Genomic DNA, 60,948 nt, shown 5'->3' on the forward strand with positions numbered 1-60,948 from the left:
CTCCTCTCTTGCCTCCCTTTCTATCCTTCCTGTAGCATTTGTATCCTGGAACATTAAGCTGCCAGTCCTGCCCATCCCTGAGCCATGTTTCCGTAATTGCTATGATATCCCAGTCCCATGTTCTTAACCATGCCCTGAGTTCATCTGCCTTCCCTATTAGGCCCCTTGCATTGAAATAAATGCAGTTTAATTTATTAATCCTACCTTGTCCCTGCCTGCCCTGACTGTTTGACTCGCTTCTGTTCTCAGCTGTACCCGTCTCAGATCGATTTCTTTCCTCACTATCTCCCTGGGTCCCATTCCCCCGACCTTACTAGTTTAAATCCTCCCAAGCAGTTCTAGCAAATTTCCCTGCCATTATATTAGTTTCCTTCCAACTTAGGTGCAATCCATCCTTCTTGTACAGGTCACTTCTACCACAAAAGAGATTCCAATGATCCAAAAATGTGAATCCTTCTCCCATACACACCAGTTCCTCAGCCATGCATTCATCTGCTCTATCCTCCTATTCCTGCCCTCACTAGCTCGTAGCACTGGGAGTAATCCAGATATTACTACCCTTGAGGACCTCCTTTTTAAATTTCTCCCTAACTCTCTGTAATCCCCCTTCAGAGTCTCAACCTTTTCCCTTCCAATGTCGTTGGTTCCAATGTGGACAATGACCTCCTGCTGGCCCCTCTCCCCCGTGAGAACATTCTGCACCCTCTCTGAGACATCCTTGATCCTGGCACCAGGGACACAACACACCTTTCTGCTTTTTCTCTGCTAGCCACAGAAACGTTTGTCTGTACCTCAGACTGGAGAATCCCCTAACACAATTAATCTCTTTGGAAGCCAACGTATCCCTCGTTGCATTAGGTAAAAACAATGACTGCAGATCCCTCGTTGCATTAGAGCCAGTCTCAATACCAGGAAATTGGCTGTTCGTGCTGTGTTCCCCTGAGAATCCATCACCCCCTACATTTTCCAAAATAGCATAACTGTTTGAAATGGTTATAGCCACAAAACACTCTTGACCTAGGTGCTGACCTCTCTCACCCATCCTGGAGTTAACCCATCTATGTGACTGTGTCCTTCCTATAACTGCCATCCATTACATAATGTTGCTGTTGCAAATTCCTCATCGCTTCTATCTGTCTCTCCAACCGATCCACTCGATCTGATAAGATTCGCATCCAACAGCATTTATGGCAGATATAATCCGCAGTAACCCTTAAACTCTCTTTAAACTCCCACATCTGACAAGAAGTACATATCACTGCAAAGGCCATTTTTGCTCCTTCACAATCTACAGACCCAGAAAATAACACCATCTTATTCCTCTACAAACACTGCCCCAGGTTAAATTAATAGCTACGGCTTATATTGTTTTGAATTGTATTGTTTTGTGTTTGTTGTAATATTAAAAAATCTATTTTTCAATAAAACTATATATTTTTTTAAAATTTATTACAGCTCTTTATTTACCATCATAGGCACTACCATGTCTAAGCTAGCAAAAAGCAATTCAATCACAAACTAAAGCACCCTTCCCTCAGCATGTCATGCTGTAGGCAGTCACAGTAAGATGAAAACTGAGATCTTTCTACTATCAATCCACATGCTTGCCTTTATTGGTCAGTGTTGAAAATGTGTTGCTGGAAAAGCGCAGCAGGTCAGGCAGCATCAAAGGAACAGGAGAATCGACGTTTCAGGCATAAGCCCTTCTTCAGGAAAAGTGTATTGAGCATGAGTTCGGAGGTCATGTTGCAGCTGTATGGGACATTGATTAGACCACTTTTGGAATACTGCATTCAATTCTGGTCTCCCTCCTCTCGGAAAGATGTTATGAAGCTTGAAAGGGTTCATAAAATACTTATAAAAATATTGCTGGTGTTGGAGGGTTTGAGCTATAGGTAGAGATTGAACAGGCTGGAGCTGTTTTCCATGAGGTGTCTGAGGCTGAGGGATGACCTTATGGAGGTGTATAAAATCATGAGGGACGTGGATAGGTTGTATAGTCAAGGTCTTATCCCCAGGGTAAGGGAGTCCGAAACTAGAGGGCACAGGTTTAAGGTGAAAGAGAAAGATTTAAAAAGGGCCTAAGGGGCAACATTTTCACATGTGTGGAATGAGCTGCCAGAGGAAGTGGTGGAGGCTGGTACAATTACAACAGTTAAAAGGCATCTGGATGGGTGCATGAATAGAAAGGATTTAGAGAGATATGGGCCAAATACTGGCTCATGAGACTAGATTAATTGAAGATATCTGGTCTGCATGCACCAGTTGGATCAAAGGATCTGTTTCCATGCTGCATATCTCTCTGACTCTATGACACTATGCTATGATACGTGGTGATGTTAATATCCTTTTTCTTGAAAGTGTATATTGCATGTTGTGAAACTGTTATAACAATTTGTATGGACACAGCAGCTTTAGTATAATAAAATGTCCCAGGACATTTCACAAAAGCCAAGTTACATGAGGGTGTAGGAGGTGGCTAAATATTGTGAGGTTTAAAGAGCATGTTAAAGGGGGAGGGGAGTGGAGTGGTGTAGGGAGGAAATTCCAGATCTCTGGGCCTCAGTATCTGAGGGTATAAAGAAATGAGATCTGATGTGTATGATGACATAATGGTGAAACCAGCCATCATGTGTGATGGTCTGAGAGGAGGAATGAAATAACCTGAACAAGAGGAAAATGGAGGAGGGGTTTAGGAGAGATGTCAGAGGTAGGTTCTTTACACAGAGACTGGTGGGTGCATGGAATGCACCGCCGGCAGTGGTAGTAGAGCAGATACATCAGGGACATTTAAGCGACTCTTGGATAGGCAAAAAGATGATAGTACAATGAAGGGTCTGATCTTAGAGTAGGATAAAAGGCCAGCATAACATTGAGGGCTGAAGGGCCTGTACTGTGCTGCACTGTTCTATGTTCCATGTACTTACCTCAAGAGATAGATCACAACATAGAGTAAATAGGGGGGTTTTGAAGAAACCTAGTGGAGCTTAACATTATGCACTAATAGATAGAGGCAACTCTTCCTAATCCAAAACAAGACACAAGTTACATAAAAAGATCCAAACATTATTAAAGTGGAACCAAGCCATAAACAGGGGATAGCCACTAATTGCAGAGCGTTGCCAAGTGGAGTGTGCAAGATGATGTTTTTGACGTGCACTCAGGCTATTTATTTCATTCACTCATGAGACATGGGCATCACTGGCTGGCCAGAATTTAATGCCTATCCTTTGCATTACATTTTATAGTCTTTGTGAAGACACTAAGCTATTTTCAATTTTTCTTTGCTTTGTAACTTTAACCGAGGTTTATACAGTTCTATTCCTATAACAGTGACCCAAGTTGTGAAGTAGGATGTTGGCATTGCAGAGAAATTAGGACAGAAATTACAGGAGGCCATTAAAGTAAGTTAATATATATATATACATAATATACATATATATATAAATATCATTTTCTTTGATTTTGGGATTTCAAACTAGTGGCATATGGGTGTCAGTATATACAGTACAGCCTCAGTTATCCAAACATCGATTATCTGAAGAAGATTTCAAGGTCCCGATGCTTGGGCCGCACCCATGGCCATCAGATCAGTTATCCGAACACTTGATTATCCAAACAAAATACTCCCCACCTGGGTTGTTCAGATAATCAGGGTTGTACTGTATTTGTGGCAGATTTTAAAAATTCATAGCTTAGTTTGTCTGAAACCACGATTTTAAACAGCAGGTCTCTCAGCCCCCTTGAGTGTTGGTTGAGTTTTTGTTATATCGTGGGGAGTTTATAACAGGAAAAAGAAAACATAAAAAGACATTAGTTTGTTTTTGAGTTTGGAACAACCAAAAATTGATTCTTAAACTTAGAAAAACCCAGAGATTGGAAAGCTTTTGGGCAGTTCATCTGAAGTCAAATGCAAGTATAATCTCAGCTAGGAAAAATAGGTTGCTCAGAGCAATTTGCAAGAAGTGACCTCAGTGAAAGAGTGTAGTTTATGAAACTTCAAACCAAGAGTGTTTGATTAGAATTCTGTAGATTACTGAAAGACTGAGAAAGTCTAAGCTCTCAGTTGTGTAAATATTCAAGCAAAAGACTTCACAGTTCACAGGACCAAAATAGGAAAGCAGCAGTTTACTCAAATCTACAGATTTGATTGGGCAGAGAAATCTCTCTGGTTTTTGAATAACTGTAAAGTGATGTTGAACTGCAGATATTAGACATAGCATGAAAGAATAGACAGATTATTAGTCTCTTGAGGAATAAAAGGAAATGGGGACCAGGCAGTGGAGTTGAAACTCAAGATCAGCCATGATCGTATTAAATGATAAAGCAGACTCCTTGGACTATATGACCTGTTCCTTTTCATCTTCTTATGTATCTACAATCAGTTTTGATGACAGCTCCATCCATGAATCTGCTGATTATTTGTTTTTATTTCAGATTTCTTTCATCCAAAGTAGTTTGCTGATCTAGCGTTGAGTTTATTTCCATTATTTGACTATTGTTGGATGATCGTTCTTCTCAAATTAATTGCACCAATGCTCTTTTGCTGACTATTTACCACCCTGCTCATTTATTTTGCTGAACATCACTATTTGCATTGACTTAATGCTTATTCATCAGCAAAATCTATTTAATTTTACTGTTGATCTACAGACTGTCAATTTGCAGGAAATCAAGTCACATTCAATTGTGCAACGCATGCAAAAACTTCAGCACACAACCACAGAAAGGCCCTAACAGTGGTATCAGACGGCACTGAATCCTGTGTGATCCCAGCTAGTCCTTGCCCTGTCCAGGGAACTATTGAGCTCGCCCAGGCTGTGTACAAAGAGGAAAGATTGTGTTCACATAATGCAGATTCAGCGCCACCTTCTGGTTGTAGCTCATTCTGCAGCCTGCAATTCTTCCCAAGAGAAACTAATGGTTTATGCTTCCAAGGGGTATTAGGGGCCAATGGAGGGGCATGCAGTGACTGAACCTTGAGATCATCTTTCACAAGTACATTACTAGAGATAAAGAGGTTCTTTATTGGTCAGTGCACTGAATGTAGGAGTTTGGAGGTCATGTTGCAGCTCTACAGGACATTGATTTTGGTATATTACGTTCAATTCTGCCTCCCTGCTATAAGAAAGATGGTGTGAAACTTGAAAGGGTTCAGAAAAGATTTACAAGGATGTTGCCAGGGTTGGAGGGTTCAAACTATAGGGAGAGGCTGAATAGGCTGGGGCTATCTTCTCTGGAGCATTGGAGGCTGAGGGGTGACCTTATAGAGGTTTATAAAATCATGAAGGGCATTGATAGGATAAGTAGACAAGGTCTGCTTATCCTATCGATGCACCTGTGGGCGGCACGGTGGTTAGCACTGCTGCCTCACAGCACCAGAGACCCGGGTTCAATTCCTGCCTCGGGCGACTGACTGTGTGGAATTTGCACATTCTCCCCTTGTCTGCATGGGTTTCCTCCTTGTGCTCCGGTTTCCTCCCACAATCCAAAAATGTGCAGGTTAGGTCAATTGGCCATGCTAAATTGCCCATAGTGTTAGGAGAAGGGGTAAATGTAGAGGAATGTGTCTGGGTGGGTTGTGCTTCGGAGGGTCGTGTTGGGCCGAAGGGCCTATTTCCACACTGTAAGTAATCTAATCTAAAAAAAAAGTAGACAAGGTCTCTTTCCTGGGTGAGGGGAGTCCAGAGCTAGAGGGCATAGGTTTATGATGAGAAGGGGGAAGATTTAAAAGGGACCTAAGGGACAACTTTTTCATGCAGGGAGTTGTGAGTGTATGGAATGAGCTGCCAGAGGATAAAAGCAAATTACTGCGGATGCTGGAATCTGAAACCAAAAGCGAAAATGTTGGAAAAACTCAACAGACCTGGTTGCATCTGTAAGGAGAGAAAAGAGCTGACGTTTCGAGCTTTGACAAAGGGTCAGTTAGACCCAAACTGTCAGCTCTTTTCTCTCCTTACAGATGTTGCCAGACCTGCTGAGATTTTCCAGCATTTTCTCTCTTGAACTGCCAGAGGAGGTGGAGGAGGCTAGAACAATTACAGCATTTAAAAGGCATCTGGATGGGTGTATGAGTAAGAAAGGTTCAGAGGGCTATGGGCAAAATACCAGCAAATGAGACTAGATTAATTTAGGATATCTGGTCAGCATGGCCGAGTTGGACTGAAGGGTCTGTTTCTGTGCTGTCCTACATTTAAAATAATTAATGGAAGGATTAGAAAGGAGTTGATTTGCATTAATTTCAAACAGGTGTTTGTCAGTGTCTAATGTTTGTGACGCTATGGACATCACACCCTGAAAGATTGATCGGGGGGCAAACTCTCATCACAATTGGAAAAAAGCTTGGATTTGCCCGCATGGTGCTGTGACCTACATAACTATGCTCCAAGAACTGGAAGTTAGCATTCGATTAAATGAAAAAAAAAGCTGGAAATCAGAAACAAAAACAGATATTGCTGGAAAAAAAACTCAGCAGGCCTGGCAATGTCTATGGAGAGAAATCAGAGTTCACGTTTTGAGTCTAGTGACAGGTCAGGTTTTGAAGAAGCAGTCACTGAACCCGAAACATTAACTCTCCATTTCTCTCCACAGATGCTACCAGACCTGCTGAGTTCATCAGCAATGTTTGTTTGTGTTTCTTAGACCAGCCAGCAAAGAAGCAATGGGCCAAATGGCCTCCTGTAGTGTCATAAATCTATGTTTCTATAAATATGGAAAAGGTATCAAACTGGGTTAAGGAATGATTAGGAGAGGAAATTGTCAGTGGAAGTTAGGGGCAATTTTGTGAGCTGCCTGGAAGTGGTTGGTGTTCCAAAGGGTTATATTTCATAGCCACGTCTGTTCAGTGGATGTTGGAATAGAGGGAGTGGTGTCCAAACTTGAGGATAACAAACCAAAGTAGAACAACAGACTTTAAAACACTGAAACGGGCCATTTGGCCCAGCTGCTCTGTACTTTAAAACACTGAAACGGGCCATTTGGCCCAGCTGCTCTGTACCAATGCTTATGTTGATGGTTAAATTGCAACCCTCCCACCCCCAACCACCCCCCATTTTCTTACAATGAGAGTTTTTCAAAGAAACCATGATTTTAAAAACAAAGCTCAGCCTCACTCCCTTCAATGAGAATTTTAAGACTGCAGTCCTGTACTCAATCCATAGAGAAGTAAATTCACAAAGACACCTTGATTAATGACTGGACAATGAACCCAAGTCATATGTCATTTATTCTGTGTCATTACCCAGGTTTCTCTGTGCTGGAAAGTCAATAGCAGATGACAGGGCAGAAGAGGAAGAATTGTTATTTTCCCTGAAAGTAACAAATTATAACAGGACCGTTAATGGGAAAAGTGATGGATCAAACACAGAACCAGTCAATGTAATCTTCTATTTCCGACAAAGCAACCAGATCATTTGCTGGTCCTACATAAACAACACTTATTTCATTAAACTATTGTCAATTTGAATGCACTTTGTGCTTCAAACATTCTTCTACAAATATCCCTTCATCCCCATGCCATTTGCTATATTTCCTCAGCTATTGTTTATGAAATATTGGTGGAAGCATAATAATAATGAGTTTCTATTTCATTCTGAGTACCCGCAGACAGGATAATTTTTCAAATAGCTTGCAGGAATATCATTTCGTGGGATTGCAAACCACTAAGACCTCGTGCAAATGCAGCCAGTAATGCTCAAATAGAGAATATCTTTTCATTCAGACAACCGGAATCACAGAGAGAAAGGCAACAGCCAAGGGACAAAGTCAGATTGTTAAACCTCACACAGGGAAGCAAGACTAAGATCACAGTACAGAAGAGGCCCTCAGTGCATTGGGTCCTTAGTGGTAAAAAGTCTATACTAGCCCCACTTTCCAGCACTTGGTACATAGCCTCATATATTCTGACATCTCAAGTTGTCATTCACTTTTTAAAGGTTCTGAGGATCCCTCCACCCCAGTAACATCTCTACCCCCACACTCCTGAGCAGTACATTCCAAACACCCACTGAACCACACGAGGGCCTTAGAAAGTTGATTTTTAACATATAAAACAATGACACCATAAAAAGCAGTGTCTGTAAACGATATAAAAATTGTGTGTTTGTAATTTAATTTAATTGTACGCTTTTTAAATCCTGTGCTTGCTTCCTTGAATTGTGGTGACGTTCAAAGTAAAATTTCTGTTTCTTTTTCTTTAAAACAAATTTTCTCAAAAGTTTACCTGAGATCTTTGGTCATTTTCTTACCTTGAAAAGCAGCACTAAAATGGTCAACCACATCGGAACTGATTTTACAGGTGTAGAGCTATCTAGGTGCACCTGAAATGACAGAAACAAATTTTATAATACGAAGACTACTCACTCATGTTTCTCAGAAGACAAACTTTAAAATATTGAAGTATTATGAGAACGTCATTAAATATGTACTATCTGAAGTTTTATAAACTGATTACAGATGTTCAAAGTAATTTCAGTCTCTGTGCTTTACTCCTATGTCAATTTGAATTCCATATGTAGGAGTCAGCTTTAGCTATTAGCAATAGTAGGACAAGATTAGATGGGATTTTTAATGGGCATTTAATAGCAAAAACATTGAATGCTGGGATGACAACACTTTGCCAATTGAACCATATAGAATCCCCTACAGAGTGGAAACAGACTATTTGGCCACACTGACTGTCCAAAGAGCATCCCTCCCAGACCAATCCCCCTACCTTATATATCCCATGGCTAATACATCTAATATACACATTTCGGACACTACATGGCAATTTAGCATGGCCGATCCACCTAATAGAGTCTACTCAATCTCAATTTTTCTGAAGACCCATCTTCCCTCCAATTGAATTGTTAAAAATACGTTGGTTTACAACAAAACCTGCAGCGGAAATGCACAAATATATGTATTCTTTAAAGATTGTTAGCTTATTGACATCAGTCATGAGTCACCCCATTATTGTTTGATTTTAAAGGTAACTAGTTGATGACTCAACAGTGTGACATTTCACTTTTGCTTCAAATATTTCAGCACAATTTTAAGGAGTAATTGTGGGGACATTCTTGAGGTGGGAAGTAATTGGTCTTGTAAGTTCTCATCTCCAGAAAAGGAAGTTCTTGAAAAGTTACAGAAAGCTCCTGAGGAGAAGTAGATCCAATCATTTAATTTACTTTCTGCATTTTTAACTCAGCAGGAGTGAGAAAAGAAGAAACTGCAAGGGTATGTTAAGAAAATTTAACACAAAATCACATAACTTCTTCACTCTAATGACTAGAACCTTAGAAATTGTGTCTCATTGGAGTTCGTTTGGAGACTGCCTTAGGGAAGGAAATATGAGTTCTTTGAAGATTTCAGAGGTCAGTCAATGCCAATTAAGAAATCTTCCATATGGCTTTATTTTGGAATTATTAACTATAACCGAGCAAATTACATTGATGTCCAGACTTCCCAAGGATAATTAGTTTTTCACTAAAAATACCAACATCTATTTTTAATTCAAGTAATTCAAATTATTAGATAATTTTCTTCTTCAATACAAAAACTAACCAAATGATTATGCGCTGATGGCCCTTCAACTTTTGTGAAGATGCATCAAGTTGCCAGGAAGTCTCAGAACATTCAGTGATGAATCAATTTTGGAGTCATGTGTGGCACTAGATGCCTCACAGACCAATATCTTTGATGCCTCAGGTAGCAAAATATTTACAAAGGGCTTTAGTGAAAATCTACAGTTTAGCACAAGCAGTAGTTTCCATCTTTCCCTGTTTGGAAGGCAACACCGCTCTGGAGAAGAATCCAAGTGTTTTCGTTTTCTCTGAAAGCCACCACCAAATTAACCAACTAACTGATGAAACAAATACCAACCGACAAGCATCCCTCATGAGGGAGATAATGTACTCTAGCCCCCAGGAAGCCCACTGATCTCTGAAGAACCTCTTCAGAGCTCTATTATGGCATGACGTACATCTGGAGTAGATGGTCAGAGAACTGTACATCACGGACATGGACCTATCAGTCCAGCCAGTCCATGCCGAACATAATCCCAAATTCAACTAGTCCCACCTGCTGTGAAGCTGCAGCTACCTGGCAAAAGAAAAATTAAATAAAGGAGAAGCTTATTTTTCCGTGGGTCAAACATGACTTATCTCTTCTAGGATTAGATCCATTGGCACGTTGGGATTGATCTGCCGTGCAATAAAAAAAATCAGGCTCATATAGGGAGGTTGTTCGGGTAACAATATAATCTTGTTAAGGGAACAGCATCGTCACACTCAACAAATGTCAAGGAACCTTTATCCTCCAGAACGATAGCCAGGCAGGACATCAATATAATCTCCCCATCTAATCAGACAACTAGGGTTCTATTGCAGAATGTTCCGACATAACAACAAAAGAATCAAAATAATGCCCCCAGATGACCTAAAAAAACTGAGCTGTGCTCAATGAAGCATTGGGTCACACAAGCATTTAAATACATCTTGCTTTGTTAAATCTTTCATTATTTTAGCTTGTTCAAACCCTGAGTTGAGAGAGGGGCTGGTAACTCTGCAGATGTTGCAAATACTATGTTGAAACTATTACTAAGCTGTGGGAGTGCCAAAGGAGTTTCACAATTTGAGTAAAGATACAGGAATTCTCAGTTTGCAAACCCAAGGTGGACAATGTTACTGAAAAGTGTCAACATCCGGTTAAGCAACGAAATACATTTTAAGTGAAGCATCAGTTTGATGAGATAGGGATAATCCTATTCTTTACTAAAAGGTTTCACCTCCTTCACCACAGCACCTGTCTCTTGATGGAATTTGTACTTGGAGTATGTTGCTTACACTACCGAACCTGAAGAACTACTCAAGGTATTTATCAGCTCATTTTTTAATGGATTCACTGGAACTAAGTTCTGCAATCACAGTTTCCATTCCAGTGAATACTTTCCATGCTGAAACAAACATTCTAGATCCTTCCTTTCAAGGCTGAAGAGTTTAACCTGTACCTTGTCCCAAAGAGTTGCTGCTCCAAACTGTATAGACCTCATACAATTTCCTGTACGAACCCCAGGCTACAATATAGTGTCAACCCTCACTCTACTCTAAGTCAGAAGACTGTGGGTTTGAGTTCCATTGTGGAGATGTCTGAATAAAAATGAGGCTGACTCTCCAGTGCAGTATTGACAGAATGCTTTCAGATGAGGCGTTCAACCAAAACCCTGTCTTCCTTCTCAGTCATAGAGTCATAGAGATGTACAGCATGGAAACAGACCCTTCAGTCCAACCCATCCATGCCGACCAGATATCCCAACCCAATCTAGTCCCACCTGCCAGCACCCAGCCCATATCCCTCCAAACCTTTCCTTTTCATGTACCCATCCAAATGCCTCTTAAATGTTGCAATTGTACCAGCCTCCGCCACATCCTCTGGCAGGTCATTCCATACAGTCACCACCCTCTGCGTGAAAAAGTTGCCTCTTAGGTCTCTTTACTATCTTTCCCATCTCACCCTAAACCTATGCCCTCTAGTTCTGGACTCCCCGACCCCAAGGAAAAGAATTTGCCTATTTACCCTACCCATAATTTTGTAAATCTCAATAAGATCATCCCCTCAGCCTCCGATGCTCCAGGGAAAACAGCCCCAGCCTGTTCAGCCTCTCCCCATAGCTCAAATCCTCCAATCCTGGCAACATCCTTGTAAATCTTTTCTGAACCTTTTCAAGTCTATTTTCTTTCACTATTTCGAACAAGAGTAATCTCCAGTGTCCCAGACAATATCTATTCCCTCCATCAACATTCCCAAACAAATTACCTCCTCATATTGCTGCTTGTCAGAGCTTGCTGTGTACAAATGGCTGGGCCACTTTCCCTATGTTAGAACAATGACTACACCTCAGAAGTACCTCAGTCACTGCAGGGACATTCTGAAGTTGCATTTTTATGAAAGTCACCACAATCCTGGGAGTTGCTCTCCTGTGTCTGTGTGGGTTTCCAAGGGTGCTCTGGTTTCCTCCCACAGTCCAAAGGTGTGCAGGATAGGTGAGGCCATGCTAAATTGTTCCATAGTGTTCAGGGACACGTAGGTTAGGTGCATTAGTCATGAGAAATGTAAAGTAATGGGGTAGGGGAGTGGGTCTGGGTGGGACACTCTTCAGAGGGAGTTGTTGGGCCAAGTGGCCTGTTTCCACACTGTGGGGATTCTATGATCTGAAGAAAGCTGGTAGTGAGGGTTTAAGCTGAAGGTCACCATGCAGCAAGTGGGGGGTAGGATTGTGATGGCTGGGTCTGTCTGGTAACCCTGGCTGGAATTGAACTTGTGCGTCACTTGTGGGTGCAACCATGCGCTACAAACCAGCTATCCAGCCAATTGAGCTAACAAACTCCCATTGTGCTCTCATACCTTGTTCTAGCAGCCTGGAAAATGATCGTATTTGCTTAAAACGTACTGCGCCAATTGTGTGTTAGGCTAGCTGTATTTTAGCTGCAGTGAACATCGAAAATTCAGACTGAACCACGTGCTTGCAATATATATGTAAATCCTACATTCGAGATGCAGGGAAGTGGGACAAGGATAATTAGCACAAAATCTCTTGCCTTCTACCAATGCAAAGACGTCTCTATGTAGATCTTCACTGCGGATGTTCTGACTGGAACATGTCCAGAATATTCTGCAGTTACTGACTGCCAAGAGCTGGGTTTGATCTCACTAAAAACCCAACTGTACTGATCATAAAGCATTCCTCAAGGAATGATGATTCCACAACAGGCAGGAAAAAATTAGGAGATCGGACGCAAAAACTACTTAGTCCCTCAGCTCTATTCAACACAGCCCCTACCTCACAAAGTCATTCCTATACAATCTTCATTTGCACCTGGCCTTCAGATTCTTGGAACTGAAATATTTCAGATTTGATCTGAGAGGCTGGATTTGCTTCACAATAAAAGATTTCTATCACTATTTCAAACAGAAAGGAGTTTATTTCCAGTATCTTGGACAATAATTAATCCATTAGTCAACATCCCACAAACAATTTATTGGGTTATAGAGCACTTACTGTGTACAGAGTGACAAAAGCAGAGATTGCTGGAAAAGTTCAGCAGGTCTAGCAACATCTGTGAAGGGAAATCAGAGTTAATGTTTCAGAACTGAGGAAGGGTCACTCAATCTGAAACATTAACTCTGATTTCTCCCCACAGATACTGCTAGACCTGCAGAGCTTTTCCAAGAATTTCTGCTTTTGCTTCTGATTTCCAGCATCAGCTGTTCTTTTTGGTTTCAATTTTGTACAAAGTAGGTTGATGAGCTCAGTTGGCTGGTTTTTGATACAGAGAGATGACAATGGCATTGGTTCAATTCCCACACCAGCTAAAGTTACCATGAAAGACTCTCCTTCTCAACCTTTCCTTTGCCTGAGGTATGGTGACCCTCAGGATAAACCACCACCACCACCATCTCTCTAAAGAGAGAACTGCACTTGGTAGGATTATGGTGACTGTACAGTGTACAATCTGCTGGCTGGTTTCCCTGATGAAGGGCTTTTGCCCGAAACGTCGATTTTGCCTGTCCTCAGATGCTGCCTGAATTGCTGTGCTCTTCCAGCACCACTGATCCAGAATCTGGTTTCCCTGTACTAGAACAACGACTACACTTCCAAAGTACCTCAATCACTGTAGGGTTTTGGGAATGTTCTGAGATCACAAAGATAAATTCACATTTTTATGAAAGTCATCATAATCCCAGAAGCTGCTGTCTCAATAGAGAGAGAGAGAGATGACTGGGATGGAGTGCCTTGCATCTTTGTTCAAAGATGGCCCACAGTTCTGAATTTCTAATGTCACAATGGGGCCTTTCACGTTTAATAGCTCGTGACAGCTCTAAGGCCAGGTACGTAAACATATACTTCCCCAGTCAACTCTTTACAAGTAGCAGCTTGAGATTCTTACTGCAGGGTCAATGCTCATCCTTAATCAGGTTAGTTTACCACTTGCCCAACTCAGGCACAGACCATGCATTGAATCCCAATTACTGGCTTAGACGTGAATATCCCATAAGACCATAAGATACAGAAGCAGAATTAGGCTATTTGGGCCATTGGGGTCTGCTCCATCATTCAAACATGGCTGATATGTTTCTCAACCCCATTCTCCTGCCTTCTCCCTCTAACATACGATCCCCAGGAATAATCAAGAACCAAAAGCATTTGTTGTCTTTTATCTAGCTCCAGCTGAAAGTTGACATCAAAGTGCACATGGTCCATTTTATGTTTCTAAATCTGCTTTAGGACAATATGAATGTGACAACTCATTTGCCAGTGATGGCGAGATGTGATTTTCAAATTTATTTTCTCTCATCTTCTTTCATTCATGGTTCAATAAACTGAACCAGTCCTAGACATCTCATTAATAAATGTCCTTTATTCTTAGACCATTGCCACTTCTTTACATGCCTAAGGACACAGTTCGCATTAAAATCTCAGTCTGGATTGATGAAACTCAAAAATCCTCATTATAGTTTTTCATTAGGATTTCAACAGCTTCCGTGCTCATTAACTGTGTTCCTGTCAAAAACATGTCCTGATTAAAAAAAGTGCTGCTATTTAAACAGCATCTTTTGGTATTTACATTCTGCTGTGCTACCTAAGGCAATGAATAAAGACAGGACTGGCATTTACCATCTAACTTTTAGGGAGAGAAACTTCCACTGGATATTAAATGCATCAGAGATTTGCAAAAGCCTTACCCAACGATGAGGATAAATTTAGCATTTGACTTACTGTAATAAAAAGATTACACTCTCAGAATGATTCTGAATCTGAAACTAAGACGAGTGTGAACTGACCTCTGATGTTTCTGATGAAAGTTGAATGTGAAACTGTTGACCCCAGAAAACATTGAGAAACTCAAAAGAGATTACAGGGGTTGGAGAATCTTTGAACCTCCAGCATACTGGTGGGAAGCAGTCAAGGCAAATATCAAATAGCCCTTCATCCTCAAAGGTCTTCAGAAAGTGAGAGAGAGAGAGATGCGGAACTGTCCCAATTCCAGAAAAGCTGCAGTACCTGCTCCTGCTGCAGACAAGAAGGGGGTCAAAATCAAAGAGGACCTCCAGGAAGAGCTAGCAAGCCTCACTCTTTATCTTAGAGGCCTCCAAAGTAAGGTTGGTGATTCACCCGATCGGACCTGCATTGTACCAGGCAAGAAGATCTCAGCAAAGCTCACACTACCTGAGGATACGATTGTCTTTGTGCAGGATAGGGTAAAAAAAAAGGACTGCACTTGCTGGAAACCAGAGTCTAGATTAGAGTGGTGCTGGAAAAGCACAGCAGATCAGACGCATCCGAGGAGCAGGAAAATCGACGTTTCAGGCAAAAGCCCTTCACCAGGAATAGAGGACAGGGTTGTAGGTCCCTCTTCAGCCTGGACCAGAAGGCTTTTGACTGAATATCTCAGACCTACACGAGGGACATTTTCTAGTCTGAAGGTCGTCCCAGAGAGTTATCGTGGCCCAGAATGAGACTGCCCGGTCTGTACCGGCTCTCTATAGAGCAATCCAATCAGTCCTATTCTATCCCCAAACCACTGCAGGTTTATTTCATTCAAATACCCATCTCGCTTCAGCTTTCAAATCCCTGGGAGTAGGTAAGATCCAACTTATTGTCACTTGCTGCATGAAAAGGTTCTTGCTAATATTACCATTATATAGATAACAGAAAGGATTTGATCCCACATTTTGTGATGTCAATCTGCATGTCAAAAATGAGGACATATAAAGTTTTGTGAATAGGACTGATATCTCTGCTTCCTTTCAGATCTCTCAACGATACAATGTGGCAGCAAAGTGAAAAATCAACTCAGTTTCAGAGATCCTAGACGTCAGTCTCATATCAACGGAGTAACAATCTCAATTCATTGAAACATAGAAACAAGCAACAGGAGTAGGCCATTCAGCCCTTTGAGCCTGCTCTACCATTCAATAGGATCGCCGGCTAACTATCCAACTCAGTCCCCTGTTCCTGCTTTCTGCAGTTACCTTTTGATCACTAAGAACTATTTCTAACTCTTACTTGAAAACGGTGAGTGCTTTAGTCTCAGCCACTTTCAGTGGTGATAAATTCCACAGGTTCACCACTCTCTGGAGAAACAAATTTCATTTCATCTCAGCCCTAGAGGCTTACTCCATATCCTTAGGTGGTGATTCCATCCTCAAATTCAAACACTTTCCCTCTGGGTTTGGTCACAATGAGACAAGATAAACTTCACCCAACAATGACTTCACCTGAAGAAGGGGCAACGCTCCAAAAAATTGTGATTTCAAATAAACCTGTTGGATTATAACCTGGTATTATGTGATTTCTGACCTTGTTCACCCCAGTCCAACATTGACACTACCACATCATGGCTACATCAAATGAGTGGCTGGTGTTAAGCTGTGCTTAGCGTCTGTACAAAACAATCCGAAACCTGTCCTTAATTAACAAGTAATTAGCAAGCTGAAGAAACAAGCTGCTTTGTCAGAGGCAGTACAAAGGGAACATGAATGAGATGTTAAGGACCAGCAAATCTCACATTTCAATTGTTGATCAGTGCAGCACAGTAATTTTAACCATGCAACAAGTTCAACTTTGCCTTTTTGCTAAGTATTCCAGCAAAACAATTCACACATCTTGCAAATGTAAGCTAGTAGCCATGGTCAGGGCTGTGAGTGACAGCTATTATTGCCATTAAATTCTTAAATAAAAATACAACAGGGTCAGTGATGAGAAACAGAAAATGTTGCTCAGGCAGTAAAGTTACTGATCTAGGAATATCTCGGAATATTCACCTAAAATGTTGACTTGATTTCTTTCTTATTTTTATCCTGATTTCAGATTTCCAGCCTCTGCAGTATTTTGCTTTCGTAACAGAGATAATGTGACCTGCTTCAGTGGACTAATTACCTTCTCCTAATGGTAAAATATCACTTTGCAGGTGCAGTTTCCAGAAAAGGCATAATGTGTGCAGTGAATTTAATACAATTAAATCCTTCAAAATAAATACGCAGTTAATTTTAATCAAATAAATAGATGAAAGACATTTCTTAATAAGCAAAACAATTCTCTCTTCAGAGACCATTATTGTTCAATGTGGATAATTTACTGTTCTGTAACATGCTGCTGACAAGTCACTTGTTTTTTCACAGCAAACATTGGGTCTAAGGGGAGAAAGGAGTAAAGTGAAACCTATTCCATGGTGTTCCTTGAATAATGTCTATTCAAGAACTTACTGTATATGGTTTTAGATGATTATCACAAGTTTATCCAGCCACCACATATTCACATACAGTGGCACACTTTTACTCTTTTAAGCATGGCCGATTTTTTAAATGTTTAAAAGACAACAAAAGAAATATGCATTTCGTTAGTGCGCTCAATGAACTACGCAAGTCTCATGTGAATTTTCATGCGAAGAATGGTGGTGTTTAATGAAGAGTACATCTTCCACTTTGGATAAATCAGTGATTTGTAAGCAACTGCGCTAGGCAGGGAACCCTACTCTGCTTTAACCTTAACCAATAAATGGCCAAGAGCAAACTCCACATTAACATTTCCTGCAACAGCCATGCCACAACATCGCAAAATATGCCGTTTAGGGGCCATGTACATTCTTAAGAATTAAAGACCAATTTTGCTGTACTTTATTTTCTATATGTATTTTATTCTTATGCATTCATGGCCTATGGGTGTTACTGGCTGGACATTTATTGTCCATCTGTAATTACTCTTGATAAGGTGGCATTAATTGCGTCCTTGAATGTCTGCAGTTTTGGGATGGAGGGTCACCTACAAAGCTGTCAGGGACCTTCAGGAGTTTGAGCCAGCAGGTGAATAATGGTGATAATTGCAAGTCAGGATGGTGTGCAGGTGAACTTCCAAGTACTTGTAATCCCAGGCAGCTGCTGTCCCTGCCCTATAGATGGCAGTGGTTTGGAAGGTGCTGTCTAAGCAATCTTGGCAAATTCCTGCAATGTATCTCATAGATGGGACATAACGTTGCTGCCAAGTGTCACTAGAGGAGGGACTGAATGTTTGTTGATGTGGTACAAATCAAGTAGGCTGTCCTGGGTAATGTCAAGCCTTTTGAAATTTGTTGCAGCTACATTGATGCAGGTACCATCACATTCCTTATTTATACCTCAAATAGTTGACAGGCTTTGAGAAGTCAGAATACTAAAGTTTTGGAAGGATAATGGCCAGGAGCAGGCAGGTGGGACTAGTTTAGTTTGGGATTACATTCAGCATGGACTGAAGATTCTGTTTCCATGCTGTATGACTATGATTCTTGGTAATAGGGTGAGTCCATCACAGGATTCCTAGCCTCTAACTGCTATTATAGCCACAGTATGTATATGCAAAGTACAGTTCAATTCTGGTCAATGATAACAACCAGGATGTTAACAGTGGCAAATTTCTTTTAGATTCCCTACAGTGTGGAAACAGGCCCTTCGGCCCAACCAGTCCACACCAACCCTCCGAAGAGTAACCCATCCAGACCCATTTCCCTCTGACTAATACACCTAACAGTATGGGCAGTTTAGCATGGCCAATTCACCTGAACTGCACATCTTTGGACTGAGAGAGGAAACCGGAGTACCTGGAGGAAACCCATGCAGACACAGGGAGAACGTGCAAACTCCACACAGACAGTCACCAGAGGGTGGAATCGCACCTGGGACCCTGGTACTGTGAGGCAGCAGTGCTAACCACTGAGCCAACGTGCCATCCTATTATTTAGCAATAGTAATATCATTTAACATCAAGGAGGGATGGTTAGGGTTTTGGAGATGGTCAGGTTCTTGGAGATAGTCATTACCTGGCATTTATGTGAATGTTACTTGCCACTTTTCAGATCAAGCTTGGATATTGACCAGGTCTTGCTGGACTTATACACAGACAGCTTCAGTATGTGGGAAGTCACAAAACAGTATGCAATCATCAGTGAATATCACCACTAACTTTACAAGGAAATGAAGTCATTGATGGAGCAACTGAAGATCTTTGGACCGAGGACACTATTCTGAGGAACTCCTGGAAAGATGATCTTAACCGAGATGGCTGAGCTCCACCAATCACTCCTTACACAATATCATTTCAACCAGCATGTGGAATCAAGCTTTGTGAGAGCTCCTTGATGAACTCTTGGCCAAATGTGACCTTGATTTTAAGGGCATTCATTCTCACAACTTTTGGAGTTCAGCTCATTTGACCTCATAATCTAGTGGATAGGAAAAGTTTTGTTGTGATTTTCCCAAATGTTGCCAAGCTTGAGTGTCTCCAGCACTTTGTTTTATTTCAGATCTCTAGAATCCACAACATTTTGCTTTTATTGTAGACAGGAAAGGTTTCCAAACTGCACCAGTGTAAAACCCAAACACAGTGAGTTGTTGTATAACGTTGAGTATAACAAAATACAATCACATTCGCAACCTACATTGCATCTTATAGAAGAGCCATCTAAAAAGAAATCAGAAAGGATTAGCAAGTGGACAAAGAGACAATTTCACTAAGATTACGCAAAGAAATGGCAAGGTGGGGATTCCAGATGGACAGATGGTCTGTTTGGGGATAAATTCTCCTCAGAGGATAGAGTGGAAGTTAACTTACTGGGTTTGGAGTTGAATGATGTAGTGCACCATGAGACCTTAAGAAGCAGAACCAAAAGCAGGCCATTCAGCCCATCGAGACTGCTGCACCATTCCATAAGAATGCCAATCTGCCTTTACCTCATAACTCTCGATTCCTTTACTGATTAAAACTGTCTATCTCAGCCTTGATTAAATGTAATGACAGCCTCTACAAAAAAAATAATTTTCACCATCATTGGAGTTAAGAAATTTCTTATCTTGGTTTTAGATTAGATTCCCTACAGTGTGGAAACAGGCCCTTCGGCCCCCCAACAAGTCCACACTGACCCTCTGAAGAGTAACCCACCTCGACCTATTCCCCTACACTATGTTTACCCCTGACTAATGCACCTAACACTATGGGCAATTTAGCATGGCCAATTCACCTGATCTGCACATCCTTGGATTGTGGGAGGAAACCCACGCAGACACTGGGAGAATGTGCAAACTCCTCACAAGCAGTCGCCAGAGGCTGGAATCGAACCCAGTTCCCTGGCGCTGTGAGGCAGCAATGCTAACCACTGAGCCACCGGTTATTTAAACGAATGACCCTTCATTTGGAGATGATGTCCTCTGGTCCTGGACTCTCCCATAAGGGGAAAACAATCTCTCCACACCCAATGTTTCAAGCCCTGAAAAATCATACATATTTCAATAAAGTCAGTGCTCATTTTTCTAAACTCCAAAAAGTACAGGGCCAACTACTTAACTTCTCCTCACAAAAACAGTCCCTCCACATCCAGATCAACCCAGTGAACCGTCTCTGGGCTACCTCCAACATATCCCTTACTGGAATCATTTAATTGCCCTAATAGCTGTCAGATTGACGTGGGAAAAATTTGAAAAGGGACTAAAAGGAAAGTATTTGCAGTGTTTTTATTCCAGGCAACAGCTGATACAAATTGGCTTCTTGAAGATTCTGCTACAATATTCAACATATGTATGGCTTTTAAAAAGTATTAAAAACAAAATATAAAAGTTTACAAGGTAAATATACATTTATTGACATTTCATTCATTTAATACATAGAAAATCATAACAATATCTATTTAATTTTTGCCAGCGCTGTGGCTCTTCGCTCCGTGTTCTGAAACAAAGCTCGGATTAGGTTTTTTGCCTCAACTGGAGAAAATTCTGCTGCGAAAGGGCCCTTCCCATCAGTCCATCTAAACATATTGAAAAATAAAGTGAAATCAAAAATAGGTCCAAAGTTTAATACAACTTAAACATTAAATTTAAGAACATGCAAATTTAAGATATTCTCATTAATTTGGCTTTTTAGGAAAAAAACTCCAATTGATATTTTATAGATTTGGCAGTGGAGGGCAGTGCACCAGCCTTTGAGAGGTGGGTGCACTGAGTAGGCTGCAAGACCAGTTGGGACCACGTACCTGCCTAAACAAGAATTCAGTATTTAATCATTGAACATGAGGTGCGAATACCAAGGGTCCAATTACCCTGGCTGCACACATACCATCCCCTGAGACCAAATACTGACGAGTCTTCTTGTTGCTGCTGGTTCAAAATGTGTACAGTGATTTACACAAACATCTCAAATCCACCATGAGGCCCTTTGCGAAGTTGGACTTCTTGACAAAGACAGCAACTAAATGTCAGTGTTGTCTGTTAATCTCAAATTATTTTGCATCTGTAAACATACTTTTGGTGTTACAGTAACTTTGCTTAAAATGAAACATTGTAATTATCTAATAATAAAGCAGATGCTGGAAAACAAAAAAAGAAACTGCTGGAGAAATTCAGCAGGTCTGGCAGCATCTTTAGAGTGAAAGCACAGTTAACATTTTGGGTCCAGTAAACCTTCTTCAAAACTATTAGTAGCTAGGAAAAAGATAGTATTAATGCTGAAGACAAGGGGTGGGGTAGAGGGAAAAAGGAGTAAGCAAATAGGTGGAGATTAAACCCAGAGAGAAAGACAGGCAGACCGACAAGGGGATGGATAATGGTAAGTCCTGGAAAAATAAAAGCTGATAATGAGGTCACAATACAGTAGGTGAAATGGGTTATGATGAATAATTATTTAGCTTATTTCCTGATCTTTGGCACATCAGCCAACATTGAATTGATGCTAGTCTTGGATGCCAAAGACATGCTTGTCCAGCTGGCAGATGGAGAGATCAAATATTTAGTCTCCATAAGGAACAGATTTGTCTAGCAGATTTAGCAAATGTTCAATTCACATCCTTTTTCCATCATATGGACATTTTCTTCTCCAAACAGAAGGTTGCACTTGTTTCTGTAAATTAGTTACAAAGTTTAAGCTTGTCACATTGAACTGAATAATTAAACTTCTATAGCATGACACCGTGTTGAACAAATGTAGCGTGAACACCCAAGCAGTGCCAGAACAAGGGAAGGCGAGCTCCTTTCGCAATTAACTCAGTTTAACACTGAGGGTGCTGGAAATTGGAAACAAACAGAGAATGCTGGAGAATCTCAGCAGGTCTGGCATTACCTGTGACAAGAAACAGTTAACATTTCAAGTATGTGTTGTGAACAGAGACCTTGGACTGCAGGCTCATATTTCCTTGAAAGTAGATTTGCAGGTAGATAGGGTAGTGATGAAGGTGTTTGGTATGCTTTTCTTTATTGGTCAGAGCATTGAGTACAGGAATTGGGAGGTCATGTTGCGGCTGTGCAAGACATTGGTTAGACCACTTTTGGAATATCGTGTGCAATTCTGGTCTCCTTCCTATCGGAAAGATGTTGTGAAACTTGAAAGGGTTCAGAAAAGATTTACAAGGATGTTGCCACGTTTGGAGGATTTGAGCTATAGGGAGAGGCTGAATAGACTAGGATTGTTTTCCCTGGAGCATTGGAGGCTGAGAGGTGACCTTACAGAGGTTTACAAAATCATGAAGGCATAGATAGGGTAAATAGACAAGGTCCTTTCCCTGGAGTGGGGGAGTCCAGAACTAAAGGGCATACGTTTAGAGTGAGAGGGAAAAGATAAAAAAGAAACCTAAGGGGCAACTTTTTCCACACAGTGGGTGGTATGTGTATAGAATGAGCTGTCAGAGGAAACGGTGGAAGCTTGTACAATAACAGCATTTCGAAGTCAGCTGGATGGGTATATGAATTGGAAGGGTTTGGAGGAATATGGGCCGGGTGCTGGCAGGTGGGACGAGATTTGGTTGGGATATCTGTTGGCATGGGCGAGTTGGACTGAAGGGTCTGTTTCCATTCTGTACATCTCTGTGACTCTTCCTCAGAACAGAATTGATGCTGAGTGTTAACTGGGAACTCATAGGCAGGTGGGAACGCTAGCAGGGAGAGTTCAAAAGTTTAAACTAGTTTTGGACTGTGTCAGAAGGATTGTGCCTGTGAAAGCTACAGGTTTGGGGTTTAATTGCTTCTTCGCAATATCAACTTACTGAAAGTTCAGAGAACAGAATCTCAGTTATAAATATTAAGTGTCTATTCCGGGGAGCCTAATGGAAGAGCCTTCCTGAAGAAGGGCTCATGCCTGAAACGTCGATTCTCCTGCTCTTTGGATGCTGCCTGACCTGCTGCGCTTTTCCAGCAACACATTTTCAGCCTACTGGAAGACATCTGCATGCATCGGTGTCATCAGCAACCAAGCACAAGATAGTCCTGTATGCCATGTATGTTACCGATCACAGAATCAGCTTAACTAAACTGGCCAGTTAAATCTCATTTATTTTTCCCTTTGATTTATCACTTAACTGTGTGTCTGTCTTTGTGAGAATGTGGAGGGGGTTGCTACAATCAAAGAAGATTGAGTTTAAATCACAGACATTAATTAGATTATCTGAACAATCTGATTTACACCAAGCACAGATGATGACATGTAGAGACTGTCATATTCTTAAAAACATAGAGAATGGTGGTGCTAGCTGTGGTTGGGTGTGGAGTCGTCTGTACAGCCACCTATAGACTCACCCTGAGAGTAGAAGAGTCATCTTTGTCTGCAAGGAGTTGCCAATAACAATGGCAATAATGGTGGTTGCAGAGGGGTATCGAGAAGAGACAGAGGAAGAGAAGAGAGAGAGAGATAGAGAGATGTGATGCAGGAAGGGTAGTCGGAGAGCAAGATATACAGCACACTAGCATCGGTTTGCTTGTCCAATGTAATGTAAAGCAATTTGATTTTGAAAGAGCATAATGTAACTTGGCAACACAAAAGTTCTGCTATGCACACTGTACCGTTAACATGGACAATTCAACAGAATATTAATTAAAAGGACAATTTTACATAGCCATTTAGCACTACTTACAACAATATTACCCATCGTTGTAGAAAGCAAAATCATTATTTATTTATGCGATTTATAATCCAAGGTTTACCTGTCCACTAACTCCTGCAGACTGGCCTGAAGGACTATCATTAGTTCCTTGAATTTCGGCCATTTTGGGACATATACTGCAACTTCTTCCTGATATTTTTTGTTTCCACTTTCTTCAGGTAGTGGCTGGAAGATCTGTGGACCTTCTTCCAGTATAGCTCGACATAACGAATAGAGGCAGTCTGCACTTTCCGAGGAGATATCCTGCAACATAAAAGGTTGAGCAATTCCTAAAACTGTAATACAGTCAACTCAAAACTAATAAGATTAGTACAGAATCTATAACCACAGTCCACAATATGATATAGGCCACTCTAATATATAGGTTGGTTAACATTCTCAATACCACACAGAGTAACTTGCTTCGACAGTTACGTCGTTCTGGTTCCACTGCAGCACATGGACATAAAAAGCAACATTACCTAAGAGAGTTTACTAGGCCCCCAACTAAAATTCCTACCTAGTTGGTGTAAAACATGTTGAAAATTCCATTACAACTTTTAAAACTAAAGCAGGGAAATATTGTTATGCCCCAACAAACATTCAATCAGTGTCCTGATGAACAGCTGAAATTTACATCAAATTAGAATCAGCACAGAAACAGGTTATTTGAGCCAATTGCTCTATGTCAGTAATAATATTGCAAAGGAGTCTTCTCCAATTGTACTTCATCTCACCTTTTTAGCATATTTTCTTTTACTTTCTCCTTCATATGATTATACAGCATTTCCTTCAATGCATTTATACAATTTGTCTCTAATAATCCATATGAACATTCCACATTCCAGGTACTTTCTGAGTCAACAAGTTTCTCGCAAATTCCATTTTGAATTTTGCAATGACGTATTAAGAACATGCACTTCTGGACACACTGCAAGCTGCAATATTTGCTATATCTCTAGCGAACCCCTTTATAATATTTAAGATTTACCCCCTTGACTGTCTAAACAATGAGGAGAAAGTGAGGTCTGCAGATGCTGGAGATCAAAGTTGAAACTTTATTGCTGGAATAGCACAGCAGGTCAGGCAGCATCCAGGGAACAGGAGATTCGACGTTTCGGGCACAGGCCCTTCTTCAGGAATGTCTAAACAATACAGATTCTTGATTCTGGCATCATCCTTGTAAATACTTTTGCAACTTCTAGTGTTTCTGAATCTGAAATCCAGAACAGTGCACAATATTCTAAATGTCATGTTGCACACACAACCTAAAAATGCACAAGAGGGAGAATCTTACATAGAAAGAGACAAGAAAGGGCAACACAGGATACCAGCTCATAAAAGAATCAAATGTAGATGACAATCTAAGATAAACACCAGGACAGTGCATGTAATCCTCATTTTAAAATATCTTTGCAAACCTACAAAAACACTGAAATAATAGATTAAATTGGAAACAATAAAACAGTTTTTTTAACCCTATTCATAGCACCAAGTCATGATACTTGCCAATGAGAAGACATTCTCTTCATCTATTTGGTGCCCTGTTGTATAAAACTTCATTAAAAACAAACAATACAAAAATAAAACTAAACTCTTTTCAGGTTCCCAACATCAACAGATCTATGTCTAGGTCAGAACTTCAAACAGAAGTGGTACTATCATCTGTGCAAACACATAAAACCATTCATCACCCAGTGATAAAATGTTAGAATTCTGCTCCAGAGAATACAAAAGCCCTTGATCAAAATCTTATCCCACTTCATTCCAAATTACCTCTAGAACTGTGACTTTGTTCACAATCTCTATAATTGTTGTGTTAAGTAAAGTCCCCATAGCTTTGCAATATATATGAACTGGAAGCACATCTTGCCAAACTTTGCCCAACCGTTTTAACTGATGAATCACCTGGAAAAGAAAAGCAGAAAAAACAACCGTTTTAAATAAACTCTACTGGTGGCTAGAATAGAACAGTCTTAAACAGAAGATTTGACAGACACAACAATTTGCACAATTCTTAGATAGGGTCCCCCACCAACCCTTCACAAAATAATCAAAAAGTTAAAGTAGAAATCAATGATTTAAAAGAGATGATCTGAATATCCAAATAATTCCTATCCAACACTACACAAAGGACTGAGGTGTGAACTGTGTGTATGGAAACACACTTAAGGAATTAACAGTACAAACAGGAAAAGCTGAAACAACACAATTCCGACTGAACAGGTAGGTCACGTTTCAAATTTCAATTTATTTTTAAATTCTGATGAATCAGCTGTTATTTCTAGAAATAGAATTTTCTTTTCAAATCTCTTCGGATTGCCCAACAGCCCAGTCCAATTGTATAATTCAGTCAAGTCCTGAATATGGTAAAATATGATCACTGTTAGTTCTTCTATTATACAAGCAGGTCTATAGCCTCAATCACAAACTGCAAGGAAAAACAGCTAACTTGCGTCTACTTTGGAGACAAATTGACTATCGGATCCAAATGCTCCATGCTGTGAGTTACACTCCATATAAGCCACCTCTCTTCCCTTTTCATGTAACCTAACTAGTATATCTTTCTCTTCCATTTCCCCTATTTTAACTCTCCTGAAAAGATTTTTGTTCCACATTATGCACGCAGAGTAAAGAAGTTTCTCCGTTGTCTCCTGTTGTAAATAATGGTTTCTATGTTCCAGAAACTAAAAACATCTCTACGTCCAGTTAACAAAGCACCTCGATTTCAAACACAGAGCTCCAGATGCTCTGGAAATCTAGAAGAAAAATAAAGAGCTGGAGAAACACAGCAGGTCTAGCAGATCCGTGACTCCTGTCAAAACAGGACTCAAAATATTAACAATTTCCTCTTTATAGATGCTGCCAGACCTGCTGAAATTCTCCAACACACTATTTTTGTCACCTCACAATTTTAATGATCTCTATTATATCAGCCCGCAACCTTCAGCTTTTTCAGAGGAAATGAAAAGATCTATCCTACCCAGTCTTTCCTGATTGTTTTCAGTGTCTCACATCTGGTATGATTCTTTTAAAACTCTTTTGAACCTTTACTGAATCGATATCCTGACTGCAATCTGGACTCCAAATCTCGGAACAATATTGTGCAAAATGTTTCAATTTTATTTCAGATTTTATGCATTGACCATTGCATTTTCTTTTGGCTTAGCAAACATGTCAATGACTCTGCAAATTTGAAAGAACATGCAACTGCACCACAACATCCAACCTGCCGGACTGCTTTATTTGCAGCTGTGTAATTATCCACATCATCCAAGCTCGAAAGATTTCGTGCATTCGACAACCTTTCCAGTAGCTCGTCTCTTTGGACACGCAACTGCACCAAGAAGCACTCCGTTCCTGGCAAGGAGAGACATGATGCCATTTAAACACAGGGTTTGAAAAATGCAATTTTTGTTTGAGAAAGGCAATTTGTTGTAACGACCAGCACTGTTTTCATAAAACTCCCAAATCCATCATACCTAGCAACAAATTGATTCTGATTTGACTTCAGCCTCAAAATTAACTATTTTTGATAACATTTACTTTTAAAAATCTGTAAATTAAAGTCTATTCATCTAGTATACAAATTGTTTTGCAATGTTTCAAAGCCAATTTCATTTTGGATCAGAAACAGGGATAGAAGTTTAATTACAAGTCAAAAAATATTGAAACACCACAAACCAAATGGAACTGTTTACTGTCAGGTACAATATCTTTCCCTATTTATTTCTTTGCACTGTTCCACTCATACTATCCCATAATAACTGAATACATCAAGGCCTTAAAAGAACATCAAACATCAAACTGAGATGAGGAGGATCTTCCTCAGTCAGATGGTGGTTAATCTCTAGGACATATTGCTGCAAAGGGCTCTGGAAGCCAAGTGATGGAGTGTATTTAAGACAATAGATAGGTTAGTGATTAGTAAGGGAATTAGAGGTTACAGGGAGAAAGCAGGTGAACGGGATTGTGAAACCTGATCAAATTATAGTACAAATTCGATAGGCCGATAATTCTGCTTCTACATCTTATGGTCATCACAAAAAAATACTATTTAAAACACTTATGACACTCTTAATCAATATTTTTACATGGGCAAAAATTCTGCAGAACAAGGTCATATAATAAGAATGAACAGTTAATGTGACTTGGTGGTGAGAAAAGACACCACATTCCTGCCTATCCTCCATAACTCGATTCCCTTATTGATTAAAAAATCTGCATCTCAGTCTTGAATATACATAATACAGTCTCTACAGCCCTCTACAGTAAAGTATTCCACAGATTCACCATTCTGAGAGAAGAAATTCCTCATCTGTCCTTAAAAGGCGACCCCTTACTTTGGAGATTATGCTGTCTGACCCTAGAATCTCCCAGGGGAGAAACAACCCTTCTGCATTTATCCTATCAAGCCCCCTAAGAATCTTATATGTTTCAATAAAGTCGCCTCTCATTTTTCTCAACTCAAATCAGTGTAGAGCCAACCTACTTAAGGTCCACTCATAAGAAAATCCCTCCATACTAGGATCAAACAAATTAACCTTCTCTTGAACAGCTTCCAATGCCAATTTGTCTTTCCTTAGATAAGGTGATCAAAACCGTTCACAGTATTCTAGATGTGTTCTAAATAGTGCCTTATAAGTTTTAGCAAGACTTCCCTATTTTTATAAAACTAAAATAGGGCAAATTCTGAAATTAGAAACAAACAGAAAATGCTGAAGAACTTCAACAAGTTTGGCAATACCTTTACAGGAAGAAATAGAGTTAACAGTTTCAGTCCAATATGAGTATTCTTCAGAACTGTTCTGGACTCAGGACAGGATATTAACTATTTCTCTCTCCACAGACAGTGTAGTTTCTGCAGCATTTTCTGATAGGTTTGTTCCCTATTTTATACACTATTCCCTTTAAAATAAAGGCCAACATTTCATATGCTTTCCTTATTACCTGCTAAATTTCTTTGCTACCTTTTTGAAGACAATCCCCAAAACCCTGTACTGCAGCTATCGACAGTGTACCTCCATTTAAATAATCTACAACTTCTCTACTATTCCTGTCAAACTGCAGACTTCACATTCTTTTCCACAGAATGTTCCAGTTGTTGAGGTTTTGCCAATTCATGTAACCTATTTTCCTTTGTAGACTATCATCTATTTTTGTGGCAATAGTTTATTCAATCCATCAGCCATGTCACCAATATATATTGTAAATAATTGTGATCCCTAGCACTGATCCCTGTGGTCGATCACTAGTCATAGGCTGCCATATAAAAAATACACTCAGTCCATTCTTTTTGCATTAGTTGACTTACTAAGCTAATCCTCAATCAATGCTAAACCACTATCCCCAACTCCAGGACCACTTTTCTAATAAAACAGCCTCATGTACAGTACCTTATTGAAAGTCTTTTGGAAATGCAAATACTGCTTCCCCCTTATCAATTCTACATGTTACCTTCTCAGATAAACTAACAAATTCGTCGCACATGATTTCCCCTTCTCAAAGGTATGCTGGCTCTGCTGGATTATGTTATACACTTTGAAATGCTTCGTTATTACATTATTTGTATTAGATTCCAATATTTTCCCAATGACAGATGTTAAACTAATTGGCCTATAACTTTTAAAAACAAAATCAAAACAGCTGCAGATGCTGGAGTTCTGGCAGCACGTTTGGCAAGAGTGAACTCTGCTTTGTCTCCATAAATGCTGCCAGACCAGAGTTTCTCCAGCAATTTCTGTTCCTGTTGTTGCTCGATAGTTCTGTGCTTCTTTCCCTTTTTGAGGAAGGATGTTACAATGGCAGCCAGTGTTTCCAGTCATCTGAGACCTTTCCAGAATCTAATGATGGTTGTTAAATTACCACTAGTGCATCCACTATCACTGGACTTAATTCCTTTATATCCTAGGATGCAAGCCATTAGATCCAGGGTCATATCAGCTTTTTGCCCATTAGTTTCCCTCAAATATTTCCTCTGATGACAGTTATTGAATTGATTTCCTCCCTCTCTTTTGACCCTTGGTTTTTTAGTATCTTTGGAATGTTAATGTCTTTTACCACAAAGACTGATGCAAAATATATATCCAACTCCTCTGCCATTTCCTATTTCCCCAGCCTCATTCCCTAAACAGCCTATACTCACTCAGGCCTGTCTCTCCCTTTTTAGGCATCTGAATATACATACATAACGTAATAACATATAAATGTCGATATATATGTTTAAGGTGAAAGTGGAAAGGTATAAAAGAGATCTAAGGGGCAACTTTTTCACACAGAGGGTGGTATGTGTACGGAATGAGCTGCCAGAGGAAGTGGTGGAGGCTGGTACAATTACAATATTTAAAAGGCATTTGGATGGGTATATGAATAGGAAGGGTTTGGAGGGATATGGGCCGGGTGCTGGCAGGTGGGACTAGATTGGATTAGGAGATCTGGTCGGCATGGACGAGTAGGACTGAAGGGTCTGTCTCCATGCTGTACATCTCTATGACTCTATATTTTACTATCCATTTCACCCTTAAAGTTTATTTTCTCCCTCTTCTTTTCGGGTCATCTTCTGCTGGTTTTTAAAACTCTACTTAACCTTCTATATTCCCACTAATCTTTGCGACATTGCAAAATAAAGTGAAACAATTTGTTGCAATCTTTAATGTCCTTGGTTAATTATGGTTAACCTATCTCCTTCTCAGAATCCTTCTTCCTCACTGTGATATATCTTTGTTGCATGTCATGAACTTTATTTTAAGTATTTGTCATTGTTTACCAACCATCTTTTCTGCTGAATTCTTTTACACTCCACCCAACTCTGTCCTTATTCCTTTATAATTACCCTTATTTAAGTTTAGAATCATAGAGCTCCTACAGAGTGGAAGCAGGTCACTCAGCCCATTGAGTCCACACCGATCATCTGAAGAGCATTCCACTCTGACCCACGGCCCAACCCGATACTGTGTCTTGTATTTCCCATTGGCTAACCTACCTAGCCTGCATATCCCCAGACACTAGTCAATTTAGCATGACCCATCCATCTAACCCGCATGCTTTTGGCCTGTGGAAGGAAACCAGGGCACCCCGAGGAAACACATGCAGACATGGAGAGAATATGTCTGTTTAATTACTCTCTGTCCTATCCATAGCTACTGCTAGGGGATCATTAGACTACTCCCATTAATGTCTCCTTTCCCTTGTTCTTTCTCATCGCCAACCATTCGGATTCTACATCTTTGGATCCAAGATCGTGATCTCTTTGTAAATGTGTCATGATAATCAAACTCAATTTGTGCTACCAATTCACTCATTTTGTTTGGAATGTTACGCGCCTTTAAGTGAAAGGCATTAATTTTTAACTTTTACCCATCCTTTCCTCCATTTACCCCAATTGCTGCCTATAATAAAATGTGCACATTGCCCCTTTCTGTCACACTCTGCATATCATTATCTAAATGTGTGCCCCGGATTGCTGCCATATATTCCTTTGCTTTCCCACTAACCTCAACCCAGAAACAGAATAAACTTTAACCATGCATCAGACACTCACCAATTAATCAGCTGCCTCACTATAGCAGAGGAGGAGCCAATTCCTGGAAGGTGACAATGTTTAAACAAAAACAACCAAACATTTCTCCCCCTTCTTCCTTTAAACTCCCTGTAACAATCAATGCCAGGATTCTATTGTAAGTCACAACAGTGGAAGGGGCGATTAAAAAAAAACAAGAGCTTAAATCAGAAAGGTTTTGAGCTTCAACAGACTGTGATGTTGACAGTTCAATCATGTGTTTCCTTGAGCTTTAAAAGTTAGAACAGGCATCTGTTAAAAAAATTGTTTTTGCTCACTAAGATATCTACAGGACTGCCAGCAATTGCATTCACAGCTTGGTTGAAATTAGTGGAACCCAAGGATCACATTAATTGAGCTGAAATAATTGTATTGACGTAATTGCAGGATGTAATGGCGTTGGAGGCAGTTCAGAGAAGGCTAACTAGATTAAGTCCAGAGAAGCAAGACTTGACTTCTCAGTAGAAACTGAGCAATTTAGGCCTATACTCTTACAGAGTTTTGAGGAATAAGCAGAGAGCTAAATGAGATGTATAAGATACTAAAAAGGGACAGACAAAGCATACATAGAACGGATGTTTCCCTTCCCGCACAACCTAAAACAAAAGGTCATGGTTTTAGGCTGGGGGTGGCAGACTGAAAACAGAGATGAGGAGGAATTATTTCTCTGAAAGGATCGTGAATTTGTGGAATTTACTTTTCAGAGTGCAATGGGCACCAGGGCACTGAATAAATTTACAAAGGAGATGGACAAATTTTTAATTAGTAACCAATTAATGGGATACGTATGAAATGGCAAAGCAGGATCAAGGAAATGAATTGCCCACTCCTGATCCTAGTTCTTATGTTCTGAACACTACCGAAGATTAAACTGGTGTCAGGGAGGTACTCATTGTTAAACTGCTGTCAGTTCTCACAGGTTTGAAATTCTTGACAATCTTTCAGCCAGCTTATAGCTCCATAATTGTGATGACAGGGTGGTGGAATACACCACAAAGGAATTCCCTCAAAATTAATTAAAAATTTTCACTTCAGAGTATTCCCAGAAGCAGAGCAAGAAAATTCACTGTCAACATTATCACAAAAACAATCCACAATATTAATGCTTAATAAAGTTCTTATTCTTTAGAGAAGTAAGGCAGATTTTTAAATGTAATCTTAAAATGTCACAGCAGCAAATCTGATTCACCAGTCTTGTAAGTGAAGCCTTGACATCCGCAATCATTTTCAATTCTTCTCAGAACACAATAAATTACGGATCATCACTGCTGTTATGCTACGTTAGGAAATACTTTTAAAAATCAAAGATCATTACGGGGCTCAACAATTAGTGAAAGAAAATCAAGTCACGCACCTAACCGCCTAAAGCTTGGCACAAAATCTACAAAGGTGGCAGCTCCATTGCACAAAGGACTTGGCAGGGTGCACTGGAACTGGTGTCCCAAGGTGATCAGGTGGTGGGCAATGTACATACAGTTGTTGTGGTGGATAGCAGCCAGCTGCGGCAACTTCTGTAATGTATCCCTAAATGAGAAAAGGAAACCAATTTAGAATACCATAATACTGCAACTTCTACAAATAACTAAATGGCAACTGGAAAGAATTTGATATTCAATAACCATTAAAGATAAAACTATTTTAATCTTGATGAAGAATCAATTTGATGGATAAAAAAAACCAAATGCAACTCAAGTTTTTGTTAATGTTTGCAATGACACTTCCAAAAGCAAAATCACAGTACAGCATTATTTCCACAACATTAAGAAATCTTAAGTTTAATCAGAATTTCTATGCAATGACTCAGAAAAAGGCCAATTAATTTTGTTTATCTTTATATCTTTAAGGGGTATGAGCATAAATACAGAAAGGCAGCATCTGTTATCCATCTTTCATTTCACTCCAACTAAGCTATTTTGAACTAGTTGCTGTGGGTTTGGAGTTTGATATAGGCTAGGCTCGGTAAGGACAGCAGATTTCCTTCCCTAATGGAGTTAATGAATCAGTTATTGTGGTTGAATTTGAACGTATATTTCCAAGTGCATTAGCCTCAGTTTCTGGATTACCAGATCAGTGACACTATTACTATAACACTGTCTGTCCCATGATAATATAGATTTACATATACAAATGATAGATTAAAAGCAAGTGATAAAGTAACAGATGGATCAGTCAGTTTGAATAGATGATGAGAATTCATGTGGAAAGCATAAATACGAACATGGTTCTCTTCGACTAAATACCTTGCTTCTATGCTGAAAGTTCTTCACAATACCCAATAATAATTCGTACAGTTTAATGTAATAGGCAATATTATAAAATACAGAATGAAAGGGAGTCACATAGGAGATATTAGTTCAGATGACCAAACGTTTGGTCAAAGAAAAAGAATTAGATTTTAGAGTGTCTTGAAGGAGGAAATGAGGCATCGAGATGAAGAGGCGTCAGGACTGAATTACAGATCTTACAGTCTAGCAACTGAAGGCATGGCCACCAATGATTGAGCAACTTTAATTGGAAATGCACAATAGAATTGAAGAGCACAGATATTTTAAAATCGAAATGATTGGAAACAGCATAGATTAATGCTTAGCATTATATAATGGATCTATCATGCCTCTATTTAACGGTTCCAATGATGACAGTATGTTTTTTAAAAGACTGTTGATATATCAACAAATGGCTGTGGATATAACTTCAATGATTATCTGGGGAGACCAAGTGATGGAATATAACCTCAAACAAACTTCAAACAGACTGGAATGTGATCTCTAGCAATTACAAAGATAACAAGGTCTGGCATGCCCTGCTCAACAGCTAGCCATTCCAATGCAAATTATGTCTTGAACTGCAGACTCACTTTGTATTTTTCATTATGAAGGATGCATAAGGACAGGGGTTAAAAATTTAGTTTCAAACCTAATGAAATGTGTTAATGACATTTAATGTTCTCACGTGCATAGTCAGGGTTCAAGCATTAGTACACAACGAAAGCCACATTTGAAGTGCTATCCTCTAAGCACCTTGCAGGTAAAGATGTTTTCTTACTCAGATTGTGGCAAACCAGTTAAAAGAAAAAGTAAACTGACAACGAAAGGACTGAATTAAATCATGGCTGAAATGAATCAGAAATACAGAATTTCAACCAATCGGTAAAAATAAGAATCCTGAAACCAACTGTCCAACTATGAATATCAACTCTATCAGTTACCTCCATCAAAGGCTGCAACGTTCAACTAGCCATTCTTGGAAAAACAATTCAGAGACTGATCCATATAGCTGTGTTTTTTTTAGAAAAACTTTTATCTTTTTGGACACACCTTTTATTTATAATTTGTGTGTATCTGTATTGCACGATTAATTTGTCTGGTATTGAATGCACAATAAACTCACTATTTTTGAACTCAAAAAAGCTTGGTCACATTTGATCCTTTTAAAATACAAGTTTATTTGGTCTGGTTGCAAAGATCCATTTTTAAAATTAATTTTACTGCGACCAACCGAGGCAACAAGGTATGGGGAACCTGATCATGCCTTCCAAATCGGGAGCTTCTTGGTTTGGGATACCCCTCTGAAACCAGAACATATTGGGGAGGCTTGCCTAGGGTATGGACAAACATGTTTTTGTCTGAACATTGTATCTAAAGATTGAACGTTCAAAAGTTGGATTGTAACATTTTGTTTACACAACCTCTCTGGAGGAATATAAAACCAATCTTCACTGAGAACTGTAAGCAAAAACAACTAGTCCTAAACAGTAAAATCAGGTTGCTAGTTCACTTGAACATAAGATGCTTGGGAAAATATTTGGCAATTTTGAAAATATATTGTAGGTCAGTGCAAACGCCTTCACTCTCAGGCTGTGCCCTCAGGTCCTCATGTCTCCCACTCGTGGAAACATCATTTCTACATCAATTCTATCCAGGCCTCTCAATATTCTGCAAATTTAAAATAGATCGCCTCTCATCCTTTTAAACTCCATCAAATACAGATCTAAAGTCCTCAAACACTCCCCAGATGACAAGCCCTTCATCCTAGGATCATCCTTGTAAACCTGCTCTGGACCCCACACGACCAGCACATGCTTTCTGAGAAGGGGCCCAAAACTGCTCACACCATTCCAAATGTGGTCCGAGTACAGCCTTATACAGCCTCAGCAATACATCACTGCTCTTTTTTACTTAGCCCTCTTGAAATGAATGCCAGCCTAACTGTCAAATGAACCTCTGTGCTTCAAATTTCCAAAGCCTTTCCGTTTTGAAAGTAGTCCATGCTCTATGCATAACCCCACACTTTCCCACATTGTATTACATCTCCCACCCTTCTGCAGTCTCCCTACTTCCTCAATACTACTTGTTCCTCCACCTATCATTATGTCATGTGCTAACTTCGCAACAACGTCCTCAATTCCCATGTGCAGATCATTAATGCACAACGTGAATAGTCACCCTGCGGAACTCCATTAGTCACCAGCTGGCATTCTGAAAAAGACTCCTTTCTCTCCACTTCCTTCTGCCAGTGAGCCATTCCTCATGCCAGTACCTAAACATGGGTAAGATGAGCTCTTCTCTTACTTAGCAGCCTCTTGTGCAGCACCTTGTCAAAGGTCTTCTGGAAATCCAAACAAATCACTTCTTCTGATTCTCCTTTTATAACTTGCTTGTTACCTCGTCAAGTTGCAGGTTAGAGTTGTATCAAAAATCCATTCAACCATATTTTTCTGTAAACGTGACAAATGAATGCCTTCACTGTAAATAAGTTTCCCTGTAAACCTATAATTATGTAAGTCGTATGTGGGTGAGAGGAAATGAAAATGCAAACACATATTTAGGCTGTTTAAACATACCAAGGTAGATCAGATGATTCTCAGCTACGTGCAAGTCAATTTTGGCCTGTATTAGGGACTATGCAGTTGACTTCCCTAAATAGGCTAAAAACACCATTCCATTAATCAACAATGTGGCCAAGCTATTGCACCAAATTTAATAATGACTCTGCAAATTCAATGGTGTAAAGAATTTAAAATTCACTTATAAAAACTATTAGAAAATACTTACTTATGATAGGTTGGTACCACATCGTAGAACAAGTGGAACATGTTTCTCACAGTGTAGAAAAGCTGCATGGCACTGAAATACAAAACAAACACCATATGTAACTGTTAGTAAACAAATATAAAAGCAGAAAATATTGGAAATACTCAATAGGTCTGACAGAACACTGGAAGAAAAATGTTTAATTTTCAGGTTACTGCTCTTCTATCAGAACCTGGAAAAGTTAGAGATGTAATAAAGTTTCAGTGACTGATTTTAGGGATGTGGAGAAGGGGAGGAAAAGAACGTAAGGAAGACAGAAAAGATTAAGTGAGAAAAGGGTCTATGTTTCACAGCCAAAGGGAGTTGCAAGTTGGACAAGAAACAAACAAAAGGAATAACCAGACTTTCAGAAATTGACAACTTTTGGATTTGATTTTTCACTGTAAATCATTAAATCTTAGCACCACCCCTTGGCCTAAAAACACAGCACTAAAGGCATCACTTCAAACATCCTTAAAGAGGCTGCCAGGTTTGGAGGGTTTGAACTACAGGAAGAGGCTGAGACTGTTTTCCCTACAGCATCCAAAGCTGAGGGGTGATCTTATAGAGGTTTATAAGATCATGAGGGGCATGGAGAGGGTGAATAGACAGGATCTTTTCCCTGGGTTGGGGGTAGCCCAGACCTAGAAGGCATAGGTTTAGGGTGAGAGTGGAAAGATTTAAAAGAGGGACAACTTTTTCACGAAAAGGGTGGTGCATGTATGGAATGAGCTGCCAGAGGAAGTATTGGAGGTTGATACAATTACAACATTCAAAAGGCATCTGGATGGGTATATGAATAGGAAAGGTTGAGGGGGATATGGTAAAAACAAGGACTGCAAAGGCTGGAAACCAGAGTCTAGATTAGAGTGGTGCTGGAAAAGCACAGCAGGTCGGGCAGCATCTGAGGAGCTGGATAATCGACGTTTCGGGCAAAAGCCCTTCATCAGAAAGATTCCTGATGAAGGGCTTTTGCCTGAAACGTCGATTTTCCTGCTCCTCGGATGATGCCCAACCTGCTGTGCTTTTCCAGCACCACTCTAATCTGGACTCTTAGAGGGATGTGGGCCAAGTGCTCGTAAATGGGACTCGATTAATTTAGGATATCTGGCTAACATGGACGAGTTGGACCAAAGGGTCTATTTCCATGCTGTACATCAATTTGACTCTATGACCTATCACTCCAATTTTCTGGATCCATGATTCAATGTCCTGCTGCACTTTCCCACTCAGAAAAAAAATTAGTGTCAACAGTATTAGTGTACAACCACATTGTATCCCATATAACATGCTTCTCAGATTTTAAGACTTTGTACAATTGAATTGTGTGAATGTCATCACCAGACTCGCAGAGATTCAAACTCATCACCAAACTATCAGCAACAGAAATTTATTGTAAAAAAAACCTCAATTTAGAGATCTAAATACATTTACAATGCACAAGTTATGTCGGCTTCTTTTGCACATTTTCTGACAATCATTCTAAAATTCTTCTCACATGCAACCCAAGCATAGAAATCTGTAATAAATTTACCAATTAATAACACAAGTATGATTTTAATAACTTCCTCTTATACAGGCTGCCCCTGGGCTCTGTCCCTAAGTCTATTTGTGAATCAATTCAAAGGTAAGTCAGAACACAGTACAGAACAGTATAAACCAGCCTGTCAGTACAGGAAACATTTGTGCATCAGATCTTTAAAATTGCAATCTGGAATTGTATTTCTAAGTACAAGCATTTAAGTCAAACTAAAAGACCCTCAATAGACACGGGGGGAATCTATATTTAAAAACATAGAAAACAGGAGCAGTTATAGAACTTAGAAACTGTTCTGCCATTCAACATGATCATGGCTAATCATCCAACTCAATATCCTGTTAAAAAGCTGAAAGAACTGCAGATGCTCAAAAGCAGAAACCAAAATGGAAATAACTGCAAAACGCTCAGCAAGTTTGGCAACATGTGAAAAGAAATCAGAGTTAATATTTTGGTCCAATATTCTGCTCCTGCTTTCTTCCCTACCCTGATCCCTTTAGCCCCAAGAATCATATTCAACTGTTCCTTGAAAATATTTCAGTGGTTTGGCCTCAACCACTTTTTGTGGCAGAGGAATCAACAGGCTCATTATTCTCTGGCTGAACAATTTCTCCTCAACTCTATCCTAAATGGCCTTTCCCACAGCCTTAGACCACAACCTGGTTCTGGTCTACCCAGACATCGGAAACATCCTTCCGGTAGAATTTTATATATTTCTATAATATCACCCTCATTCTTCTAAACTCGAGTGAATATAATCCTGACTGATCCAGTCTTCCTTCATACATTAATCCTGCCATCAAGTAAACCTTTCTTGCACTCCTTCAAGATCTTCAACAAGACACCCATGCTCCAGCATTCAAATCGCCTTGCTTTGAAGGCCAACATACTGAAGGTACAAAATTTTAGAGTGCCAGCCAGGACCAGCAGCTGGGTGCTGAAGTATACACAAACATCAGCAGGATAAGAGAGCAAGAAATGGGAGACTCACAACAATGCACAAGGTCTCCTAATTAAGAAATAGGAAGATCTTTACCACATTGTCTGATGGTCCCAAACCTCATCTATTCACCCCTGTGAACTTCTCATGCAGAATACAAGCACATTCCTTCTTGTCTCTAGAAGGACAATACCAAGTGTTTGCAGTGCAATTAGTGCACAGAAATACAATTATCAGCCCATCAAAGGCCACTGTGCTGTGGCCTTTGCCTACTGAATATCATTTTTAATGAAACTTCATATAAATTGTGCTCATTCGAACCTTGGTGGAGGGGGGACTAGACTGTTCAGTATTCATTGTCACACACTAATAAAGACACCACTTGACTACTGCAACTGGACGGAGAAAGTGAGGTCTGCAGATGCTGGAGATCAAAGTTGAAACTTTATTGCTGGAACAGCACAGCAGGTCAGGCAAATGCTGTTACAAATAAAAACAAGTTTTTTTTTAAATTTATGAGCTTTAAGCTGAAGGATATTCATTTGGGTAACACTTGCCCTATTTGGGACATCTGGTATTATCAAGTGAAACACAGTACAGTTTGATGTACACCACGTGCAGCAATGAAAGAGATTTTGAAAATGTCTATATAATGACAAGAGTAACATGTTAATATTTGCCACCAGCTCTCCTAAGCCCTCAGGCTAAGGTGTTAACTTGTAAAATTAGCACCGAGTGCAGGTTCCCACTTCAACAATGTCTTGTGGATTTGAAGGTGGGGTGCTGTAAGATTGGTTCACATGTCATTGGAACTTATTCCTGGAACTTACCTCTCCCACACCTCCCAACCCCTGCAATTTTACTAGGAGCAGTCAAGACATCGAGAGTTTCATAAGGCAAATTGGATACTAGCGATAAAACAGTGATTACACTTCAAAAGTACTTCATTGGCTGCTGTACACTTTGGGGTATCTGGAGGACATAAAAAGGTTTATAATCACAAGTTCTTTCTTTCTATTAACCTATATGACGATAGGTAAGATCTGTTTTCCACTGCAAGTCTCATCTCCAATGTCTGACGTATTAAACAAGGTGTCACATGCACTGAATGAGCTCATGACATAAGAAATACAATATGAAAGTTGATTAATAATTTGTAATATTTCAGTGCATGGAAACTCATGTTGAACAGTCATAAACACCCACACTGTTCCACTTCAGTGAAGGTAATAGTCCAAGCAGACAGCTGCTTGCTTCAGGTAACAGAATTCAAAATAATATACATCAAATTTTATAGTCCAACTCCAAATGTTTAGTCATTTATGACTGACAGACATTGATCATTTTTATTTTCAATTTTATTCTTCAAGAACAGAACAGTTGTGTATATGCAAAGAAGCAGATGCCAAGCATAAGATCACTTTTGATCATCATTTATCATCAATCATTCAGCAGACTCTCAGAGGGACAGTACATAACAGATGAGACAGAACCATTTCACCTTACAGACAGAGTTGAGGAAAGGTCTAAACAAACAACTCTATGAAATAGATACAATGATACACAGACACAAAAGGCCAATGGCCTTCTCAGTGGTACAAGTCTATGACTTATTTTTAAAAATCCTAATGTGATGCAAAGAGTTCCTTGAAATTTCTTCTCTCCCAGTTTCCCCACAATAAATACAGCTTTTCAGATTGAATATTAAACATGAGCAAGCATCTGTAAAACAGCTTTAAGAATGTGGCTAAAGTTCAATGCTTGGATAAAGAAAAAAACAATTCTAATCTACATCCAATACTGCCCAAGAAAAAGATCTGAGGATGTGTCAACTACATCTTAGCCAATTTTGCCAGATACTAACGTAGGCCAATTGTACTTTTGCAGAAAGTTTTGTTTTATTTTGCCCTGAGCATATATTTTTATCCATAACCGCCTGGGAGGGACATTGAAAGTGGAGAATTATTTTTATTCTAAAAGAACATGTATCACTTACTGTTAGTAAGTAAATGCACAGAATTACTTGCCATTCAGGTGTGGCACTCGTGGCCTCCGAGAGTGTCTGGTAAGCCAGTTCGATCAGTTTCTGGACAGATTCACTGATACGGCAGGTCGGAATGCAGAGAGTCCGATGGCTGAGCTGCTTTCCATATCCCAAGTTCACCATGTCACTCAGAGCAACAGTAGACGTCTCTGGCATTTTTGCTTTGCTGACCAACCCCACGCTGGGTAGCTTTGGTATGGAGATCTTAGAATCAGGTGTTACCTGAAGATAAAATAGTAAGTAGACTTTTACATTTCATGTTCAAGGTTTTGCACCAAATTAACACCTACACTTAAACATAAAAATAAAAGTAAAAGACTACCAAACAAAAATCTGATATTAAAGATAGTAGTGAGAGTGGGCCATGTCTTCTTGTGGCTAGTTGATGTTCCTGTATCCTGGTGGCTAGTTTTCTGCCTGTTTGTCCAACATAGTGTTTGTTACATTCTTGCAAGGTATTCTGTAAATGACATTAGTTTTGCATGTTGTCTGTATAGGGTATTTCAAGTTCATTAGCTGCTGTTTTATGGTAGTCCACAAACCCATCAACACATTACAACAGCAGCTAATGAACTTGAAAGACCCTATAGAGGCAACAAGCAAAACTAGTGTCATTTACAAAATACTTTGCAAGAACTGTATCAAACACGACATTGGGACAAACAGGCAGAAAACTAGCCACCAGGATACACGAACATCAACTAGCCAGAAAAAGACATGCCCCACTCTCACTACTATCTTTACATACAGTTGAGGAAGAACACTACTTCAACTGGGACAACACGTTCATCCTAGGACAAGCCAAACATAGACCCACGAGAGCATGGCACTCTAACCAGAACTCCATCAACAAACACAGTGACTTGGATCCCATTGACCACCCCCTGAGAGAAAGAGCAGGAAATGACATCACCAACCCAAGGAAACCTAAACATGTAAATAAAAGGCGGGCCATACCGCCAGTGGTTCATTCGGAGGCTCACCGATGATGTTACCCGGTATGGTGATGAAATATCTGAAAATGAACATTCCAGCTCAGCGAGCAAAATTATATCCAAAAATCTGCTATGTTAAAATGTTCCCAGATGAAGCAATAATCAACAATTCTACAAACAAATTCCTGAATTTCTCTCTATTCACTAACTTGCACAATGTTGTTTGTTTATAAAATAGCTGTTCAGAAGTTAGTTTACATAGCAGAATCATTCCGCATAAATAGTGCACAATAGTGTATCCTCCACAAAAGCCTTAATTCATTGTTGTTTCATCTAACATATCCTTCCAGTCCCTTCTTCAGCCTCTAGGAGAAAGTGAGGACAGCAGTTGCTGGAGATCAGAGCTGAAAATGTGTTGCTAGAAAAGTGCAGCAGGTCAGGCAGCATCCAAGGAGCAGGAGAATCGACGTTTCAGGCATGAGCCCTTCTTCAGGAATTCCTGAAGAAGGGCTCATGCCTGAAACGTCGATTCGCCTGCTCCTTGGATGCTGCCTGACCTGCTGCGCTTTTCCAGCAACACATTTTCAGCCCTTCTTCAGCCTCCCCTTGAATGCATCTCTGTTACTTGCTTCAGGTTGTTAGATTGTCTTTTTCAAAACTGGAATTAGAGCACCCCCTAGAGTATAAATATGAGAAATTAGGCAAAGTACACGCATGGGAAGAATGACATAACGATTGTGACGTTTTTTCCTCCTTGTGCCATATGTTAGCAATACAAAATAAATTTAGTAACAACACAGATGAAAGTGTACTCACTGAAGAGATTCAAACAATGTCATAAGCTACATTTCACAGAGCATTGTCCAGCACCTTAAAATGTTCAAAGTTATGTTGAAAACAAAACTGCTGAGGAACCAATATACAGACAATTCTTTCCCAATTCAGCTACCCTCGAGGTCAGTATAATGTGACAGCTTAGGGCTATATATATTAACTAATTCACCTTCACAGTGTTGTGAATTTCTGATGTCATCAGGTTTCTGGCAGTGACTATCACATCTTGGCACTTCTTACTGGCAAAGTGAACATTCACGTTCCTTGCATATTTTAACAGGTCTGTGGAATGCTCCCGCAAAAACTGCATGTCTTTCAGTTTCTTCTCAAACTTATCTGTTTCATTTATCACCTAGAGGTTAAAAGGCGGGGGGGGGGGGGAATGGCAGAGAAGACAGAAACCGTATATACAAATCAATTGCAGAAGAAGCAATTAACCATTATGTCTGATATTCTGCTCTCATTTATATTCTGCAATTCTCCATTAGTGGTGTCTCAGGAACTTTTAACCACTGAAGCTCAATACGTTCGCATGGAAAGATAGTAATGTCAATATACAGCAAATCTCAAGGTTGGATATTTGCTGAACAAATTCTCCATGTATCAGAAACAGAAAGTGCTCGACAACCTCAGCAGTTCTGGCAACACCTGTGGAAAGCAGTCAATTTTTTGGGTCCACTGCCCTTCTTCAGAAGTGAAGAATAGGCTGTGATGAAGGGTCACTGGACCTGAAACGGTGACTCTACTTTTTCTACACAGATGCTACCAGACCTGCTGAGATTCTCCAGCAATTTCCGTTTTTGATTTAGATTTTCAGCTTCCACAGTTCTTTGAGTTTTTTGTTTCTTTCTCCTTGTATCAGCCTGGTTGGTTCCACAGTTAAACTGAACTAGATTAGTGCTTCCTAAACTTTCTCATGGCGACCCAGTTTGTGGCTTGAAAATGGTTGTGGTCCTGAAGAGAGAGAGGAGGGGGAAAGAGAGTGTGTGAGTGAGCGTCTGTGTTGTTGGTGGAAGGAGACTTGCTGGATCAAAGGGGGTCTATCTAACTGGTGGCCTGGGAATGTAGGATGCAATTGTTACAGCTGAGTCAGAGCATTACAATGGCGATTGCTGTCTTGAAACCTCAAAATTCCAACTCAATGTTGATCAACCAGATTCTGCTTCTCCCCAAAACCAGTCTGAGCTTGCTTCAGTAGCATTGTGCAGTCATGGCAACTGGAGCTCCTAATCATTAGGAAAACAAACTTACCTGATGTGTGTGTGTGTGTGTGTGTGTGTGTGTGTGTGTGTGTGTGTGTGTAGAGAGAAAAAAAAAATCAACAAACGCTGGACAGTCCAGGTCAAAGATGGAAATCCTTCTTTTAAAGGATATAGAAAATGTGAAAAAGCACCCTTCACATCACTGCCCACATTCAAACCAAATTCTACTTTGCATCTTTGTCTCACAGGGATACTGATTCCATCTAGGGTCAGGAAAGCACCTTATCAATCACTGTCTTCAGTGGGAAGACACTGATGTAGAATATGGCAAGAATTGTAAAAATTATTTATGTGGTTTGTAAATATATGGCTTAGTTTGAGGCATTCAGAAGCCTTTAATGATATATTTGTTTCAGTACTTATAACACAATGTTATACTTAACCATTAACTAGCACAGTGTGTAGTGTAACCCTTGTATGTACGAACAGACAGTGGAAAAGTACTGAGTACATCTGACTTGTAAAGATAAGCTGCTGTAAACACACAATAGGAATGACTTTTAATAAAGAGCAGTGTTTACTGGTGGCCTTGGTAGCGCCTGGGAGAGTGAGGCAGACAGTGGGGGTGTTGCTCCCCTGTGAGTACAGATGAAGGACATGTTTTAAGCTGTGGGAAAAAAAACAAGAACTATTTCACGCCACCTCCTGCAGAAAGAGGTTACATGGGGTCAGATTGTAAAAATTATTTATGTGGTTCGCACTTGTTTGTAAGTTGTCTACATGCTGGATGATCATTTCCACCATTAATGATTTTTATCGTTAACAATTCAATCCATGCAGATATACTTTATTATAACTTTAAGTAAATTTCTGGCCGTTCATAAATAAACTTCTTGCAAATATACAATATGGTGGCAAAGAAGTTACAGGAATCTGCTCTGTAATCCACTTAGAGGCCAAAGTCTCCAACTATGATGTCAGAGTGGCACAGTAAAATCGATCTGGGAGATGTCAAAACAAGGATTTCAATGACACATTTGTGAAACGTGGCCAAACCTTGAGAAATCTGGAAACAAGATGTATGGCTAGGAAGTGGGCATTCCAGAAACAAGTATATATACGTGCACATAAAATAATTGCACACAGAATACATTAGCTTTGCCAAAATCTATTAAATTATAGAAAAGTAATTCTTATAATGTCATTCAGAACCACTGTACAAAGAATTTCACAAAGCAGTCCCAAGAATGGTCATTGATCAATTTTGTTCCAGCCTTGTATTACATGTCTCTTTACCTCTTCATACTGATCCAATTGGCTGCTGTTTGCTGGTATGGAATATACTAAACAGTTCTTGATGATAATTTCTGATAAATCCTCCCATATCATATCTCCCAGCAACTCTGTCAGGACTGCATCCTGCTTCACATCACATACCACAGAATCCCAGTGAGACACATCTAAGAAAAACATCAAAGAAAAGACAGCGTCAATACTCGACACAACCAATTGTAAATGTTATATCTGAATTATGCTGGTGGACTAATTTCACAGAAACATACTTCCTTAATAAAGCAACAAATAAAATTGATATTGGATATTTATGAAGTAGACGAAGCAAAGGAAAGAAAGTGCACGTACAAAGAAGATGTTGGTGCAGGAACTCCAAAACAGCGATCACCTTCCGGTAAACATCTGCTGGTGAGGCATGATCAGATTTCTTTTCAACTGCAATCAACCGTAATACTGCATCCTGTGTCTGAAGTTCAATCTCAACATCAAAGGAAGGATCAAGAACCAACGGCTTCAATACATATTTCATCAAGATCTGACCTGTGTAATTCAAAGACATGCGTTCACATTAAGCCATGAAAGATGTCTATAGCAAAAACATTAATGACATTCTACAATTATGAGATGTTATTACTCCAGATGCAGAACACCAATTGTGGATGAAGTCACTCAATTATGCTACAATCTAGTAAGGGACTTGCAATCTTTACCTTTAAAGTAGACAAAGGGTGAGATTCAGGGAACTTAAAAGGGAATCATAAGATTCCATGGTCAGCATTAGACTTTTAATTCCAACTATTTATTGAATTCAAATTGTACCGTCTGCCATGACAAGATTCAAACACAGGTTCCTAAAATATTACCAGGGTTTCTGGATTAATAGTCTAGCGATAGTCTAGAGGCCATCAGTTCCCTGTACATGATGGACATGTAACTGTGTATAACATAAAAATAGTTGCACGTGGCTCTTTTTCCTCAGGCTTGTTGGACCATGGGATGTCTGCCAAAGTCCTTTTCTTACATGGGAACCACACTTCTCAGGTGAAGACAAAGCATTCAGGCTTCATATCTACAAAACTGCTCACTTAGTTGACCCAAACTGAGCTCAGCTAAAAAACCTTATCTGCTCCCAACTACTGATGAAACTTGAATGAACAAAATGCAGTAACTTTTGAATTTCAATAGAGAGGGAGGATGGGGTTTATGGATGAATACAAGCTACTTACAACTCTATATTTGGGCTTCAGTGTTTGACTAACAGTGTTTGGAATGTATTGCATTGCAGAAGAGTGAAGCTTTTTAACTGTTGACTGAAACTTTTGTGTGTTACCTCATTATTTCTATAATGGTCAGCTCAGACCTTTACGTCTGAGAAACATTATGATTGCACTAGCTACTTTTTGACACATATTTCATTGTTCTCTTCAACAGTGTTGGAAGTCTAGTTCCCAGACTTTCATTCTGCACAAGGGGAAATGCAAAGAAAAAGAGGAGTGAGTTTGACTGATATGTGACTGGATGAGTTTTACTTTTTGCATTTTAAAAATTAAGTGAATCTGATAATATTTTTTTCTCCCCAACAGAGTGCAAAACCTGTCTCTTACCAATCCATGCCATTTTGTCAATATATCAGTCCTGTTTTCTCCCTACAAGAACTACACCAAACTCGTAAAGTAATGATTGCTCAACCATATTTGGAGTTCACAATATTCATCATATACTGCTAAGAGGTAAAACTGAAAATTAACTATTTTCTTGGTCAAATTGCTTACTGAAGAATTTCAGTTTCCTTGTCAATTCACCAAGGATAGCAAAGCCTTGAAGTACTGACACAAGCAGCGGCTCAAGATCACTTTTTTTCTTTGATGTCATGTTGCACAAGTGCAGCTCAGTCTTCAAAGTCCATCCAAATAAATCTTCAGCTGGAAAAGAAACAGCAATAAGCGATCAGTTCACATCATATGTCAACAGTTCCACTATCACTTCATGACAAAAATGTATTCTTCTGAGGAGTGAAGTAGAAAGTTCCTAAGCAATGGTACACAAGTTCTCTCTGAAATGCATGTGGAAAATTAGTTAGAACTTAGAAGTTCTAACTACCATGATGTAGAAGTTGAACTTGCACTGGCCAATGAACACTTATAGGCGAAAGCAAGGACTGCAGATGCTGCAGATCAGAGTCAAGATTAGAGTGGTGCTGGACTCTATCAATGAACACTTATAGTCACGGAAAGAAAATAAAGGACACTTTAAAAATAAAGTTACTCAAGCTCTGTAAAATCACAACACATAGCCTAGTAAAGACACAACAGACAGAATTTTTTTGGGGAGCGTTAGATTAAAATTAAAATTAAAATTTCTGATACATCTCTAACAAAAACAGAATGGCCGCGATGTTCTGATCCTACTTCCAACTTTGATCAGATTAAAAACTATCAACTTACATTTAAATGATGTCTGCACTGGAAATTCCTGGACAGGAGCCTTCTGTTATGAACCTATCCAGGAATCCAGCGCAGAATCATACAATGGGCAGTCCCTGGGTTATGAATGGGTTCCGTTCTTGAGTATGTTCATATATCGATTTGTACGCAAGTTAGAACACAATATAAAATAACAATAAGTATGAGTTCATGTGTCGGATTTTTACATTAATATTAACACACTTATGTGGGCTCTGAATCGCAAGTCAGGCATTCGTAAATTGAGGATTGCCTAGAATTAGACCTTATCACAATTGGTGGTACTGCAGCAATTTCACTGGTGAGAGACTATAATTCCACAGGCTGTTTTCATTGTAAATAAGGAATTATCAATGGAACACATCAACAGGAAATACATGCACAATTTGCCCCATAAGAGTTTTTTTTAAAAGGATTCTTGCAATATATCTTGGTATTCACAGCTCACATCTTGGAGTTAATATTTAGTTTTCTAAAATAAAATAATTAGTTGATTCACCTTTTGAAGGAGCTGGTGAAGGGGGAAGGTTCCAAACAGCCAGTTGCTTCCACTCCTCCCCAAGATGGTACAGCAGTTTCTCCTTCTGTACAATGAATTCCGTACTAAGCACTTGCAACATTTTCAACTCAATGCCTTTCTTTGATTTTAGTAGGGTCAGGTTGGACTGTGCCTTACAATCACAAACAGAAACAAGGGAATACTAGACTCATTTGTAGCTATAACTTAGGTCAGTCACTTCAGCGAAAAAAATCAAAACCAAGTATATGTTTCAGCCTGGCCGGAAAAATAAACTGTACTTTTGGAAATAAGCTAAAACATCTCTTCTCGAGACAACAAGAATGTTAACCTATGGCATGCTTGGCTCTTTGATGGATCAGAGAGATCTTAAAATTCATACACCTCTATTGAGAGCGAAAAAAATTTCCTGGTATCCTGCCCTTCAATCAACTCACCCTTCCCCAAGAAACCATTAATTTAATCCAATTGTCATTTGTAGAATTTTGCCTGTGTACAAACTTTCCTGTATTTACCTACACATAATTTACTGGCACAAACTAATTCACCATCTGTAATGCATCTTGTTGTGTTTGAGAAACTTGATAGCACTATATAAATATAAATGCCATGTTTCTGTTGATTGCAGTTGGTAAATCAGATTTGTCACGTTTCATTAAGAAGTTTAAAACTATACAAAAATAATGACATACATGTAAATGCTATGAAAACCAGAGCTTACAATTAAACATTAGAGACAGTGAGAAATAGTGAAAAATCAACTTTCATGGAACAAGTACAACATAATTTCAGGCTTGGAATCAAAGAATCTAAATTAGAATCAACTCCACCAGACTATGGCTGTGCTGCAGTTGCAGCAACTTACTTTTATACTCAATTTCAATGATCATTTGACTCAGAACAGTACATATAATCCTGCTAAATGCCAAAGTTTGCAGTGTTAGGTTCCAAAAGCAGTTGTATAGATGGTCAGACTTACTTTATTGAGATGAGTAGCTGATTTGATGTAGTTTTTTTCTAACAAAGCTTGGTGATGTGTTTCAAGAGCAGTGTCAAACTGGAAAAGATAGCAAGCAAAAGTAAAATAGTTCCATGAACATTCTCTGACATTTGGAAGTCAAAATAAGTGAGTTTTCAAATCTAATGCCATAGGTGACTACGTGTGTGTGTGTGTGGTGTGTGTGTGTGTGTGGAGCGGGGGGGGGGATGCTTTTTGAAGAAGATTTGCTGCTTTCCTTTTCAGGTATGGACAAATCATTTATAGTTTGATGTATTCCAGTTAATTTCATCCTCATGGAAATAAGGTCTGCAATTGTTCTCCGGTTTCTATTTCTGTCTATACATTTGACTCCTATTAATTCAATTAAATGTCCACTCATTTTCGAATTCTAATGAGATTCACACCCCTGCAATTGATTTTTAAAATTGTTTCAGAAATATTACCCAATCTACTTTATGTTTCTAGCATTACCCACTCTTTTACAAGAAAAGGGCAAGCCCTTACAACATAGTAAGCAACTAAATTGGAGAAAATATTTGCATCAAGGTTGAACATTGAATATACCAACATATGTGCATTCCAAGCACAATGCAGAAAAAAATGACAAAGTTGCCAATTGAGCATGAATGAAAAATCTGCCTATACACATGAAAACATTACAACATAAGAAAATCCTTTTGGTATTTCATCTTGCTTTAGTTTGCAGACATTCACATTTGATCAGTGAGCTTGCTGACAGCCTTACACATGCACAAGTGCCAATGATCAATAATTCTACATTATGGCCTGTGTGATTAATCCATAATGTTACCATCATCCTCTCCATAGTCATAGAGATGTATAACATGGAAACAGACCCACAGGTCTAACCAGTCCATGCTGACCAGATATCCTAAATTAATCTTGCCCCATTTGCCAGCATTTGGCCCCCATCTCTCTAAATCCTTCATATTCATGTATTTATCCAGATGCCTTTTAAATGTTGTAATTGCACCCACCTCCTCTGGCAACTCATTCCATACAATCACCACCCTCTGAAAAAGTTTCCCTTTAGGTCCCTTCTAAATTTTTCCCCTCTTACCTCAAACCTATGCCCTCTCGTTTAGACTGCACTACCCTGGGTAAAAGACCTTGACTATTCACTCTATCCATGCTCGTGATGATTTTATAAACCTTTATACGGTCACCCCTCAGCCTCCAGTGCGCCAGGGAAAATAGCTCCAGCCAACTCATCCTCTCCCTAAAGCTCAAATGTGGAGCAAATGTCAATGATACTGCATCTCCTCCCTCCACCAATCCCTCTTCTTTTGAGTAAACAAAAACAATGACTGCAACATTTTTTGAAACCTAAAGAGTTATACTGAAGTAACTGAATATTCCTCACTGCTGAACTCAAGTCCACCACCCCAACCCATTAACAAGCTATTCAAAGAGAACAAAAATCGATTCGAGAATACTTGGCAAACACTCACCTCATGTAATTGTGTCAACACACTCAGTAAAACTGTACTTTTCTCCAGCTGTTGCTTCAGCTCAGTGAACTCAGTCACAGCAACATGGAGATCTCGCCGCACCTATTAAACAAGGCATAATCATAGTGAGAATTTCCTGCAAATTATCATCTTTATGTTTTGCAACATTTGTATGGACAGCTTTTTGCCTTGGTTGGCACAGAACAATGAGCTGAGTGGCCTCTTTTCTGTGGTCTCATTGAAGGAATCTGGATATTACATTCATATAGGTCTGGGTAGGCTTAGAGTTTACGTGTAAACCTTGCTGGAAAACTGACATATAAAGTAACAGTTTTGTGTTGATTATGTGGGGCAAACCCTTTTTTGCTCAAATCTAAAGTTTTGTAAGAATTTTTTCATCTTCAAACTCAACTGTACAGTTATCTGTATTACAGACTGGCTATATGTAGAAGCGGAAAGTTCAAGATGAAATAATTTTGAAAACTAGCACTGAAATTTTGGGAGGCAAAATTTTGTAGGTTGCTGACATATTACTACTTTAGAACTGATATTCATTTCAGAAGACCTTCTTCAGGCTGATTCACAATGGGAGCATCAAAATTAATCTTATAAGGTATGAGTGGCTCATTAGGCTTTGTGGACAATTTTTAAAGGGGTGGTACGGTGGCTCAGGGACGACACGGTGGCTCAGTGGTTAGCACTGCTGCCTCTCAGCACCAGGGACCTGGGTTCAATTCCCACCTCGGGCAACTGTCTGTGTGGTGTTTGCACATTCTCCCCGTGTCAGAGTGGGTTTCCTCCGGGTGCTCCGGTTTCTTCCCACAGTCCACAAATGCGCAGGTTCGATGAATTCGCCATACTAAATTGCGCGTACTGTTAGGAGCATTAGTTAGGGGAATGGGTCGGGGTACATTGCTCTTCGAAGGGTCAGTGTGGACTTGTTGGGTCGAAGGGCCTGTTTCCACACTGTAGGGAATCTAATCTAAAGCTGATAATGATTCTTCCAATGCCATTCACAGCTCTTCTGGCCCCAGATTTCGTTCCACTACTTGCCTCTTAACTACTTCCTGCTGTCTTCACCATCGTCCTTTTGCCATTTAAAAACATCCCTGAATTCCACATCATCACATACTTAACACTTTTGTTCATTCCTTCACTACTCCCTACTTCTTGCCTCTGTACTTGTTTAAAACCAAACATATTTTGCCTTAAGGAAAGATTTGAAATGTAAACTTTATATCTCTCCCTCTACAGCTGTTACCTGGCCTGCTAGGTATTACCAATAGTTTTCTGGTTTGATTTCCAACATCCACAGTATTTTGCCTTTTGTATTAATGCAATGTTATGCATTTATGCAAGTGGAGCATTAACGCTGGCATGGATTGGTTTTGGCAAAATGTCCTTTTCCTTCGCTATATATCTCATGGAATTTTAAGAACTCCGGATTGTCTCCCAAAATTGAGAATTAATGACTAGCAGTAATGCTGCTTGTGATTATGTTGATTGCCTGTGTGGCTGATCTCTGTGCAACCAACAATCTACCTTGGTGGTAAAAACAATGACTGCAGATGCTGGAAACCAGATTCTGGATTAGTGGTGCTGGAAGAGCACATTAGTTCAGGCAGCATCCAAGGAACAGCGAAATCGACATTTCGGGCAAAAGCCCTTCATCAGGAATAAAGGCAGAGAGCCTGAAGCGTGGAGAGATAAGCTAGAGGAGGGTGGGGGTGGGGAGAAAGTAGCAGAGAGTACAATAGGCGAGTGGGGGAGGGGATGAAGGTGATAGGTCAGGGAGGAGAGGGTGGAGTGGATAGGTGGAAAAGGAGATAGGCAGGTAGGACAAGTCCGGACAAGTCATGGGGACAGTGCTGAGCTGGAAGTTTGGAACTAGGGTGAGGTGGGGGAAGGGGAAATTAGGAAACTGTCGAAGTCCACATTAGAACATAGAACAATATAGCACAGAACAGGCCCTTCGGCCCACGATGTTATGCCAAACATTTGTCCTAGCTTAAGCACCCATCCACATACCTATCCAATTGCCGCTTAAAGGTCGCCAAGGATTCTGATTCTGCCACTCCCACAGGCAGCGCATTCCATGCCCCCACCACTCTCTGGGTAAAGAACCCACCCCTGACATCCCCCCTATACCTTCCACCCTTCACCTTAAATTTATGTCCCCTTGTAACACTCTGCTGTACCCGGGAAAAAGGTTTTTGACTGTCTACTCTATCTATTCCCCTGATCATCTTATAAACCTTTATCAAGTCACCCCTCATCCTTCGCCGTTCCAATGAGAAAAGGCCTAGCACTCTCAACCTATCCTCGTACGACCTATTCTCCATTCCAGGCAACATCCTGGTAAATCTTCTCTGCACCCTCTCCAAAGCTTCCACATCTTTCCTAAAGTGAGGCGACCAGAACTGCACACAGTACTCCAAATGTGGCCTTACGAAGGTCCTGTACAGCTGCAACATCACTTCACGACTCTTGAATTCAATCCCTCTGCTAATGAACGCGAATACACCATAGGCCTTCTTACAAGCTCTATCCTCCTGAGTGGCAACTTTCAAAGATCTATGAACATAGACTCCAAGATCCCTCTGCTCCTTTACTAAGAACCCTACCGTTAACCCTTTATTCCGCATTCTTATTTGTCCTTCCAAAATGGACAACTCACACTTGACAGGGTTGAACTCCATCTGCCACTACTCAGCCCAGCTCTGCATCATATCTAAATCTCTTTGCAGCCGACAACAGCCCTCCTCACTATCCACAACTCCACCAATCTTCGTATCATCTGCAAATTTACTGACCCACCCTTCGACTCCCTCTTCCAAGTCATTAATAAAAATTAAAACAGCAGAGGACCCAGAACTGATCCCTGCGGAACTCCACTTGTAATTGGGCTCCAGGCTGAATATTTACCATCTACCACCACTCTCTGACTTCGACCGGTGAGCCAGTGTTCTATCCAACTGGCCAAATTTCCCTCTATCCCATGCCTCCTGACTTTCCGCATAAGCCTACCATGGGGAACCTTATCAAATGCCTTACTAAAATCCATGTACACTACATCCACTGCTCTACCCTCATCCACATGCTAAGTCACCTCCTCAAAGAATTCAATAAGACTTGTAAGGCAAGACCTACCCTTCACAAATCCGTGCTAGCTGTCCCTAATCAAGCAGTGTCTTTCCAGATACTCATAAATCCTATCCCTCAGTACCCTTTCCATTACTTTGCCTACCACCGAAGTAAGACTAACTGGCCTGTAATTCCTGGGGTTATCCCTATTCCCTTTTTTTAAACAGGGGCACAACATTCGCCACTCTCCAGTCCCCTGGTACCACCCCCATTGACAGTGAAGACGAAAAGATCATTGCCAACGGCTCTGCAATTTCCTCTCTTGCTTCCCACATAATTCTAGGGTATATCCCGTCAGGTCCGGGGGACTTGTCTATCCTCAAGTTGTTCAAAATGCCCAACACATCTTCCTTCCTAACAAGTATATTGATGCCCTGGGGTTGAAGTGTTCCGAGGGGGAAGATGAGGCGTTCTTCCTCCAGGCGTCTGGTGGTGAGGGAGCGGCGGTGAAGGAGGCCCTGGACCTCCATGTCCTCGGCAGAGTGGGAGGGGGAGTTGAAATGTTGGGCCACGGGGCGGTGTGGTTGATTGGTGCAGGTGTCCCGGAGATGTTCCCTAAAGCGCTCTGCTTGGAGGCGCCCAGTCTCCCCAATGTAGAGGAGACCGCATCGGGAGCAACGGATACAATAAATGATATTGTTGGATGTGCAGGTAAACCTTTGATGGATGTGGAAGGCTCCTTTAGGGCCTTGGATAGAGGTGAGGGGGGAGGTGTGGGCGCAAGTTTTACAGTTCCTGCGGTGGCAGGGGAAGGTGCCAGGATGGGAGAGTGGGTCGTAGGAGGGCGTGGACCTGACCAGGTAGTCACGGAGGGAACGGTCTTTGCGGAAGGTGGAAAGGGGTGGGGAGGGAAATATATCCCTGGTGGTAGGGTCTTTTTGGAGGTGGCGGAAATGTCGGCGGATGATTTGGTTTATGCGAAGGTTGGTAGGATGGAAGATGCGCACCTGGGGCGTTCTGTCCTTGTTACAGTTGGAGGGGTGGGGTCTGAGGGCAGAGGTGCGGGATGTGGACGAGATGCGTTGGAGGGCATCTTTAACCACGTGGGAAGGGAAATTGCGGTCTCTAAAGAAGGAGGCCATCTGGTGTGTTCTGTGATAGAACTGGTCCTCCTGGGAGCAGATACGGCGGAGGCGGAGGAATTGGGAATACGGGATGGCATTTTTGCAAGAGGTAGGGTGAGAAGAGGTGTAATCCAGGTAGCTGTGGGAGTCAGTGGGTTTGTAAAAAATGTCATGTCAAGTCAGTCGTCATTAATGGAGATGGAGAGGTCCAGGAAGGGGAGGGAGGTGTCAGAGATGGTCCAGGTAAATTTAAGGTCAGGGTGGAATGTGTTGGTGAAGTTGATGAATTGCTCAACCTCCTCGCGGGAGCACGAGGTGGCACCAATGCAGTCATCAATGTAGCGGAGGAAGAGGTGGGGAGTGGTGCCGGTGTAATTACGGAAGATCAACTGTTCTACGTAGCCAACAAAGAAACAGGCAAAGCTGGGGCCCATACGTGTGCCCATGGCTACCCCTTTGGTCTGGAGGAAGTGGGAGGATTTGAAGGAGAAATTGTTAAGGACCAGTTCGGCCAAACGAATGAGAGTGTCGGCGGAAGGGTACTGTTGGGGACGTCTGGAGAGGAAAAAACGGAGGGCTTGGAGGCCCTGGTCATGGGGGATGGAGATGTAGAGGGATTGGATATCCATGGTGAAGATGAGGCGTTGGGGGCCAGGGAAACGGAAGTCTTGGAGGAGGTGGAGGGTGTGGGTGATGTCTCGAACGAATGTGGGGAGTTCCTGGACTAGGGGGATAGGACAGTGTCGAGGTAGGTAGAGATGATCTATCTTGGTCTACCCTCATCGTGACACTCAAGAAAGCCCAACAACGTCTTACTGCTTCAGGAGGCTAAGGAAAGTCAGCATGTCCACAAAGACTCTTACCGATTTTTACAGGTACACCACGGAAAGCATCCTATCTGAATGCACCATAGCATGATACGGCAACCACTTTTCCCAAAACTGCAAGAATCTACAGAGTTGTGAAAACAGCCTAGTTCATCGCGCAAACCAGCCTTCCATCTACTTACTCCATTTATATTTCCCACTTGCTCAGGAAAGCAACCAACATAACCAAATACCTCGCCCAACATTATTATACTCTCTTCCATTGGGGAGAATAAATAAAAGTTTGAATACACATTTGAACAGTTTCTTCCCTCCTGTTATCAGACTTTTGACAAGACCTTTCAAATGTTATTGTTGATCTCTCTCTCTGCACCTCCTCTGCCACTATAACACACTGCACTCTGTTCTGCTACATGATGCACTTTCGTATGGTATGATCTGCCCGTACAGCACGCAAAACATCACTTTTCACTGTATCTTAGTACATGCGACAACAATAAATCAAATCAAGCTGCAATGAGACAGAACTGACAGTATATCTCCAAACCTTCATTGTATTCTGAGCGCTAGTTCAACACCCAAATACGTCTCATAATAATCTTTAGCTCAGGCAATAAGGTCTTTCTACAATGTTCTATTTACTTCTGTGGGATTCTCATTAGCTTCACTTACCTCATTTTCGATCTGTGATTTAAGAACATCTATCTCCATTGAGATGTCGTCCACTTGATTTACCAGATCCTCTCCGTTTTTTAAACTTGGGATGAACTCCTCATACTTCTTGTTGATCATGTCACATACTTCACCCTGTAAGAAAAAAAAGCTTTAAGAAATTCTTACTCCCCTTAACAGTACTGGAGCATTATATAAACCTCAAGTATAAAGAGTTTCTATGCTGGAAAAACATACTTAACAATATCTTTGACTAAATAAAATTGATGATTTAATACAAAATTAAGTTTGTATTTTAAACTATCTACCAGAAAATCATGGGTTGAATTTTCCCATTTTTCAGTTATGTGTTATTCTTAAGAGAGATTCATAGTACTTGATCCACAGTGGCTCAGAGTGACTTTTCACATCAATATTTCATTCTGCGTCTCATTCATTATGGAATCAGCTCTTCAACACCCTGCTCATACAAGATTGAAGAGACAATAGTACATGCTATTGTCAGGAGCTCGGCTTTTATTTTCCTTTGAAGTGTTTGCAGTTTCAGAGGGGCATTGGTGGCATCAGAATGGCAGCAATGAGGCGGAGAGCAAGGAGTGAGTTCAGGAAGCTGATAGCAATAACAGCATCAGATATGGAGCAAGTTCCAAGGCCCAGCAGCGGAGGGAGCGAGTTTAGGAACTGGTGGCAGCATCAATGTGATCCTACGATCAAGGAGCAACCTCCAAAGGTAGACAATGACAGTGGCAGAAGTGAGCAAGTTCCAGGGAAATCGGGCTTGGCTCCTGAGATCGAGGAGCGAGTTCAGAGGTTCGGTCGAGGCACCAGCATGATCCGGGAGCCTGCGGTAGCAGTGGCTGGAGAACGTTCAGGAGGATGGCAGCAGCAGTGAGTTTGCTGTGTCTCACTGATTCAGGGATGGAGACCACTTGCCTTATAGAGATACGGACATTTCCCTTTCTTCTTGGCTCTGTTTCGTGTATTTCTGTTTTTGATTTAATTGTGGTTTTTGTATCTAAAATGGCTATTTTCATTTTGTATTCAAGATAGTTGTTTCCGTTAATTCTGATTTTTTGTACCTTAGATGGTGCCGGAGAATGGCAACTTTGTACACTTCTCACTGTACTCCTATATCTTGTACTTGAGTACACATGACAGTAAAACCTAATTCCATTTCTTCCTGCATTCTGGCTCGAGTACCATATTTAGGTTTTGCTAATGATGATTCGTCATCCCTAGTCACTGGGAGATGTAATGATAGGTATATACTCGTGGCCAACATCCCTTCTCAAAAGAATTTAGTCCATGTAATCAAGGACATGTCAAAGCTTTGTTTTTTATTCATGTGATGTGTGAAAAACCACCCAGCAGAGTAATTTAAAATGTCGGCTTTCTAAACATGAATGCTTATTGTAAAAGAATTAATACCTACATGCAGTCAGAATTAGGTCAGATCTATAATAATTAAAACAATGTATGCCTATGCATTAAAAATACCTGAAGAAAACTGATTTAGGAGTACTGTATAACTCATCAATATTAATCTGCACACTGGGAAAATAAACAAAATGTCCACAATATTTTGAACATTTACACAATGAAGTTACAATGCAACGAAAACACAAAATGCTGGAACTACTGGGGAAAGGCAGGAAAGTGGTCGTGGGGGCCATAATCCTATTGAGTAGCAGAGCACACTTGAGGGACCAAATGGACTACTTCTGTTCCTATTTCTTATGGTTTCTTGATAGCATTTAAATGGAGAAAAAGATCTGATGCTTTAGGTCTATGATCTTTCATCAGAACTGAGAAAGATTAGACTTAACTCTGTTTTTATCACTCTCTACAGATGATCCTCATTTCTCCAGCAATTTGTTTACATTGTATTATAACCTCATTGTGTAAAGCTTCAAAAAATGTTCCATCAGAGAAGAGCAGTTTCTGCATATTGCTCATGTTTCATTAATTGATACCCAGAGTGCAAAAAACAATACTTGGAAATGAACAGACAGGTCTTCCATGGTGAAATGTTTGGAGCAAAACAGTACCTGTCAAATGAAAGTTTGACTGTTGAGGTGCTTGTGAGCTACAAAGTACACTTTCAGACCTCCAACATTCTGAGTATTTTAGTTTTCAGTGAAGTTGAAAATGTAAACAGATTCTGAGCAAGAGGATGAGTGGGACAGGGATTTAAAAATGAATTCTGAAGAAAGGTTACTGGACTCTAAAACATTAACTCTTTGTTTTCTCTCTAAACCTTCAGATGCGGCCAAACCTGCTGAGTCTCTCCAGCAATTTCTGTGTTTGTTTCAGACCTTCAGCATCCACAGTTGCTCTATATGAAAAGGAAAGTCTGTGATGGTAGGCAATAAAAGGCAAGCTTTTCCAGGGCTGAAGGGAATGGAGACAGAGCACGAACAGATACAAAAGGAATATTGCATTCAATTCTGGTCTCCTTCTTATCGGAAAGATGTTGTGAAACTTGAAAGAGTTCAGAAAAGATTTACAAGGATGTTGCCAGGGTTGGAGGATTTGAGCTATAGGGAAGAGGCTGAACAGGCTGGGGCTGTTTTCCCTGGAGCGTCGGAGGCTGAGGGGTGACCTTATGGAGGGGCATGGATAGAATAAATAGGCAAAGTCTTTTCCCTGGGGTGGGGGAGTCCAGAACTAGAGGGCATAGGTTTAGGGTGAGAGGGGAAAGATATAAAAGAGACCTAAGGGGCAACGTTTTCATACAGAGGGTGGTATGTGTATGGAATGAGCTGCCAGAGGAATTGGTGGAGGCTGGTACAATTGCAACATTTAAGAGGCATTTGGATGGGTATATGAATAGGAAGGGTTTGGAGGGATATGGGCCAAGTGCTGGGACTAGATTGGGTTGGGATATCTGGCCGACATGGACGGCTTGGACCGAAGGGTCTGTTTCCATGCTGTACATCTCTATGACTCTATATATGATATTTCTTTATTTGCTCCTGTATCTGCTGTGACTGAGTGGACAGCACGCTTATCACTGAGCCAGGGGTCGGGGAGTCCAGAACTAGAGGGCATAGGTATAGGGTGAGAGGGGAAAGATATAAAAGAGACCTAACAGGCGACTATGACTACGACAAACAGAGAGTGGCTGGAGGAGTGAGTTTATATGAAAAGGAAAGTCTGTGATGAGGTGGTTGGCAATAAAAGTCAGGTTTTTCCAGGGCTGAAGGGGATGGAGACAGAGCATGAACAGTTACAAACAGACAGACAGACAAGAGAGTGGATGGAAGGACAGGGTTTGCCTGGACTCTGCTCTGGCTCCATGGCTCATTGCAGACACCAGCCCCCCCCCAGAGGCCCCAGTTACCCCGGAACTAGAATTAAACACCACCCTCCGCTCTCTTTTACCTTCACCTCCTCCACCCGGCGGGCCAGCTTGCTGATCTTGGTGCCGATATCCTCCTTCTCCAGCTTCCCCGACGATGCCAACACCTCAGCCACGAACGACGCCATTTTCGCCCCCGAACCCGCTCAGCCCCCCCCCCACGCATGCGCGCTGGTCGCGGGACATGACGGGAAATGTAGTCCTTTCTATCCCTGCCCTTCAGCACCATGGACCAGGGCCGCAGGGAGCGACGGGAAATGTAGTCCTTTCCCTCCCTCCTCCCCCACTAACCAGGGCCGCTGGGTGCGATGGGAAATGTAGTCCTTCCCGACGGGCCCCGCGCTCTCCCCATTCAAACTCCAGCGCGGGAAACCCAGCTTTCCCATTCACTGTAGATTTGATACTAACCAGTTCTTGAGGTGCACTGGTAGCGTTCCTGTGCCTGAGCCAGGAGGAGTAAATTACTAAATTGCAAGATGCTAAAATCTGTTCTGAACGCAACAAATGCTGGCGATCACAGCGGGTTAGGCAGCATGCCTAGAGACAGAGCAAGTTCCAAGGATGCTGCCTAACCCGCTGTGATTTCCAACATTTGTTATTTTCTGAGCCACGTTCACGTCCCTATTGTTCCAGAACCTCTCTGAACAGATTGTTTAGAAAATATCCCCAGACTTCTCTATGATGTTTGTGTGTGTGTGTGAGACCTGTGGGATTAACACTATTGTGTTTTAATCAATAAATTTTGACCTTGTATAATGATCTCTCTTAACCAGTAATCTGACCCTCTCCCCAATAAGCTTCTGTGTTGGGGAACAAGGGAACAAATCCTACCATGGCAGGTGTTGAAGTTTGAATTCAATTTAAACATTTTGGAATTTATTATAGGTTTTTATCATGGAAACCCAACAAATCTACACCAACCCTCTGAAGAGTAACACACCCAAGCCCATTACTCCACATTACATTTCCCCTGATAAACGCACTCAACCTACACATCCCTGAACACGATGGGCAATTAAGCACGGCCAATTCATTCAACCTGACATCTTTGGACTGTGGGAGGAAACCCACGCAGATACAAGGAGAACTTGCAAACTCCACACAGACA

At 40.5% G+C, this 60,948-nt stretch overlaps 1 protein-coding gene across 1 annotated transcript; it reads right to left on the minus strand.

Moving 5' to 3' along the window:
* Positions 1-20,503: 20,503 nt before the first annotated feature.
* On the minus strand, positions 20,504-60,003 carry zw10 (zw10 kinetochore protein). Its single transcript, XM_087976356.1, has 16 exons — positions 59,864-60,003; positions 56,480-56,614; positions 50,773-50,874; positions 49,280-49,357; positions 48,283-48,454; positions 47,094-47,243; positions 45,670-45,861; positions 45,325-45,488; positions 42,996-43,178; positions 41,041-41,279; positions 36,519-36,590; positions 32,819-32,988; positions 27,136-27,266; positions 25,683-25,814; positions 23,968-24,170; positions 20,504-20,807 (listed from the first exon to the last, which is right to left on the minus strand). The coding sequence occupies exons 1-16, from the start codon at positions 59,966-59,968 to the stop codon at positions 20,687-20,689; spliced, it is 2,349 nt and encodes a 782-aa protein (XP_087832482.1). The 5' UTR covers positions 59,969-60,003; the 3' UTR covers positions 20,504-20,686.
* Positions 60,004-60,948: the final 945 nt, after the last annotated feature.

Source organism: Chiloscyllium plagiosum, unplaced genomic scaffold (assembly GCF_037043375.1).
Source record: "Chiloscyllium plagiosum isolate Xiang-an unplaced genomic scaffold, Cpla_swu_hap1 HiC_scaffold_29, whole genome shotgun sequence".
Taxonomy (NCBI): Eukaryota; Metazoa; Chordata; class Chondrichthyes; order Orectolobiformes; family Hemiscylliidae; genus Chiloscyllium; species Chiloscyllium plagiosum.

What these genes read in the sequence shown, in the direction of transcription:
- zw10 (XM_087976356.1), bottom strand. Translation starts at nt 59,968, where the DNA reads ATGGCGTCGTTCGTGGCTGAGGTGTTGGCATCGTCGGGGAAGCTGGAG. An exon ending in TGTTGACACAATTACATGAG is followed by an intron (nt 49,358 to 50,772) that starts GTGAGTGTTTGC and finishes TATCTTTTCCAG; the next exon opens with TTTGACACTGCTCTTGAAAC. An exon ending in AAGGAAACTGAAATTCTTCA is followed by an intron (nt 45,862 to 47,093) that starts GTAAGCAATTTG and finishes TGAATTACACAG; the next exon opens with GTCAGATCTTGATGAAATAT.